This window comes from Salmo salar, chromosome ssa12 (assembly GCF_905237065.1).
Source record: "Salmo salar chromosome ssa12, Ssal_v3.1, whole genome shotgun sequence".
Classification (NCBI taxonomy): Eukaryota; Metazoa; Chordata; class Actinopteri; order Salmoniformes; family Salmonidae; genus Salmo; species Salmo salar.
The window spans coordinates 30,149,501-30,207,684 of NC_059453.1; the positions used below are offsets into that span (position 1 = coordinate 30,149,501).

Consider the following 58,184-nt stretch of genomic DNA (forward strand, 5'->3'; position numbering starts at 1 on the left):
CTTCACGGAGAATCACCAAGGGCTACCCGTGCATTCAGAATCAATGAAAATTGAAGCACAGAGAATGGATGTATAGTCAGACCTCGAGTCACCCTTTTTGTCAGCAGCTACTGGTGGGCAGAAGTTAAACTACAACAGCCCCCTACAGTAGCACTTTAGTTAAACAGTCACCCCCGTAGCCATCATTTTTGGAAAGGAATTAAGGTAGGAAAGTAGAGAAGGGGGCATTTTGCCAAACTCAAGTCTGAGTGGGTTGGCAGCACGAATTTAAAGATGTATGCGGAGGGAAGTTCTTATGGGTGCCTATAGGGGTGGGTTTTGTGCAATGGAGAAAGCAGTTTCTCATGTATAACTACTGCTGCAGTTTATTTGCCCAAAGTGTTCCATATGGAAAAATGTTGGGCAATGGTTAGACGCATCATGCTGTTTCTGGGCCATTGGCACCGAGAAGAAAAGACAAACCAAAACTAAATGAACTCTACTAGAAACGTTATTTAGAGACTTTAATGCAAAAACAACGCCCTTTCTACTGTGAAATAAATGGGAATGATTTGCGTAATCACAGCACAGCTCATCACAAACAACACCGATGTATTCGTTCTGTCTATAGGCTGTTTGTGTTGTCAATAGGGCTAGAAAACAGGTACAACAACAACTCTGGCTGTTCGATAAAAGGGAATTTAAACCACCCCGACTTGCATATCTTAGCGGTGACGCAATGTATCTGTGTATGGTAACTAGGGACCTCAGGCCATGGCTATTATCCAAAAGAAAATCACACTTATAATGAACGACCTAATTAAGGGAGACCCCTAAACCCCACCCCCACTCTGCTTCCCGTTACACAAAAGTAGGCCTACTTGAATAATAGTCTGCCCTAAGTTTGGTTCAATAAAAAAACACATCGTGGACACAGAAAGAGAGTATTCATTGCATATGCGAGCAAAGAGGGAAAACCCAAATATATATTTGACCTACTGTTTGAGTTTTGTTCAGGAGGGGGCTCGTTCTTCTAAATGTTGGGTACATTGTAATTGTGTGAGGATAGCGCCGCGCGCCCAAGGAAGCTCACTCACTGTATATTAAGGGGAGAGCAGGTGCTGCGGAATTACCATACAGCTGAGTGCACAGAGAGAGGGAGAGCAAACTTATTCCTTCAGCACACAATAACAAAGTGCCCTCAGGACGGCCACGCGGATGTCTCTCTCCTTCTCTCTCTCTCCTCGCACACACACACGCACACACACACACACACACACACACACACACACACACACACACACACACACACACACACACACACACACACACACACACACACACACACACACACACACACACACACACACTTTCTTCACTCCACAGAATGAAAAAGGAAAAGCGAATGAAAAACTCTGTGCCACATACAAAGGTTTTTTTCTACTTTACCTCACCACACACCCTTGCCAGAGAATGTTTTCATTACTCAAGCCTTAATTCAAAGTATTCGATTTTCCCACAACTAGAAATGCCAAAACGTTTGAAGAGGGTGGAGTTATGCTGCACAATCAACTGAGTCAGGGTTTGACAAATACACTACACATGGCACGCCACATATTTTGGCTTTTTCAGAGCTCTCCCTGAAAATGTTTTTGAACATAAATGTTGTTTTCTTTCCTAACATAAAAATATACAAGTTAACTACCCCATCTACATGTATAAATAAGCTTAAACACCAAGTGTAGGCAGACTTGTACAATACATTACTGTGAAATACTGCTTTATACTTATAACTGAAATCTGGTTTAAACTGGAATAAATAAATTGGCCATTCTGTTTTGTTATTATGTGCTACATTTTTCGATCTCAAATGTTGTGGAAAGTGAGTCATTCCAGGACAGGTTGCTGAGACAGTCCCATACAGTTTGCTGGAATACTTTGACATTCCTCCATTTTCAATTTTCGGACCCAATACTAGCTTGTGATTTGAGACGATGGGGCTTGGAGAGGTATCCATTGTGATCCCCTGAGCCAGATTGGGGGGGTAGCTCATTTGCATCTTATTACCCTAGCATGCGCCGGCCCATATAAAACTGGCGGCAGGCGGCCTTCACTCAAGACAGACGCACAATTCATGTTGAGGAAAGAAGGAAGAAGGTGGCGGGGAAGTATGTTGGATCAGTGACAACTCTTTCCTTGGGATAGACCACGTCACACAAAAGCAATTTCGAACATTTGTTGCCCTCTTCGTTTCAACAGGGAACGAACTGTGTCAATTGTTTTTTTGTATTTTTTTTGGAGTGGGATTATCGCATTGTAACGGAATTTTGAGGACAGTTCAGGGCAGTTCCAATATCTATTTTGGATTATCTTTTTGTTTCTTGGACATGACTGAAATCGGCGTGGCTGACACCAGAAACTGATGAGAAGACCTCCTAAGAGAAGAAGCGTGCTCAATGATTCATTCACAGAACATGATTTGAAAGGAGACATATTGAGCTTAAATTGAGCTGAGTCGCTCCAAGACTTTTTCCTATTTATTTATTTTTATTTATTGAATATGGGGCGCGCTATTCTTCTGACAGTTGCGGTTATGCTCGTCTTGATATGCAAGGTAAGACAACTACATAACACAGTTAGCGTACTATTCAATTGATAACAATTTCAAGATTTTACATCACATAGCCTATGTTAAATATTGTGTAATAAATACAATTATTTCAACAGGGTTTTTGTTCAGGAGTTTTCGAACTGAAGTTGCAGGAGTTTTTGAACAAGAAAGGGGTTCAGGGCAACATGAACTGCTGCAAGGGAGGGTTGACGTCGGTTTATCAGCAACAGTGTGAATGTAAAACGTTTTTCAGAATCTGTCTGAAACATTATCAGCCAAACGCATCACCAGAGCCACCTTGCAACTACGGCGGCGCTATAACGCCTGTTCTTGGGTCAAACTCTTTCCAAGTTCCAGAAGCCATGTCTGACAGTTCATTCACCAATCCCATCAGAATTAACTTCGGTTTCACATGGCCGGTGAGTACTCTGCCTTGGGTTAATTCATAAACAAGTCATTCATATCAGCCTCTAGTCACGAGGTCTTTAAAAATCCGTGCGTACAAGTTGGTTCATTTATATAGAGTGGTCTATTAAAGACTAAACCTATACATAAACATGTTAGTCGTGTATATGTTTGTATTATCGTCTCGAAATGTTATTTTATCTTCTAGTATAGAGAACATGTTAGATGTGCCTATCTCGTTCCCCATCTCAGTTGGCCACCTGTCTTATGATGCTATTTGTTTATGTCCTCAGGGGACGTTCTCGCTGATCATTGAAGCTCTGCACACCGACTCCAAAGACGATCTTTCGATAGGTAGGATCAAAATACACTGTCCTACAGCTGTTTGGCTTTACGTGGTGTGATCTAGTCGAGGATAACTTACATTTACACACATGTTGCTAAAGTTCCGTTCTTATTTCCATCTGTAGAAAACCCAGACCGTGTTATCAGCACAATGACCACGCAGAGACATCTGACGGTGGGAGATGACTGGTCTCAGGACCTGCATACTGGAGGAAGAACCGAGTTGAAGTACTCCTACCGCTTTGTCTGTGATGAGCACTACTATGGCGATGGCTGCTCCGTCTTCTGCCGCCCACGAGACGATGCCTTCGGCCACTTCACCTGTGGAGAGCGCGGAGAGATTGTCTGTGACGCCGGGTGGAAAGGCCATTACTGCACAGAACGTAAGTGAAACTTGATGTTCAGGTGTTTTGGGGGAAATATTTGACTAAATATGATATAACATTGTTATTGATGTTTTACGTATAGGCACTTTTTTCATCTCAAACAACATTATTATTATGGTAGCTAAATAGACGTTACTTTTTGGCGTGGCTATAGACATTTTAAAATTGAGGCAACTTGTACAAAAACACCACGCGCCCACACACTCCCACACACACGACCATTTTATTTATTCAAATCGGGCGGAGGAAAGTTTTCGGAATAATCTCACGCGTGCCATAAATTTACATGCTACGTCCGATTCGTTACTCTTGGAGTGGGTTGGCCGCTGATTGGCTTAGGCGGGTGAGGTATTGTTTGAAGTGGGCAGCTGCGGGGAGAGAGTAGACAATGGAGCAGCTGTCGCGCACTGGCAACATACTCACCAGCTGTCCACTCTTATCTGCCCCAATCCGAGACATTAGGGGGAGTTGTGTGCACAGAATGAATAAAAGAGTTTTGACCCACAGCGATGAAAAAGGGGCCTATACTGAAAGAGGGAGAGCGAGAGACAGAGTTTGCTGTGTGCACCCTCCCATTGTCTCTATGCACTATGTTAAACGGAATATTCTTCCACCGTGATAAGGAGATTGTTTTTTTTTGTAAAACAGCTAATGGGTTTAGTTGCCCCCCCTTTAATGAATTTGTTCAGATTTAAGCAATACGTTTTTTGTTGTTGCTCAAAGCCAAACTTAACAAAGAGCATATGTGTAAGAAGTGTTTTTATTTTGCCATGGTTCTTACCCCGTGTTTGTCTCCTTTGTAGCTCTCTGCCTTCCAGGATGTGACGACGAACATGGCTTTTGTGAGAAGCCTGGGGAGTGCAAGTAAGTTAGAGAAAAGACAACTATGATTTTCATGTATTAAAACACTTCCTCAGTTAATATTTTCAGAAATAATCTGTGACATAAAGAGAAACTTGAGTGGGTTTCTAACCAATGTGTTGTAATTATTGTGTGACAGGTGCAGAGTGGGTTTCAAAGGGCGGTACTGTGATGAGTGCATCCGTTACCCAGGCTGCCTCCACGGGACCTGCCAGCAGCCGTGGCAGTGCAACTGTCAGGAGGGGTGGGGAGGCCTCTTCTGTAACCAAGGTGAGTCCTACTGGAGAGAGAGAGAGAGGGAGGGGAAAGAGAGGGAGGGAGAGAGAGAAGGGGGGGGTGGGAGGGAGGGGGATTTAGAGAGATGACACAAACAGAGACAAAGAGATAGTGTTGCGAGAGAAAATGTAAAAAAAATGTAAGAAAAAGTGTGAGAGTGACAGAAAGACATTAGCTGGGCTGCTGCTGTTGTTGTTCTGCCATATGTTCCAATGGGACTAATGGACTAATCCACATGTGCTGCTTGTCCTCCTCCAGATCTGAACTACTGCACTCACCACAAGCCCTGTATGAATGGAGCCACTTGTAGCAACACTGGCCAGGGGAGCTACACCTGTTCCTGCAGACCGGGCTTCACTGGGGATGCTTGTGAGATTGAAGTCAACGAATGCACCCTGAACCCCTGTCGAAATGGAGGAAGCTGCACTGTAACTACTGTACAATTACATCATTGTGTTAAAATGTACACTCAATTACAACTAGGATTAGGAAGATGTGGGCAATCATGAATAGCACTGTTGTTGTGATGGTGATCTAATGCATTTTGGAGGAATGTATTTGTTAAGCTTATGTTTCAATCTTTTTCTCAAAGGATATGGAGAACACGCATGCCTGTGCTTGCCCTCCTGGTTTCTACGGCAACACCTGCGAGCTGAGCGCCATGACTTGCGCCGATGGTCCCTGCTTCAACGGAGGCCGCTGTGCCGACAACCCTGATGGCGGATACTTCTGCCAGTGCCCCACTGGCTACGCTGGCTTCAACTGTGAGAAGAAGATTGACCACTGCACCTCCAGCCCATGCTCCAATGGTAAGGGCTAATTGAACAACTTACACAGATGTGTTTTCAGATCTCAGTTTATGTACTTTTTAAATTTAAACAGGTACCTTTCAGACTACAGCCTGCCCCCACATTATTGACCACCCATTGATTCCCAATCGCTCTGCCTCTCACACTAGGTGCCCGCTGTGTGGATCTCGTCAACTCCTACCTGTGCCAGTGTCCCGATGGCTTCACAGGCATGAACTGCGACCACACTGGCAACGAGTGCTCCATCTACCCCTGCCAAAATGGTGGTACATGCCAGGAGGGTCTTGACGGCTACACCTGCACCTGCCCCCCGGGCTACACGGGCCGCAACTGCAGTTCTCCCATAAGCCGCTGCGAGCACAACCCTTGCCACAACAGCGCCACCTGCCACGAGAGGAACAACCGCTATGTGTGCGCCTGCGTGCCTGGTTACGGTGGCCGCAACTGCCAGTTCCTGCTCCCGGACCATGCAGCTATTCGAGGCTCGGAGATCCCCTGGATGGCGGTGGGGTCTGGGACAGCTCTGGTGCTGCTTCTGCTAGCAGGGTGTGCAGTGCTGGTTGGCTGCGTCCGCAACAAGGTGCTGCGTGGTAGCCAGGGCGACGCCACCGTCGGCGAAGGCGAGACCATAAACAACCTGACCAATAACTGTCACCGGAGTGATAAGGACCTGTCGGTAAGCGTCGTAGGGCTCGGGCCACAGCCAGGTGTCAAGAACATCAACAAGAAAATGGACTTCGGAAGCGATGCCGACATGGACGGACCATCGCCGTTGTGTCGGAGCAGCTACAAGAGCCGCCACCCGCCGGCGGACTATAACCTTGTGCATGAGGTGAAGTACGAGCAGGCGGCCAAAGAGTCGATGCTGAGCCTGGAGGCCTCAGCTTGCGAAGAGAAATGCCAAGCTCTGGACTCGAGTTTTGAGTATGAGGAGTGCAGAAATAAACGCAGCAAACATTTAAAAATGTAAAGAACACTCAATAAGATAATGTATCATAATCATATATTGTAATCATATAACATGAAAAAATAAAAAATATCATTTGAATGTCAGATGAGTAATATGGATCTTTGTCTATCTTCCAACAGTGACACTTCAGAAACTTCAAGAAATGAAATTAAACTTCCAGAAATGTCTGCATGTGCAGACACCAAGTACAAATCCGTGTTTGTCATGTCGGAGGAGAAGGACGAATGTATAATTGCAACTGAGGTGAGTTTGGATACTTCTCTTCACTTTTCCTCATTTATAATTGTTTGATTAAGTCACTGCATTTCCCTAAGAGCTTTGTAAACAACAAGTAATGTCCATTTTGTTTCTCTCTTGTCTCCATAGGTGTAACGCAAGCCACCAATAGGCTGTCCGTTGCTCATTTGCTCTATGGGAGAGTTTTTATACTCCTTTAAATGCTGCTCTAACCCTTGGGGGAGGTGTCCCGCCTTGAGACTGCTGCTGATACTGAGACGTTTAACTGATATTCAGAGTGAGCTGGTTCTCTACTGGAAAATAAGTGCAAGCCTGTGGGTTAGGAATCGGTGGGGCAAAACTTTTTTACCTTTCAAAGCGACCTCAAGCGAAGATTTTTATAACGAGATCAAAAAATGGACAAACCGTCACGATAGAGGTGATGTACGATATCTTCGGTTTCGGTTGTAACAGAAATGTAGGTTTGAAGTTTTTGCAACATTTGCACCCAGCCCTTTTCTTTTGCCCCACAAGCCGTTGCTGAGCGCATGAACTGCATCAAACGGTGGATGTTTGGCCATACTGGCCTGTCCTTCACAAGGCTGTTAACATGGATTCTGATCCAATCTCTAGACCTGTGAGGACTGTACTACGTATACTATATCACTGTGTAAAACTGTGTGTTGTTTCAAAGCCCTCCGAACCATTTATGACATTGTATTGATTGTTTTTGGAGATGAAAACTTTGGGTTAAAATCTTTTTTTGCTTCGATACGGATTCTGTCCATTTGTAAAAAATTAAAAATTAAAATAAGTTGTATGATTAAAAAAAGACGTATGATTTAAAGTTGTATGATTTAATTTAATTTAATTTAAGGATTTTGTATTATTATTATTTTTTAATTATATTGTATATTTGCTATGTTTGTTATGAATATTTAAGTACATTTTTTAATGCTGATATTTGCAAAGGCACTTCAGGTCAAGGAATTTGTTTTAAAGAAATGTTATTTAAAGTAAGAGGGATTGTACAACATTTTATTATTGTTACTGCCTCTGCTACTGTTTTTTAATGAATAAATATAATTGAAAGTACAACTTTTTTGTGTGTGACTGTGGTTTATCAGCCCATGCCTAGCGGTTCTTTGGGTTCTGTGAGGAAAGTTAATCAGTAACATCTGTTGTCTTTCCCTGGCTACCCCATGGTGGGCTATTCAATGCCGATGCTGTATGTCACTGCCAGGAGTTGAAAGTGTTTCCGTGGAGACCAATGGGGGCTATTCATAAAAAACAATGTCCCCACGCTAGATGTACTAGTCCGATTTCTACTCCGATGGAAAAAATGTGATAAATGCAAACTAATGCTTTTTTTAAAACATCCTTATATGAAGCAAGAAACAATGAAAACTATTGATGAATGTTCAGTTCAGAACACTGACAAACACCCAGTCAATGTAACTTATCCAAATGTTTTTCTTGATGAATATGCTTTATTATACATCTACAATAATATTTGATGATATCTGTGGTCAAATTCTTCAAAAATCCGATTTTTTTATTTCCCCCATTGATGATTCTTTAACATTTTTCTATTTTCTACACATTTGATTCCTTAGTTGCCCAGCGAAGAAATCATATTTGTTTTAAGCCCAAAAAAGTTGGGACACAATAAAGTAACTGTAAATTGTCACCCCTAAGGTTGGCCTCTAAAGGCGGGTATACTACTATAGCCTGCCTCGTGGCATCACGGGAACAGACTTCAGCAGTAGACAATGATGGAATTGACAATGGGGCCACACAAAAGGCCACCCTTGGGAGAGCCTGTGTGTCCCTTGGCATGCTGGGAAAAAAAGAGAGTAACAGGAACAGATGTTGTTGAGTAACAGATGCCTTCTGGCCAGAGTTCCGGCACTACCAGCCAGACCTTCAAAGGCTCAATCTGGAAAGAAAAAGATGAATCTATAGCGTTTAAGAAAAGCAAGCATTTTATATTGTCTTTCATAAAAATTGGTTAGGATCGAGGGGATCTAGACTTAACAGAAAACTGTGAAATTGGTCAACAGCAAAATGTATTACTTGTTTTTAGTATGGGATAAAACCAAACCTAAAACAAAGAAGATATTCAAAAGTATTTTGATAAGAATACATACACTTGTTTTACCCCCCTATACCCTTTGGTCAAATAATCAACTGCAGGCTTGGCTTGTAGCCATACTTTATTTGGAGAAAGAAATGTTTGAAATGTTTAAAATCATGTTTTAAAATTCAATAAAGCCATTGAAGTACGTACATGTAATTTCTCATAAAAAGTTATATCATGCCTTTTAGCTTTTTCATACATAAAACATGTGGTATACATAGCATGATTGGTGCTTTATAAAATTACTTATTTTCTTATGACATATTTGACTTGCAGTTATATTCAAATTTGCAAAATAAAATAAAAAATGACATTTATCATCCCCTTCACTCAAAGAAAGCTAAATAAAAAAAAGGCAAAACACAGTACATCATTACAATAATGGTTGCGTTCTTCTGACATGGCTTTAAGCACACATAATACAGTACTGTACACAGGTCCACCTCAGACAAAATGTACAGAAACATTCAGGTTGCTGAGGATATAAAAATCTCTGGAACAGCCTAATCACCTGTTTGTTCACAAGGGTTGGCCTGAACCTATATGCAGAACAGATTTAACTGATCTATAAATCATGTCAACTTCCTATTAACAGGGCTTTAACAGATTCCCATTAGAGAGATTAGTGAATCATCAGAACAGTGCGTAGCTCAAGGAGATCATCCTGATCAAGCAGAATGTTTCTTCGTTGTCGTCGTTTATAGTGAGGACTAGAAGGGTTTTGCTGGTCTCACTGCCTCAGTTACCCTTTATGTCTAGTAGGGTCTATTTACTGCATATCTAAAATCACCTTTAAGGTGGGAAGTTGGAAACAAAAAACGAAACATTTTATGTTCTCCATGATATACATTGGTAATCTTAGGGCAAATATATTTTTCTAAGGTCAAATATCTAGGGTAGGACAACATATAAAGCTGAATTAAATTACACAATGTGCAAAAATGTATTGTGCATAGTAATCATTGTCAAATTGTAATAAATATTAACGTGGTAATCAAATCCATTCTGGGTGATTGTATTTCCTCATGATTTATTTAGTTACAATTAAAAACATTTTAAAGTATTAAATGAAGCCGTTGGAGAACATTTTTATAGTTCTCAGCAACAAACCTTCCCATTCATTGGAGAGTGCCCCAAAAGAACCACATAACCCCACATACACATGGATTAAAAAGCCTGATAAAAGTAGATTTTCTCATTTATCCCAAAAAGTGTCACTTATAGTTGAAAGATCCTTTTTCACTTTTTTAATTCATTGCCTTATTGTTTTCGTCTTCATCAATAAATCACAAATGAGCGACAAATACACTCATATCGACAATGTAAAGGAATATGATGTACATTTTTTTTAAATAAGGTTTTAAAAGGAAGGGATTTCAGGTAGCTTTAGTTCCCACTGTTTTTCTGTTTGAAGTAGCTATTAAACATGTGTAGCATAATGCCTGTCTTTGGACCGCCGAGGTATTCTTTGAGGTGTGTAAAACATGCTGAAACGTTTGTCACATTTCAAAATAAAAGTTGTGTCCTTAATTCATTTCCTGTCTCTTCCTGTTCAGAGGTATATGATCCTGGGTCGTCCAGTGCCTCCTGCATGTAATAGTGTTCCTATGTCGTCTTGATGTATGATGGTAACTCTCATTGATTCATTCGCTCTCTTCTTCATTGGTTCATCACCCTGCACTCTTTTTCTAGCCGTGGCTTGTTCTCCTTTTTTGCTTTCTCTCTCCCTTCCCCTTTTCTGTCTCTCTCTTTCTCACCCCTCCTACATTTCCTCCCTTCAATGTCCAGCAATTAGTCTCCAACAGATTTCTGCCTCTCTCTCCCTTTACCTCTCCTTTTCTTCCCCAATCCCAAAACAATTATCTCCCCCTTTTTCCATCATTGGCAACTCCCTCTTGCATATCTGCAAGGGCTTCATAGGTATGAGAAATATGGCACAAACTCCATCCAGCCTCCGATAGGTCTAGATGGAGCATCAACCATGTTGCTCATACCTAGCAATCCTCTCGGATCAGAAAAGGGCTCCAGCATGGGGTGATGGATCAGTTTGAGATTGGGCCCTCCTCCCCCTCTCTCTCCCTCTAGGAGGGCGGCCCGTGGCTGGGCATGTTGGCCATGGTGCCGCCCATCCCAGCTGGGCTGCACATGCCCGAGGGCCCTGCCAGGGCTGGAGGGCTGTGTTTGGGGGTCTGCTGGAGGCCCTGTCCCTGCCCTTGGCCCTGGGTGGCCCCGTGGTCGGCGTGTTGCAGGGCGTGGCGCTCCAGCAGGGTGCGGTGGGTGAAGGCCCGGTGGCACACGGTGCACTGGAAGGTGCGCTCGGCCCGGTGCGTGCGCATATGCACGTTGAGTGAGCTCTTCTGTGTGAAGCGCTTGCCGCACACAGAGCACTGGAAGGCGCGCACGCCCGTGTGCACCACCATGTGCTTGAGGAGGTAGTCGCGCAAGGAGAAGGAGCGCCAGCAGATGCTGCACTGATGAGGCTTTTGACCTGAGGCACACACAACAGAAAATAGGATCTGTTAGTATGACATGTGTATCAGAGTAGGACTATCTGTTATGTGGAGTTTTAACATGTGTATATAACAATCATGAACAGTAAATGTTTTAAAGGAAGTGATAGTAACTAGTATATATAGAAAGTGGTGGCCTACCGGAGTGTATGAACATGTGCTTGCTGTAGTTCTTCCTGGAACGTAACGATTTCCCACAGTGAGTGCAGTCGAAGGACGTCTCAGATCCCTGGGAGGAAGGGGAGGGGCCTGGCGTGCCACAGGTTGACAGAGCAGGGGTCATTGGTGCCGGGGGCGGAGCCTGTTGGCTGTGCTCCGTTCCTGCCATGCTGTCAATCACCATCGGTCCGCCCACAAAGAATGAGGCTGATGGCTGTGATTGGCTGACTGGGTACTGAAAAAGTAGCTGAAAGGGAAACAGGAATTGAAATAATGGCCACCAACGACTTTCATGATTAAAGTTTCCAAATTGTTGCAATGATTACTTTAAAACTATGTTTACATTTGTAACTGACCTGGTTGTTGATGGCCTGTGAGGAGGTAGGGGGAGACAGTAGCTTGTTTCCTCTTCCTCTGGGGTTGAAGGACATGGCCTGAGCCGGCTCGTTCTGGGGCCAGAAAGCCTCGGGGGAGAAAACTCCAGCCTCATCATAGAACACACCCTCCTGTAAGACAGAGAGATAAAATTCACTTATGAGTATTACCTAACTTAATTAACCCTAATACATAACCTTGAAAAGTCTCCAAAACTGTGATAATGATAAAATAATGAGTATAGACACTTTTATCCAAAGCAATTTACAGATTCTGAACATGCAGCCCATACGGGTTTTGTACCCACAACCCTGGCGTTTTTTGCCAGCACCATGCTCCAACAACAAGTTGCTGTCTAGGACAAGACAAGACTCACCTGGCCGAAGGTTGCCATGGATTCCTGCGTGCCTTCCTGCCCTTCAACACGTCTTCCCTCCTCCAAGCCGAAGACCCCTCCATCCGGCTCCTGCACTCCTTCATCCTTCACCACTACTTCCTCTCCTACAAGAACCTAAGAGAAGGTAAAGAAAAATATATAGTCAATTAGAGTATAGAGTCTAAAATTGGTGTTTCAAACTGTGGTGTATGGTCAGGAATGTGAAGACAGTAAAAAGACAATTATAAACCGGGTCGTTCGAGCCCTGAATGCTGATTGGCTGAAAGCCGTGGTATATCAGACCGTATACCATGGGTATGACAAAAAAATACTTGTTTAATGTTCTAATTATGTTGGAAACCAGTTTATAATAGCAATAAGGCACATTGGGGGTTTGTAGTATATGGCCAATATACCATGGCTAAGTGCTGTATCAAGGCACTACGCGTTACATTGTGCATAAGAACAGCCCTTAGCTGTAGAATATTGGCCATATACCACACGCCCTTATTGCTTAGATATCAATTTCTCAATGGACAAATTAAGAAAAAAGGTGCTATTTAGAACCTAAAAGGGTTTGAAGAACCCTTTTGGGTTACATGTTCTACATTGAACCCAAAAGGGTTCTACCTGGAACCAAAAAGGGCTCTCCTATGTGGACAGCCGAAGAACCCTTTTGGAACCGTTTTTTTCTAAGAGTATACATAATTGGCTTAGGTACAATGTAACAACAACTAAAAAGAGGTGCTAGCTGGCACTCCATCCAAGACTTAACATGTTTAATGACCCATAGAAGGGGTGTTCACTGTTTAATCAGTCCATGGAACATTAACTAGGAGGATAGCCTAATATAAGACTTCTGGACAGCAACTTCCTTTCAATTATGTTTATTGCTGACACGTACAGATCTATAGCTTAATTCCCAGCAATGACACAATGAGGGGAATTGCCATCTAGAAGTCCTGCTTTATTCACTTTATTATGTCTGGCTGCATATCTCCCTGCCTTACAACTGTAACCATGGGGAACTTACCTGAAGCCTGAGTGGCTGCCTCTGCTTGCGGCTGTGTCCTCCTGCCCCTCTGTCCCTGTCCAAGTCTCTCCCTCTGTGATGTCCATCCATCTCCTCCTCCTCGCAGTATCTGTCCATCCCCACGAGCTCCTCCGAGAGGTCAGCCACGTTGCTGCGGATACTGTCCCGGCCAATGCTGTCCACACTGCTGACACCAGAGCTGCAGCCGACCGAGAGATTTCCTGAACTTCCAGCATTGGCGCCGTTAGTGGTTGCCGCTAGCAGGTCTCTCAGCTTGTACCTCACATCCTGGGTGCAATTTGAGTTCTTCATGAGGACTCCGGCGGCCCCTGAGCTTAGCCCGTCAGCCCCACACAGGGCCCCGGGGCTGCCCATGTCAGCTAGAGCCATCAGCCCCGCTGGGTTAGCCTGCTCCAGGGCGCCTCCTGGGCCGCTCTCACTAACATTAACACTCAAGTTTGCGCCACCCAGGCCTGTGACCATGTTGCTCGCCCCGCAGTCCCCCAAGGCGAAGTTCGAGAAGCTCTGGTAACCCCCACCACCGCTGACTGCGCCACCACCACCAATACAACCACCACCGCTGTCCCTCCCTTTACCCACTCCCCGCTCCTCCTGCTTGGGCAGGACCCCAGCTGTCATCCCCCCTCCTCCTCCACCTCCACTTGCTGCGGCCGCCGCAGCAGCAGCCACCTTCCTCTGGGAGATGATCTGGGTGCACTCGTCGATGACCGTCTTAATCTGCAGGATGCTGGCGGCGGTGAGGATGCAGAGGGCCTGCGACTGCACCACCACCAGCGAGCCGCTGTACATAAAATCCACCAGCTGCTTCACCGTCTCAGCGGGGACCAGCGGCGGCACCGAGATCTCAGAGTGGCCCAGCAGCAGCTTGTCCTGGAAGAAGGGGCTGCCAGCGGCCAGCACGCAGGCATGGGCACGCAGCGAGGCGTCGTGGATGCGCACCGTCACGTCGCAGAAGAGGCCCTCACGCCGCTGCGTCCGTAAAGCCTCCAGAACAGACTGGCTGGAGTTGTGCAGGTGGATGTAGTGCACCGTCTCCGTGCCCGCAGCCATGGCCTAAGGATGAGGGACGGGATGGGTTGGGAGGTGGTACTGGGAGAGTGTCTGTCGGCTCTGAATCAGCTTGAAGGGGAGGGAAGGCAGGGAGGGAAGGGGGTACGGAGCATGGGCCACTGCGGGGCCAGGTGCCTCCCCTTAAACACTCATCGGGCTGCTTAGAGGTAATGAAGTTGTATCCACTGTGTCAGCATGTATAATAGGATGTGTGAGGTTACCTGAGTGATGCACCTGCTTTGGTGGAGTGGGTTTCCTTGGCAGTCTTGCAAGGCTCCCCTAACCATGCAGTCTGTCACCTCAAGCTCTCAGTGCAAACCTGCTGGAAGCAAAGATAAAATTGTGTTCAACAGAGTATTGTATGTGCTGTAACATAATATAACTGTTTTATCCCACAGGTACAAAATTACAATTGATAGCAAATAATTAGCAGGTGGCAGTGGCCTGTACTAAATGTGGCAGGTAGCCTAGTGGTTAGTGTTGGCCCAGTAACCGAAAGGTTGCTAGCTCGAATCCCGAAGGTAAAAATGTGTCATTCTGACCCTGAATAAGGCACTGTTCCATGGCCATCATTGTAAATAAGAATTTGTTCTTAACTGATTTACCTAGTTAAATAAAGGTTACACACAAATGACCACAGGTAACATGCCTGATTGGACAAGACAAGTGATTTATAAGGGCGGGAATAAGTGGGCGCGTGGGACAGACAACAGCGCATGATAATAATTTTCTTAAAGAATTATCTGCATAGCTAGCTAAAGCCCTTTTTGTGTGGTTGAGTGACAGTGGAAAGAGCGGTATGTGTGAAATGCAATAATGTCGATGATATAAATGTAATGCATCATGATATTATATTTCATACGACAGGCCTATTGACATAGCTATATCTCAGAGAAAAATATCTATGCAACCAGTCAGGCAAATAACTGTCAAATTGTCACAGTAAATGCTACCATATGCTAGCTAGCTATCAAGCGAATGTTATGTACGTTGACATTCTCCTTTACGAATTCAGTTTTGTGAGCATACAAACATCTTCGGTGTGCATTTGCATGAACAACTACAAGCATGTGGTTTGTAGAAATTTATTGACATTACAATAAATTCTAATAACCAAAGCTGACACCTACCACGGTCCAATTAGCATGGCTAACTTGACTAGCTGGCCACTGGTTGAAAATGGCAAGCTAGCTACAAACTAACGTTAGCTAGCTAGCTAGCTTCCTGGCTAGCACAGCCTTCTTGCATTGGTCTTCGACCTATTTCGTCTATCGACAATTATTCTACCTTATTTACATATCTGCAGTGTACAGCGATAATAATACGAGTATATTAATATGCATGCATTTCTGTAAACAAATATCTAACAGTTAGAATTAGCGCGTATTCCTCCAATATTTCTGCTGCAAACACAGTACCAGTGACTGCACAGACTTTGTGCAGAATCACACACAGATCTGTATACATATGGATGGTTAGCAACATGTAGTGCATAATTGTAATGCTTTAGCTTAGCGATTCTCAACTGGTTGGTCGCGACCGAGGTGTTGAATGGTTCGCGAGTGTCTGAGTAAAGAAAAATATAATTGTATTATTTGTAAATTAAGAATACTGCAGTCTGAACTTAAACTACTAAAACCAGGTAGAACGTGTGTATAAATTATAATGAACCTATATGTTTTAATAATTTAACATCTGAACTATTTTTCAATCACAGTATTTTCAATATAGTTATTAACAGCGCTATTTAGAGACTTCGCTGATTTAGAGGTCTCAAATCTGTGAGCTTAACATTCTTCATCAAGAATATGGGCAACATGTAATGATTGACAATGAAAAAAGGTGCGACTGTTGTTCCCAGGTGATAATTGGTACATTTACTATCAATATAGCATTACAAATAGTTTTCCAGATTGCATTTTGGCGATGCTAGTATTGGATCGCAACTGAGACAACCTTGTTCAATTTGTGTCCCGAGGCAAAACCATTCGAGAACCACTGCTTTACCTAAACTAAGTTTTATATTACATTTTAAATATCATGTCTAACTTTAATGAATTCTGCTTTTTCTTTGGTGATAGACAACAAGGAAGAACCCTTGAGTTGAAGAATTCTGTCTATTTAGGTTTAAAATAGCCCATCCATCATTGGAGTTGTCTTTTGTCATGTCTTGAAGCTTATTGTAGAATCAGCTCCACCTGTACAGTGAAATTCTAAGAAAGAGACATCTCCACAGTATTTACTGCACAACAAAATATAATTTAATGAATTCACTTGTCACAGTTTGAAACACAAATCTATTTTCATATATAAAATAAAAGGATCCAGTACCCTCCATTTGTCTCAGAATAAGGCATGCAGTCTTCATAGAGCTTTGGACATGTAAAGCTACAGGTCATGTTACAGTAGGACTCACAGAGACATTCAGGTCATGTTAAAGTAGGACTCACAGAGACATTCAGGTCATGTTACAGTAGGACTCACAGAGACATTCAGCCACAAGTACACACAGAAGCGCTCGGAGTAGCCACTCTTGTCTTGGGGCCCAATGAACATTTATTCTTTGTGCACACAATGCGTAGGTATAGGTGGGAATGAACACAAAACACAACACCTAAGGTATAGTAGTAATTCACATTTATGTAGCAACAAGGTAGAACACTTTAACTGTGTGTGGGGGGGTCCATTCAGCTCTCCAAGCTCCTCAGAAAAAGTGGTTAGGTGAAGGTGGAATACTGTATTATGTGACTTACTTTTGACATACATTTACACAAAAAATTATTAGTAGTAGACTAGTACATTGTGTGAAAATAGTATGTAGGTGGTGCGTAAAATTATAACTTTTTTCAGCCGTGACTCTTGCTTTCCACCCTATAAGCAGAGGCCTTTTTGGAAAAGATATATAAAGAGTGTAATCACTATAAAGGAGTTGTATCATTCATTGGATTAAATGTTCAATGGTTCAATTGAGAGTTCCACCAAAATACTACTACTCTTGTAACTCGCATATCCAGTAGAAAGTACAGAGAACTTTTTGTTTAGTGCAAAATCTAACTTTTGTTATACAATACACACATTTTGCACTATATTTACCAGATACTTAAGACAACATGCTATCGAGGAAAATGTACAAACATTTAAATGATAAACCCTTCTGGTGCATTATAAATAAATAAAGGTGAAATATTCTAGTATTTTTACTTCCCTATGCATGCGGACATGTCTCCGGCTGTGAGAGTGGCCAGGTGGGGCAGAGGTGGAGTCACGGCTGTTGGGGCTATGGGGAGATGGAGAGAAGAGCTGTGCGGTGGGTGGAAGAAAAGTTGGAGTAGCAGGGCGTTGTCAAGGTGATGGGAGGGGCGGCTCATTACGCTTGCTGAGCCGCTTGCTGCGCCTCTTGCACTCTCTGGCGACAGCCCACGGCTGTGATGAGGGCTGCACCCTTGCCGCTCCCATCCTCCGACAACAGGAAGTTGACTTTACACTTGGGGGCGAGCTCCTTCACTGTCTGGTGGAAGATCCGGGAAAAGCTGGAGAGACAGGGAGACAGGCACACATAGTCAGATGAGTATAAGGATAATTGTCTCTCATAGGACATATCACTGAATTGATGATGCGGATTCATTACAGTTGTACTCAGAGTTCTATTTCTATGATATCTAAGTAGACAAGATGTAGCAGATGTGAAATGTCCTTATCCTCTGACACTAATATCACACGTCATTATGGACATGCTTCTAATTTCCACCTTTTAACATTTTAAGGAAGCTTTGGATTTAGTTTACTATGAGCTAACACTGGCTCTCCTTTTTTCCCTCTCCTTTCCTCTCTCTCTATCCCTCCATCACTCACTGTGGGTGCAGTTTGTAGAGTGTTCCGTCCACCCCCACAGTGACGTCTAGGTGGTCCAGCCCTCTGTTCTCACGAATCTTGTCCACCACGCCGGCCATTCCGGCTCCGCAGATCTGAGCCGCACGGCGGGACACGGTGCTGCATACCTCCTTGACGATGATACTGTCGTCACATGTGCTGTCCAGACCCAGCTGCTGTAGGATGGCCCTGACCTGCAGCAAGGCCAGGCGATCGCTGGGGAAAGAAAGGGTTAAAGGTCAATCAAGAGCCATTGGATCACTGGATACTGAATAGTTACTTGTGCATACAGGTAGGCCTAATACTGGTTACAGTCTCATAAAGGTGTCTGTATCATATTCTTATGTGTTTGTAACAATGTAGATGCCATTGTTGTGAACAATTTCTAATTGTATTAAGTGTTGGTTCTCAACAGCGTAGATCATCTCTGCACATCCCAAATTACAACAGGATACTTATGCACACCCCCAGGCACATATCCTTAGTTAATAGGGTCAAATTTAAGTACAGATTTTTTAGTTTAATCACATGTTCTCTACCTCTCTATCTGGGACAGGAACTTTGTCTCAAAGATGCCTCTGGTCTTCAGCGTCTCAGAGATCTTTCCACGGAACAGGAAGCCGCGCTTGGTCAGGTCAATCAGGATGTTCCTCACAATTTCTCCCAGGTACATGCCGCTACACATCTTCTCATACCTGAGACATGGAGTGAAACATACCCAACATTTGAGGCAGATAACTTAGTTATTTAGTTAGGCCCATCTTTCCTCAGGGAGCATAGTACAGTAGACCATCGATGACTCTTAGTCTAACATACCAACAATCAAAACCAAGCACCATTTTATTATGGATAACATTAAAGTATTTTAGAGTCAATAAAGGATTCTGGTTCAAATACGATAAAGTACAGATGCATACTCAGGCCATTAACAAAACACTTAGGCCAAAAAACCAACAACCAAAAAAAACACATTTCAACCTATCCTTAGCTCAGAGAGCCATTTACTAGTTTGGCTGTTCAATTGTCACCTCTGTTTGCCCTCATTGAGTGAGTTCTCGTCCACGGCGCAGTCGTACTGCGTCCTGATATCGTCCAGGCACCCATTGTCCCCGAAGGCACCCCACTCCATGTTGACACACATGCGTCCCTCGTTCCCCTCCACCGTCTCTATGTTCCTCATCTCCTCCATGTAACACGCATTACTGCCCGTCCCTGTTAGAATGCACGTGACATCCCAGGTCTATAAATCTGTACAGTATTATATGTATTGTGGATATACTGCTTATTACAATGTACATTACAGTAAATTATATACCATTTGGTATAAAAGTTTTAGCCATTAGCTTTGTATCCAATTTCATCAACTTATTTTGCATTTGATAGAAAAACAATGTTGTACTGTAAGTGTTGATTAAATTAAGTAGTGGCCTGTATACCTGCAATAAGTCCAACCTCACAGGTGGGCTCTTCGTATGCACACGTCATCATTGTTCCAACAGTGTCGTTCACCACAGCTACCACATCCAGATCAAACTCCTACACATACACACAACACACAAACAACATTATGAGTTGAACAGTACATTTGAGTGAGTTGAACTATACATTTTCTGTTCACCCAATGCTTTAAATAGTAACCTCATTCGTCACCTTAATTTACTGTCACAACCAGAAAACAAACCTCCATTTAGAGTTATGCATCATGTTGTAAAACAAAAAACATGATATTATTTTCAAATCAAATCACATTTTATTTGTCACATACACATGGTTAGCATATGTTAATGCAAGTGTAGCGAAATGCTTGTGTTTCTAGTTCCGACCATGCAGTAACATCTAACAAGTAATTTAACCTAACAATTTCACAACAACTACCTTATACACACAAGTGTAATGGAATGAATAAGAATATGTACATAAAAATATATGAATGAGTGATGGTCAAACGGCATAGGCAAGATGCAGTAGATGGTATAGAGTACAGTATATACATATGAGATGAGTAATGTAGGGTATGTAAACATTATATAAAGTGCCATTGTTTAAAGTGGCTAGTGATACATTTATTACATCAAGATGCAGTAGATGGTATAGAGTACAGTATATACATATGAGATGAGTAATGTAGGGTATGTAAACATTAGTGGCATTGTTTAAAGTGGCTAGTGATACATTTATTACATCAATTTTTCCATTATTAAAGTGGCTAGAGTTGAGTCAGTATGTTGGCAGCAGCCACTCAATGTTAGTGATGGCTGTTTAACAGTCTGATGGCCTTGAGAAAGAAGCTGTTTTTCAGTCTCTCGGTCCCAGCTTTGATGCACCTGTACTGATCTCGCCTTCTGGATGATAGCGGGGTGAACAGGCAGTGGCTCGGGTGGTTGTTGTACTTGATTATCTTTTTGGCCTTCCTGTGACATCGGTTGGTGTAGGTGTCCTGGAGGGCAGGTAGTTTGCCCCCGGTGATGCGTTGTGCAGACCTCACTACCCTGTGGAGAGCCTTACGGTTATGGGCAGAGCAGTTGCCGTACCAGGCGCTGATACAGCCCGACAGGATGCTCTCGATTGTGCATCTGTAAAAGTTTGTGAGTGTTTTTAGTGACAAGCCGAATTTCTTCAGCCTCCTGAGGTTGAAGAGGTGCTGCTGCGCCTTCTTCACCACGCTGTCTGTGTGGGTGGACCATTTTAGTTTGTCCGTGATGTGTACGCCGAGGAACTTAAAACTTTTCACCCTCTCCACTACTGTCCCGTCAATATGGATAGGGGGCTGCTTCCTCTGCTGTTTCCTGAAGTCCATGATCATCTCCTTTGTTTTGTTGACATTGAGTGTGAGGTTATTTTCCTGACACCACACTCCGAGGGCCCTCACCTCCTCCCTGTAGGCCGTCTCGTCGTTGTTGGTAATCAAGCCTACCACTGTAGTGTCGTCTGCAAACTTGATGATTGAGTTGGAGGCGTGCATGGCCACGCAGTCGTGGGTGAACAGGGAGTACAGGAGAGAGCTGAGAACGCACCCTTGTGGGGCCCCAGGGTTGAGGATCAGCGGGCTGGAGATGTTGTTACCTACCCTCACCACCTGGGGACGGCCCGTCAGGAAGTCCAGGACCCAGTTGCACAGGGCGGGGTCGAGACCCAGGGTCTCGAGCTTAATGATGAGTTTGGGGGGTACTATGGTGTTAAATGCTGAGCTGTAATCGATGAACAGCATTCTTACATAGGTATTCCTCTTGTCCAGATGGGTTAGGGCAGTGTGCAGTGTGATTGCGTTTGCGTCGTCTGTGGACCTATTGGGGCGGTAAGCAAATTGGAGTGGGTCTAGGGTGTCAGGTAGGGTGGAGGTGATATGGTCCTTGACTAGTCTCTCAAAGCACTTCATGATGACGGAAGTGAGTGCTACGGGGCGGTAGTCATTTAGCTCAGTTACCTTAGCTTTCTTGGGAACAGGAACAATGGTGGCCCTCTTGAAGCATGTGGGAACAGCAGACTGGGATAAGGATTGATTGAATATGTCCGTAAACACACCAGCCAGCTGGTCTGCGCATGCTCTGAGGACGCGGTCGGGGATGCCGTCTGGGCCTGCAGCCCTGCGAGGGTTAACACGTTTAAATGTTTTACTCACGTTGGCTGCAGTGAAGGAGAAGCCCGCAGGTTTTGGTTGCGGGCCGTGTCAGTGGCACTGTATTGTCCTCAAAGCGAGCAAAGAAGTTGTTTAGTCTGTCTGGGAACAAGACATCGTGGTCCGCGACGGGGCTGGTATTTCTTTTGTAGTCCGTGATTAACTGTAGACCCTGCCCCATACCTCTCGTGTCTGAGCCGTTGAATTGCGACTCCACTTTGTCTCTATACTGACGCTTAGCTTGTTTGATTGCCTACCACTGTGAGTGTTGGTGAATGTTGGTGTGTACAAATGGTTGTTTCTCAATGAATTATCCACTTTCCCCCCCTGGAAATGTTAGTGAATGGCTGGTTCAACTGAAAGATGATTTCAGACATGGCAACCTTTCAAATAGCACTCCAAGAACAATGCCACCCACTGACCCTCCACACACTCATTATTATGCAGAAGCTCAGACAGGAGACAGACAGGCATACACACACACATACACACACACAATTAACAAAGAGATATATTCCCATTCCCATTTGTAAAGATCCTGATTTTTTTGTTGTTGTTGCTAGAAATATAAACTCGCAATTTGGTCACAACAATGGTCACAACAAACACTCTCAAGTTAATTTGTCTTATACTTTTCCTGTAACGATTTACAGTCATTTTTGCATTCTTGTTTATTACAATTTTCCCATGTTAATAACATGCTATTTAAACAATTTCCACACCTCTGCATTGCGGTAGTCCTGGAAATCCAACCCTAGGCAACACAGTGACTAGGGACTGGTTTCAGTAATTGACTCTTTATGTTATAGATGAACTACGTCACTACCTACAGTACGTTGATAAAAAAAAAAGCTATTATCTTGGCTCTCCCACAAATCATGAGGCAGTCATGCCAGAACGTCGCGATTCAAAACCAAAGCTTGCAGGAAAAACCTTTGCTGTGGTTTTAGTTAAAGTAGTTGATGCAAACTAGCCACTTGCGAAATGCACTCATTAAAAATAACCAAAGTGATCTCCATCTTGCTAGCCAATATTTAGTATTTATTTATTTTGCCAATATTTAGTATTTTATTCAAGCCAATAAAGTAGTGATGTAGGTAGTTACATACTTCCTCTATGCCAAAATAGGCCATAATTGAAACCAGGTTGTAGTCACTGTGTTGCCTAGGGACAGGTTTTCGAGACTAGCATTGCGGCTCCGTTTTACCTGTTTTTTTTCCCCGAATCAATTTGCTCATTGACATTCAACTAATACTTACTTCATCCTCCATCTAAAAGGGTGAAATTGATAAAGAAAAGATACTGAGAAACATGTTGGTGTGTGATTTGGGCTGAGAACCCCTCAGAACAACAAATCCAGATTGACTGAAGCACATTGAGTATAACTGAGTTACTGCAGCACGGCTGAAAGTTGCCAATGGAGACATTGCATATGCTACTAGCATATGCTCCTAATGGTAACTTAGCATGATATGCTATTGTTTTTTTTAAATATTGTGGTCTGGCATGGGATGGTATCAGTATTTCCAACCGCATAGAGTGATTTATTGTTGATAAATGGTGTTATGAATGAGATCAGCCTTTACCTGGGGTGTTAATGTTGATGGTGACTGAGACAGTGTAGTGGCAGTTCAGTTATGGCGCATGAGTGTAATGACAGTTCCACACAGTATTGCCAATTTAGCGATTCTGTTACTATATTTAGCGAGTTTTCAGACCCCTCCAGCGACTTTTATTGGTAAAAGAGCCTAGCAACAAATTCAGCTACTTTTCAGGCTGCCTTTGAGGAGTTTTGCCACAAAGGATTTCTATGGTTTTGATAGCATTTAGTAGAGGTCGACCGATTATGATTTTTCAACGCCGATACCGATTATTGGAGGGCCAAAGAAAGCCGATGCCGATTAATCGGGCAATCTTTTTTTGCTTTATTTGTAATAATGACAATTACAACAATACTGAATGAACACTTATTTTAACTTAATATAATACATCAATAAAATCTATTTAGCCTCAAATAAATAATGAAACATGTTCAATTTGGTTTAAATAATGCAAAAACAAAGTGTTGGAGAAGAAAGTAAAAGTGCAATATGTGCCATGTAAGAAAGCTAACGTTTAAGTTCCTTGCTCAGAACATGAGAACATATGAAAGCTGGTGATTCCTTTTAACATGAGTCTTCAATATTCCCAGGTAAGAAGTTTTAGGTTGTAGTTATTATAGGAATTATAGGACTATTTCTCTCTATACGATTTGTATTTCATATACCTTTGACTATTGGATGTTCTTATGGGCACTTTAGTATTGCCAGTGTAACAGTATAGCTTCCGTCCCTCTCCTCGCTCCTACCTGGGCTTGAACCAGGAACACATCGACAACAGCCACCCTCGAAGCAGCGTTACCCATGCAGAGCAAGGGGAACAACCACTCCAAGTCTCAGAGCGAGTGACGTTTGAAACGCTATTAGCGTGCACCCCACTAACTAGCTAGCCATTTCACATCGGTTACACCAGCCTAATCTTGGGAGTTGATAGGCTTGAAGTCATAAACAGCGCAATGCTTGAAGCACAGCGAAGAGCTGCTGGCAAAACGCACTAAAGTGCTGTTTGAATGAATGCTTACGAGCCTGCTACTGCCTACCACCGCTCAGTCAGACTGCTCTATCAAATCATAGACTTAATTATAATATAATAAACACACAGAAATACGAGCCTTAGGTCATTAATATGGTCGAATCCGGAAACTATCATCTCGAAAAAAATTTTTTTTCCTTTCAGTGAAATACGGAACCGTTCCGTATTTTATCCAATGGGTGGCATCCCTAAGTCTAAATATTCCTGTTATATTGTACAACCTTCAATGTTATGTCATAATTACGTAAAATTCTGGCAAATTAGTTCGCAACGAGACAGGCGGCCCAAACTGTTGCATATACCCTGACTCTGCGTGCAATGAACGCAAGAGAAGTGACACAATTTCACCTGGTTAATATTGCCTGCTAACCTGGATTTCTTTTAGCTAAATATGCAGGTTTAAAATATATACTTCTGTGTATTGATTTTAAGAAAGGCATTGATGTTTATGGTTAGGTACACGTTGGAGCAACGTGTTCCTAAGCGATTATATGCAACACAGGACAGGCTAGATCAACTAGTAATATCATCAACCATGTGTAGTTAACTAGTGATTATGATTGATTGATTGTTTTTTATAAGATAAGTTTAATGCTAGCTAGCAACTTACCTTGGCTTCTTACTGCATTCGCGTAACAGGCAGGCTCCTCATGGAGTGCAATGTAAAGCAGGTGGTTAGAGCGTTGGACTAGTTAACCGTAAGGTTGCAAGATTGAATCCCCGAGCTGACAAGGTAAAAATCTGTCGTTCTGCCCCTGAACAAGGCAGTTAACCCACCGTTCCTAGGCCGTCATTGAAAATAAGAATGTGTTCTTAACTGACTTGCCTAGTTAAGTAATGGTGTAAAAAATAAATGTAAAAATCGGCCAAATCGGCATCCAAAAATACCGATTTCCGATTGTTATGAAAACTTGAAATCGGCCCTAATTAATCGGCCATTCCGATTAATCGGTCGACCTCTAGCATTTAGCGACTTTTCCCACTCAAACTTTTCTGCCGCAAAACATGGTAGAAGCTATTTCAGGGACCGCAGCTCTGCAGGGCAAATTGGTGCTGTGACTTCGTCATGGCAACGGCAAAACGTCACCCAGCGACTTCTAGTGACAAGTCAATGAGCCAAAAGTGATTCTCACCTCTTTCCTCTTGATTCCCTCCCGGAGAAGCTCCACCACATCTTCACCCTCACAGTCTGTGCATTTGAAGCCTTTGGTCCAGTTCACAAGGATACCCTAAAAAACAGAAAAGGCACTTTTTGGTTACCTAGAGCTGGACGATATGGGCAAAAATCCATATTGCGATAAATTGCATGAATTTATGCGATAACGCTAAATAGAACGATACATTTATAACAATGTACACCACCATTTTTTCTATTACAAAGAAATGTATTGTTGTAGTGTCAATTGTCCCATTAACAATCACCCATATTAGCAAACTTATAGAATTTCAAACTTCACATTTCTCTAGTATAGGCTACTTATCGCAATGAACGATATCAGCAAAATGCCTTCGGTGTCAATAATTTTCGATTTATCGTCCCAGCTCTACGATCACCTTAATACATTGACTTGATTTTCGGTGCATCCACATATTTTATAGTTACAGCAGACACGACTGTCACTCTGAGAACGATCAATGAAATATACTGTGAAATGCGAATGTTGATCATAATTGTCAGTGAGAGTGATTCCATTTTTGGAGGATCTTGCATGACAGGATATATTTTGGGTTCTCATCCAGGGTAGATGTTAGCCAGCAGATAAGATACTCACTGCATCCAGGCTCTTCTGGTGGCAGGGGAAGGAAAAGGTGAAGCCCAGAGGCAGACGGGCGCTCTTCATGCCCATGTAGTCCAGGAAGTCAGAGATGCAGTGCACAATGTGGTCAAAGAGCTGGAGAAAACGGTTGAAAAAAACAGCTTTAATCATATGCTGACTGCATTCATTTAATTATGAATTTAATGATAAATTGGCTTGATGATGTGCTGGCTGTATTTATTTCAGTACAGACAGAAATAAATCAGACTCAATTTATGTATGGAAAAACTACTGAAGTATGGTATTTGGACATTTGAAAACGGATGAATCATAGTTCATGAATTGAGACCGAATCTAATGGCTTTTGGCTAATGACATTTAGTAATTTCAGCCATTGCTGTACCTCCTCTCCCGTGCCCTGCATGACCTCGGTGGGAATGGCGTAGATTTTGTTGTGCATCTCCACTGTACGCCTTTTCCCACTACGGATCTTAACCAGCAGCACCCGGAAGTTTGTCCCTCCCAGATCCAGAGCCAGAAAATCCCCATTTTCTGTAACATGAGGGCTGGCTTATTAGCTAATGATATTACAATACCATACAAACTTCCACTATTTCCATAAGATATTCTCATGCTTCAAATGTTGATTCTCATAGTTCTACCTATATGAATTGCTTGAGGTCAGTGACATTCATCTGCTGTTCAGATTAGGCAGGGATATTGGGTGACAGTTCAGTAAAAATGAAGGGATTCTAACATGCAAATGCCCAAGGATTATACAAAAAGTACAAAAAGTAGACCAATTATGAAAGCACTGAAGCTTTTAAACTTTTGCGGGTGTCAGTCCCAATTTATTCCCTAACGGTTGAATAAGGAATTCCTCTATGGAGGTGTAATTGAATTCCTGAATCGACTACAATTCAGATGGAACTGATTCCTGCCAACTCTGAATAGTGGTGAGAAGATATATTAATTCCTCCTTTAAATCCTTCCATCCATCCATCCATCCATCCATCCATCCATCCATCCATCCATCCATCCTTCCACAACCCCCTCCTGTTGGTCACCTGTTCCGTCAGGCGTGCTGCGCACGTAGGTGGGCAGCATCTTGACGGTGGCCGAGTCGTGGGTCTTTTTCCCCAGGCCGTTCTCAATCTCTGTCCTCATCCTCTTCTTTACCTCCAGCAGCTGGGCTTTGCTCAGACGGAACTCGGCCAGTGTCTGGGCAATCTGGCGTGCCTGGTCGGCCAGACGGTACGCCACTGCCGTCACCATGGCAGCACCCTTGGCACTTCCGCTTTCGGACAGCAGGAAACGGACGTCAGAGTCGGGCACCAAACGCCGCACCGTCTTGTGGAGACGCCGGGCATATCTGCAGAGAGAGGAGAAGGGCGGATGGATGGAAGAGATTACAAGCTGTTTGGATTTTTGTATCAAAGCCTAGTACTTGTCAGAGAAATGTCAATCTTGATATGTTATTGCATCATCACTTGTGGTAGAGACCAGCATATTCTTTGACACCTGTGGCTATTTTGAAATTCCCTCCTGTTCTCTTGTTGTGTTCTTGCACAGAGGAGGTCCTATCGACCTCAAGTAGGATTGAGTACTCACTGAGGGTGCATCTTGTACATCGACCCATCAATGCCCACAGTGGTGCGCAGGCGGGCGACTCCCTTGTTGTCCTTCAGCCGAGTAAGGATACCTCCCAGTGTAGCTGCGATGAGGTTCGCAGAGCGGAAGGATACAATAGTGCACACGTGTTGTACGGCAACACAGTCCTCTTGAGAAGGCTCCACCCCAAGCCTCGTTAGAACCTCTTTGCATTTGGTCAGGCCTTCCTTGCTCCTGTCATGGGGAGAGAGAGGTCAATGGCAAGAATTTATGTAGTGCATGAGCTCTACAGCTCACTTAGCCTCAAATAACTTTTCATTGTATGTAATGAAGGTCATATAGTCCACAAAAACAACGGAGTTGTGTATATTTTCCTTGGAAGAAATTGTCCATGGTTGACCTCTTACTTCTCAATGGCTGAAACATGCTTTGTTTCGATCTTCCCTTTTGTCAGAAGCTCAGGGGTTATCCGACCCTCGAACAGCAGTCCCTCCTTGGCCATCTTGACCAGGATGAGGCGGACCAGCTCTCCCATAAACATCCCGCTGGCCATCTTCTCAAACCTTCCCAGACAGACACAACAGAGACAGTGTCAGTTGATTTTTAGGGCTTGTAAACAAATACACAGCTTTACGTTCTCTGAGGAGTTATTGTTATGTGACATGACTCTTCCCAGAGATTTTGTAAATACCTGCTTGGGTTGAACAATGTCTACACTGTTTTATGTTTTATCTTGGCTGTGAGAGTGGCAAGCCCCAGGCCTGGAGCCCTATATATTTATCACTTGTAGTGATTTTTTGAAGCTTTTGAGGCTGCAAAAAGTGCCTGATTCAATGGACGCTTAACTGACAAATTGTACTGTAATTAGCTTTAGGTTATAACTCCGTTATGGCAACAACTGTCAACACATATTCCACATAGCAGTCCTGAGTACCATGCAGGCCCTGCTGTCTTGACTTACAGCTGTTTCCCAGGGTTGAGGGAGCCTCGGTCGATCTCCCGGTCAAATTCTGTACGGAGGTCCTCCAGGGACCCGTCGTCCCCGAACGCCCCCCACTCTGTGTTGATGCACATCCTGCCCTCGTCTCCCTCCACCAGGTCAATGTGCCGCAGCTCCTCCATGTAGCAGGCATTAGTACCAGTACCTGAAAGTACACCCAGCCTTGTAAATAACCTGTCTGGAGCACTACGGCAAGCCACAGGAGAATGCTGTGCCGCAAAATGGACATCTGCTTAATTTTCACGTAATTTTAGAATTAACATGAGTCTACAATGCCACAACCATTATTTGCCATTGGCAAGCTGCACAGTTCTTTTACCACCTTTTATCAATAACCCTTTTGAGTGTATGCGATCATACATGTCTTGAATGCTGTGTATCCTCACCTATGATGATGCCAACTTCACATCGTTGATCGTCGAACCCACAGGTCATCATTGTTCCGGTTGTGTCATTGACCACTGCCATGATGTCAGCTTCATAGTCCTGACAAATACAATATGTTTTCTAATTCTCTTCCAGTAGTACACGTGGTAATTCAATTATGGTTAAGAAATAAGAAAACTCACCCCTCGTTTCTTGATGGCCTTGTTCAGAAGCTTCACAACATCCATGCCTTCTACACCACTCACTTTAAACTTCTTTGTCCAAGTCACTAAGACGGCCTGTAACAGACATCACTTTCTTTAATAAATCTGTCCTATGACCACCTAGTGTTAGTCTTAGCTAGTATTAGCTGGTGTTGACTGGTGTTGGCTAGTGTTAGCTAGTATTGGCTAGAGTTGGCTAGTCTTAGCTAGTATTAGCTGGTGTTAGCTGGTGTTAACTGGTGTTGGCTAGTGTTAGCTAGAGTTGGCAAGTCTTAGCTAGTGTTAGCTGGTGTTGGCTAGTGTTGGCTAGTCTTAGCTAGTTTTAGCTGGTGTTAACTAGTGTTGGCTAGTCTTAGCTAGTGTTGGCTTTTTAAATGGCATTTAAAATGAGGATTTTGTCCCCCAGGCAGGTACCACCCCTGCAGTTATATACTCTACAACAGAACTGTGCAAACTCAAACCCTAAAAGTTGTCTTATACTTAAATATATACACTGCTCAAAAAAATAAAGGGAACACTTAAACAACACAATGTAACTCCAAGTCAATCACACTTCTGTGAAATCAAACTGTCCACTTAGGAAGCAACACTAATTGACAATAAATTTCACATGAAATTATAGGCAATTAGCAAGACACCCCCAATAAAGGAGTGGTTCTGCAGGTGGGGACCACAGACCACTTCTCAGTTCCTATGCTTCCTGGCTGATGTTTTGGTCACTTTTGAATGCTGGCGGTGCTTTCACTCTAGTGGTAGCATGAGACGGAGTCTACAACCCACACAAGTGGCTCAGGTAGTGCAGCTCATCCAGGATGGCACATCAATGTGAGCTGTGGCAAGAAGGTTTGCTGTGTCTGTCAGCGTAGTGTCCAGAGCATGGAGGCGCTACCAGGAGACAGGCCAGTACATCAGGAGACGTGGAGGAGGCCGTAGGAGGGCAACAACCCAGCAGCAGGACCGCTACCTCCGCCTTTGTGCAAGGAGGAGCAGGAGAAGCACTGCCAGAGCCCTGCAAAATGACCTCCAGCAGGCCACAAATGTGCATGTGTCTGCTCAAACGGTCAGAAACACGCTCCATGAGGGTGGTATGAGGGCCCGACATCCACAGGTGGGGGTTGTGCTTACAGCCAGAGAACAGCAAGATTGGCAAATTCGCCACTGGCGCCCTGTGCTCTTCACAGATGAAAGCAGGTTCACACTGAGCACGTGACAGACGTGACAGAGTCTGGAGACGCCGTGGAGAACGTTCTGCTGCCTGCAACATCCTCCAGCATGACCGGTTTGGCGGTGGGTCAGTCATGGTGTGGGGTGGCATTTCTTTGGGGGGCCGCACAGCCCTCCATGTGCTCGCCAGAGGTAGCCTGACTGCCATTAGGTACCGAGATGAGATCCTCAGACCCCTTGTGAGACCATATGCTGGTACGGTTGGCCCTGGGTTCCTCCTAATGCAAGACAATGCTAGACCTCATGTGGCTGGAGTGTGTCAGCAGTTCCTGCAAGAGGAAGGCATTGATGCTATGGACTGGCCCGCCCGTTCCCCAGACCTGAATCCAATTGAGCACATCTGGGACATCATGTCTCGCTCCATCCACCAACGCCACGTTGCACCACAGACTGTCCAGGAGTTGGCGGATGCTTTAGTCCAGGTCTGGGAGGAGATCCCTCAGGAGACCATCCGCCACCTCATCAGGAGCATGCCCAGGCTTTGTAGGGAGGTCATACAGGCACGTGAAGGCCACACACACTACTGAGCCTCATTTTGACTTGTTTTAAGGACATTACATCGAAGTTGTAGTGTGATTTTCCACTTTAATTTTGAGTGTGACTCCAAATCCAGACCTCCATGGGTTGATAAATTGGATTTCCATTGATTATTTTTGTGTGATTTTGTCAACACATTCAACTACATAAAGAAAAAAGAATTTAATAAGATTATTTCTTTCATTTAGATCTAGGATGTGTTGTTTAAGTGTTCCCTTTATTTTTTTGAGCAGTATATATTTTTTAAATATGCCATTTATTATGGTTTCTCAACATCTCAAATAAAGCATTTAAAACATTATAAAAGCATACATTATTGGAACCTCTTACCTCGTCCAGTTTGGTTTGTGCACATGGGAAGGAGAATGTGAATCCTACAGGGAGTTTTTTATCCTTGATCTTTTGCTTCTCCATGAAGTCACCAAGGCATTCTGCGACATGGTCAAAGAGCTACAGACATAAAAATAACTTGCATTGAGGAGTTAGACGGAAGCACGTTGTTATACAATTACACATAATAACAGTAGCAGCAACCCAACCCTATTGGCTTATCAAACCCCTAATTAACAATTAAACTGGTTTGAATTGGTGAATCATGATGGTGGCCAGCAGTTCTTCAAGTCAGTCCTCTACTACGACCACTCTGTAGGCCTATAGGTTACAGCTTGGAATGTTTTTTTTGTTTCAACCAATCACAATTGATCTCTCTCGTTACAGAATTGTTGTGGGTATCACGTTACTGTTGCCAACTGCCCTCTCTCGGGGACTTTCAACAGTCAACATATTTACATTTACATTTAAGTCATTTAGCAGACGCTCTTATCCAGAGCGACTTACAACAGATGTCAACAGTGTAGTGATGGGGGTCTTGATGTCACACCCACTTCATAGGACAAACAGATCCATACAACAATATTGAGTGACTGCTTTTATACAGAGTGATCCTTATTGTTTGACCCAGTGAACCTCTGATGTGAGTGAATGAGACTATAGGCAATGGTCTGGGAGTGTTTGGGCAGTTTAGAGGTTTTTTTTTGTGTTTGAGTTTGTTTTGTTGTATTTTTGAGGGTGTTTTGGTTTGTTTTTTGGTGGTGTTTTGTGGTGTTGATGACCTGCGTCCCACTCCCATGGATAATGTCCTCAGGGGTCTCATAGACCAGGCTTTCCATCTGAACCGGCTGCTTCTTGTCTTGTGTCACCTTCACGCGCAGGATACGGAAGTTGGAGCCACCCAGATCCAGAGCTAAGAAATCCCCCTTTTCTGTCAGATTGGAGAAGATAAAATAAAAACGCAGAAGAAAATACATTAACAACATGACCTATTTTCTAGTCTCTTTCAAGCAGCGTATTACTTTCTACAAAATTCCTTTTAGGTGAACTGAATTGATCGCCTGCCAGGTGCTATATGTCAGGATTATATGTCATTCTAGGAAGGGAGACAAAATCATACTCTGTCCTCAAAAGGTAAAGAAAGGCCTGTTTATATTGATTGTATAGATCTGGCACCAAGCTGATTGTGTACTCCAGACACTAAGCTGATCTAATTACACTATCTGTCTGGTGTTGACCACAGAGCATTATCACAATCTGTTCCCTTGACCTGTCTGGAATGAAATGTCACTGAGCTGTATTGGATGGAGGTGTGTCTGATGGCCTACAGACTAGACGATGGCTCCATTTGTAGCTGCCATTAAAGCAAAGTAGAATTCTATCCTCAGGCTAACTAGGTAATGTTCTGTTATAACACTGTTATAGAGTACTGCTGTTCCATCTAGATTGTAGTTTACAGTAAAGGGCCTGTAGTTAAATGAGTTCTCCACTGTTGATATTCATCTTTCCTTACTCTGTAAAGAATACCATCACAGAAAATATATTGCATGTGTTGCTATCTTGTTGATCATGGCATTGATGGCTTGTTATTGGCCTGTGTAACTAAGTAAATTGTTGATTATACTTTTGCACACATCTCACATACTTGACACATGTCAGTTGTCAGCTGTCACCATAGCCTCAACTTTGAACTTTGACTGAATCCCTCTTCCCGGACCCCCTCATGTCCAGTGGCAGAAAACTATGGCTATTTATAACATGCAAGATGACAGGGAACTGCTCACGACAGGCTGGCTTTATGATACGACCCCTCTGCAAGGCTAGCCTTGTTGGGCCTTGGGATTTACTGTCCACGGGCCGCTCTGTTTACAAACAAAGATAGGCCACCCTGGTCTATGCATAGGTTGGATGTTTGGAGTAAACCTCTTGACAACGCCCTCTACTATCAGCAGTGGGCTCTACTATCAGTGGCCTCTACTATCAGCAGTGGTCTCTACAATCAGCAGTGGGCTCTACTATCAGTGGCCTCTACTATCAGCAGTGGCCTCTACAATCAGCAAGTTCAAAATAGCTTTCTGACATTTTATTATCAGGCAACATTTTACATATAGTATTTTCCATCCTCTTCTCCAAAGTAGTAACTTTATGCTGGGAAGATTGCCTGTTGACATTCAACATTACATTTGTTAATGTAACCCAATAGTCTAGTTATTTATTAATGAGGGCTGGGCATTTTAACTGATGTTGACAGGCAATCAGCAGTAAACAAACAAGGAAACAAACAGTGAACTCATTTCCTCTTTTTTCATGTCTTAAACTATAAATCTTACCTGTAACTTTAAATTTCAACTACAACAGATACATTTTATATACTATAAACTGAACAAAAATAACCCCAACTGTCCCCAATAAACCCAACTACCCCAACGGTGGACCCCTGCATCATTTTGCATGAGCTCAGTGTCTCTGTATCAGCGTCAGCGATATTAAATGTTATCATGCACCGCTATAGCACAGCTAATCATACTGACATACTGACAGCCCATAGACACTCTAGTGGCCACAGAGAGCACTGCTTTGCTCCTGGGCTCACAACAATGGCGCTAGGTGGCCATATGACCTGCCAAGTTCAAATACAGGGGCCACACAGTACACACAAAAAGCCTAATGTCACAGAATGGCACTGGCCATTTAAAACACCTCAGCACATTTTTGCAGCACAGATAAGCTGGGAGTGTAGTGTGCTTTAAAGTGCTTACAGTATAAACACTATTTTCTATGTAGCGTTAAAAGTCCAATAGTGGTAGTTTGGTGCTTTTACTGTATAGAAGTAGCCTGAAAGGACATGCCAGGATATGCAAGCTGCATGTCCAAATGGGATCCATGCCATTATCTTATGATTATGAATGTATAGGTTTTTTGTCATGCAGAGAGGCAGCGAACATCATCAGTGTGGATTATTTCCAATGTATATATTGCTGTATTTTATTAAAGAGATTGAAGGCAATATTAAGCACTTTCCAATTCGTAACAAATCATCCGAATTGCAGGAAAATTATTATTATTATAATTCTTTGCAGGATGTAACATATCATATGAAATGGATGACTTTGTGCACAATTTCCGGGGACCCGTTTTGGCTTGTGAACCAACTGAGCCACACAGAACCACTATTGCATTGAAGTTTACACTGTATTGACGTGACACTTTACCTGATCCATCAGGGATGGACCTGACAAAGGTGGGCAGCATCTTGACAGTCGCGGTGGTGTTGGTGTCGCGGCCCAGCCCGTTCTCCAGCTCCCGCCGGAACCGACACTTGATGTCATGCAGCGTCTCGTCAGAGAAACGCATAGAGTAAAGGTACTTGTCGATCTATAGACCACCACAGGAAAGAATGGATACAATATGTTATGATGATGTGTCATCATGGTACAGTATATTCAAGGATTAGGGTCTTGAGCTTTACTGACCCTAACTATTATGTATTGTTATGATACTGTATATTACTCAACCAATGATGGAGTGCAGGTACTTAGCAATATGAAGACAGACAGACATTACAAGTTGTCATATTATTCCAGAGTGCAGTGGAACACAATCCACAGGGAACAACTGGATAGGATCCACAGATTATTATATAATCTCTTGCAGTGGCATTAGTATTCACCAGTCGCTATGGGGCTCCAAAAAGAAGAGCTGAGCTGAACAATATTACTGCTGTAAAGCCAATAGCTGGAGAATGATTGTCCTGATATAAATAGCATTGTGCAGCCTTCACATGTGTGACGCTAGTAATTGAGTAGTAGTAAGCTACAAACGTTATGAAATGCGCACTATCAGAGACCATCTGTTTTCATCACAATGGTAAGTATTAGTACAATTTTGGGGCATCAAAAAATTTAATGATTAAGATAATTTAATATTCTCATATGAATTGTAATATAATAATATAGTATAGTAGTAGTATAATATACTGTCATAATAATTGACGTAATATAATATTTTGTTGAATCAGCCCTCATACAGGTCTTAATCAGGAATGTAATGGTTAACTGAATTTATTCCCAGGGGCCTTAACATTTTCATTGCTGTGGTGAATCACACATTAGCTAGCTACAGTACTAGGGGCACGTGCACATGCTGCACTACACGTCACGTATGACATCACAAATCAAATCCCACACTCCATCAGAGAACGAGCCACTCTGTCTTTACTCAGTCTCTAGGGGATGTCACACAGGTCAAGTCAAAACCAATGGATTTATTAATGTATAATGTGTGTCCTGAGACAACTAGATGCTCTGATGCTTCTCTGACATCTACATGTCGTGCCTTGTTTCTGTTCTGATCTGAGGTCAACATCTGTCTATCACTAACGGGCGTGTTCCCTCCTATCCACGGGAATGAACAAGGGAATGGATTTGGTTACAGGCCTAGTGTCAGGGGAGGAGGATGGCGAGGCAAGGTGGGGTTTGGCACTTTAACCGTTTCCATGACGATGGAGGGACCGAGAGAGGAGTCAGAGAGAGAGAGAAGAAGAGGGGGAGGGGGAGAGGAAGTGCTCACGGCTTCCTTCTAAGCAGCCTCTAGCTCACAGACACCTGTCTGCTTCAGACGCCCCGGCAACAGACGCCCCGGAAACACTCCTTTGCGGTGAGAGGGGGGCTAGCATGCACTGCATCACGACCACCACCAGCTAGCCCACCCAGCTTGCACATCCTAATCTCAAGGACACACAGTGTGTTTATTAAAAACTGCACACTCCTGTTCCAATACTTACTGTTGACAAGACTAACCACTCATCAAAATTAAATCAGATGTCCATCATGGCTTCCCTCCCAATGCTCCATCCTCACCCAGCCTCATCAAATGTCCCAGAGGCATATTGATATGCAGATAGCATCAACCATCAACCAGTGTCCATGACTGTCAGCAGCGTCTACTCTTGCAAAACTGACCCATTCTAGAGGGAAGAGTACGGTAAAAGTGTTATAGTCACTCACCTTCTTAACCTGGTCATCCTTCAGCTCAGTGAAGTAATATGCCAGAAGCTGTGCCGCTATCATCCTGCCTGCACGTATGCGAGGGCTGTCAGCGACTGACGGACGGAGGGAGGTGAGAGAAAAGGGAGGAAAGAACAACCGATATCCAAGCTCTCTCTTGTCCTTCACTGATCTCTTCTTTATTCTAATGAGGAGGAAACGCAGGCCTGAGCTGTCCTAGTCTCCTTTGAAGAGAGTTGTGAGGTAAAAGTGCTAGTAAAACAGTGAAGAAGAAGAAGTTGTGCCTTGGTTGCACACACACAGGCACACACACAGTGTCTTGTCTGTGTCTCAGTGCTGTGGTGCTAGCTCTCCTAGCTGTTCCCTGCTAGCTGCCTGTCTGTCGGTGGATGCAGTGCTGCACTGGAATGGTGGTCAGCTATGCCCTGCCCCCACCGTACACTGATTGGCTGAGCCGGGGCTGCTGGCGGAGGGTATGGCAAGGGGAGGGGGGGCTGAGGGCTTCTCCTTCAGCTTAGGAAATGAGGAGAGAAGAACGGGGGATAGGAAGAGAGAGAGAGGTGGGAGGGAAAGGGGGATTGCAAGAGAAATGGATAAGGGAGGAAGTGGAAGCTTGGTTGATACAGTATCCCACCCCTCTCCTCGCAGCAGCAGAGAGAGAGACATCGAAAGAGAGGGATAGAGAAAAAGAGAGGGAGAGACGCCCGGCCGGCATGTCTGCACCCAGGGGAGGACGTGCAAGTAGGAGGGAAATCACATGATGATGTCATTCCTCTCTGCATCACCATCCTCATGCTGGGGCATCAGCTGGATGATTGGAGGTGACTGAAGGGCATCCTGACAGCTCTAGGGACATATATAGAAAAATACTTTAGGTTAAGGTCTCTGAGTTGAGTGTTTGTGTTAGTGACACCTATTCTACTTCTATTGCCCCATCAAAGTTTGATGTGATGTAGTCTGTGACCCTGTGACCTCTCTCCAAAGTGGAACCAGTGGACATCGCAAGTTATTTTTCATAATTGTATTGATGAGGTCAACCTCTTGAAATTTAGGATGGGTTTGGATATTTGGTGGGGGCCTTTTATAAAACAGACAATGTATCAAGTCAGAGAAGATTCAGTGAAGAGTCTGGATGGAAAAATGTATCTAACGACTTGAGTGCTTGACATACGTGGTCTGAGCCTGAGGTAGAGAAGAAGTTTGAAAGCATCTCACCACTCTCACCAACTGTTGTATTGAATAGAAGCGGGCAGAAATCTGAGGAAAAGTTCTGTATGTCACTGTTTTTGAATATTATGAATGCCATCCTATCGTTTTTTTGTCAAACAATTAATCAATACCGATTTACCAAAACAGCTCATCTGTAACGTGTACCATTTAATCCAGAATGATATTTCTTTCTGTTTTGAAATGTCACTAAAATGTCAATTTCGCAAAATATTACAGCTGCTTATGACAGTCACCTTTCTTTTGTCTTTTGACCTTCAAGTTTGAACCACAAGAAAATGCCCCATCAATGGTATAAAACCAAGGACTGAAACACCGTATCAATTTCCGATGATCTGATGCAACAAAATTCAACATTACTATACCTGGTCTTGAAGGTGTTAAATATCCCCCTTCTCTCCTTCTATGCAGTCCCCAGTACGTCAACCTCACGCTTTACGTAAACTGAACCATCTTGGCTGACTCAATGACGCGTGACGCTTCTGACGTCTTTTCCCCTCAACTCTATAGTGAATTAGGACCTCCCCCTCTTTTCTCCCCTCCTCCCTCCCTACTCCTTTCCCTCTATCCCCCTCGAAGAAGGGTTTTCCCTCTCTCTGTTCTGTCCTCCACAGGAGTAGCTTGAGAGAGAGAAGAGTGTGCTTTGTGTTTGGTTGACCTGTCAATCTCTCCTCCAAAAAGACTGCCTGGTGCCATCATGGCCGCTCCAAGGTGACCTTGTCTCTGGCTTCACTGTGAGAGGCCACAGAGAGAGAATAATAAAGGGATACTATTGACACAGAACTAGACTATACAGTCACCTCAAATTATTTGCAGCCTTGATAAAGATGAGCAAAAAATACTGTATATTACGAGGTTATTATAGTTTGGTGTTTTTATATTGGTTTTTATTTTTATTGGTTTTAATATTATTTGAAATTCAGTTTATTTTCAGTTAGTTTTCAGATTAACTTTACTCGTTTTTATTTAGTTTTAGTGTTAGGGACAGAAAGTAGCCTATATGTGGGAGGCTAGGAGCCATTTATGTTTTGTATAGTTTGTGTGTGTCACGATCGTCAAAAGGAGTGGACCAAAGCACAGCGTGGTGAGTGTTCATCTTTGTATTTAAATTATAAATCAGAACACTACAAACAAAAGAATAAACAACGACCGTAACGTCTTGCAGGCTTGACAAGCAGTACAAAGATCCCACAACTGACTGTGGGAAAAAGGGCTGCCTAAGTATGATTCCCAATCAGAGACAACGAATGACAGCTGCCTCTGATTGGAAACCATACTCGGCCAATAAAGAAAAAACAACATAGACATACAACACATAGAATGCCCACCCCATGTCACACCCTGACCTAATCAAACAGAGAAAAACAACTCTCTCAGGTCAGGGTGTGACAGTACCCCCCCCCAAAGGTGCGGACTCCCGGCCGCAAACCTGAACCTATTGGGGAGGGTCCGGGTGGGCATCTATCTGGTTCGGGGCGTAGCCCCCACACCGCCCGCTGATCCCCCCGCTTCTGTGTCGCTGGAGGAACCAGACCGTGGATCAGCGCCGGAGGCTCTGAACTGCCGACCGCCGCTGAAGACTCTGGGCTGCAGGCCGCCGCTGAAGACTCTGGGCTGCGGACCGTCGCTGAGGACTCTGGGCTGCGGACTGTCGCTGAGGACTCTGGGCCGCGGACCGTCGCTGAGGACTCTGGGCCGCGGACCGTCGCTGAGGACTCTGGGCCGCGGACCGTCGCTGAGGACTCTGGGCCGCGGACCGTCGCTGAGGACTCTGGGCCGCGGACCGTCGCTGAGGACTCTGGGCCGCGGACCGTCGCTGAGGACTCTGGGCCGCGGACCGTCGCTGAGGACTCTGGGCCGCGGACCGTCGCTGAGGACTCTGGGCCGCGGACCGTCGCTGGAGGCTCCGGGCCGGGGAGCGTCGCTGGAGGCTCCGGGCTGAGGAGCGTCGCTGGAGGCTCCGAACTGGAGAGCGTCTCTGTAGGTTCCGGACTGGGGACCTTTGCTGCAGGCTCCGTGCCATGGATCATCACTACTGGTTCCGCGCCATGGATCATCACTGGAGGCTTTGTGCCATGGATCATCACTGGAGGCTCCGTGCCATGGATTATCACTGGAGGCTTCGGCCCATGGACCATCCCTACAGGCTCCGGGCCATGGATCATCACTGGAGGCTTCATGCCATGGATCATCCCTACAGGCTCCGGGCCATGGATCATCACTGGAGGCTTTGTGCCATGGATTATCACTGGAGGCTTCGGACCATTGATCATCACTGGAGGCTTCCTACGGGGAGCTGGAACCGGTCTCACCAGACTGGGGAGATGCACTGAGGACCGCGTGCTCAAAGCAGGCACTGGCCGTACTGGGCTATGGCAGTGTACTGGAGGTCTGGTGCTTAGGGCTGGCACAACCCGTCCTGGCTCGATGTTGACGATAGCCCGGCAAGGGCGGAGCGCTGGTACAGGACGAACTGGGCTGTGCTGGTGAATGAGGGGTACCGTGCGTAGAGCAGGTGCAGGATAAACTGGGCCGAAGAGACGCACTGGAGACCAGATACGTTGAGCCGGTGCACTTCTCCCTGGCTGCCGGCCAACTCTAGCATGGCAACGGTGAGGAGCTTGCACCGGGCGCACCGGGCTGTGAGTACGCACTGGCGACACAGTGCGTATCACCGCATAACACGGTGCTTGCCCGGTCACTCGCTCCCCAAGGGTAAGCACGGGGAGTTGGCTCAGGTCTTAAACCCGCCTTAGCCAATCTACCCATGTGCCCCCCCCCTCCCCCCATTTGTTTTTTGCCGCTGCCTCTCGGGCCTCCGTTGTTGCCCTGCCTGTCGATCTCGTCTCTGTACCTCCCTCGCTGCTTCCACCTGTTCCCATGGGAGGCGATCCCTTCCGGCCTGGATCTCCTCCCACGTCCAGGATCCCTTGCCATCCAGGATGTCCTCCCATGTCCAGTCCATCGGCCCACGCTGCTTGGTCCTTTGGTGGTGGGATCTTCTGTCACGATCGTCAAAAGGAGTGGACCAAAGCGTAGCGTGGTGAGTGTTCATCTTTGTATTTAATTATAAATCAGAACACTACAAACAAAAGAATAAACAATGACAACGACCGTAACGTCTTGCAGGCTTGACAAGCAGTACAGAAATAAGATCCCACAACTGACTGTGGGAAAAAGGGCTGCCTAAGTATTATTCCCAATCAGAGACAACGAATTACAGCTGCCTCTGATTGGAAACCATACTCAGCCAATAAAGAAAAAACAACATAGACATACAACACATAGAATGCCCACCCCATGTCACACCCTGACCTAACCAAACAGAGAAAAATGACTCTCTCAGGTCAGGGCGTGACAGTGTGTTTTTGGGGTGTCACTTCTTGTCACTGGGGGCAGTAATGCATAAGGTGATGGGTCAGGTTATAGGTTAGGTTAGGTTAAAAGGTAGACTCCGTGTGATGACGCGAGATGACGTAGATGCACAAAGTTAACAGTAGTAGTGGGTCATTTTCCGCAACAATCAGAAGCGTTGAAGTGCGGGGCTAAACTTTTCTGCTGTTGTGGTACTGTAGCTACCCTCATTGTAGCAGCGGGAATTGCACCCGTGCACATGCGCAAATGCTCTGTGTGACTCAGTGAGCGCAAAGTCTTGCATCATGCTTGTCTCAATGTCAAGCTTGTCAAGTCGATGTCCAGTGTTGGTCACCGCCTTTCAAAGTGTGTTGCATTCTTGGGATAAAAATTGTCTGACTGGCACCTATGTAGCACATGGGGATGTGTAAAACGTACTCCTCAGCCTGAAGTGTCTCTACTTACGCCAGCGAATAGCTAGCTATGTGACCAAAGACATGACTGAAACAGGAACAAATTTTTATGGGATTTATGTGTACAGGGGATATATACAAATACATTTGATATTTAAGGCCCTCTCTCACTAATTGATTGTACAATGTGTACATAATAATATATTATGATTTAGTTTGTGAGTGTGTGATATGGGAGTTAGATTTTTAAAAATCTGACATTATAAAGAACACCTTTTATAAACAATGGCAACACTGCCATGTTGATCTGAGCCTTACTGTTGGAGAACCAATTTAGTGTCCGACTTTCAGCTGTCGCATATGCATCTCCCCCGTCTGGTAACACGCATGTAAAATCCCTTTGTCATCCACCACCACGGGAAAAGGCAAAGAACTCACAAACGAAAAGAGAAATGGTTGTTGACCTTAGGCAATGTGTGTAAAAAATTGCTAAAAACACAAATATACCACTTACCACAATTACCAACAATTGGAACAGTGGTAAACTTGCCTGGTATTGGACACAAGTGTATGTTGTCCCTACGCACAGTGACGAATACGGTTAAGGAGACAAAGAAGAACCCAAGGGCCAAAGTTGGAGAATAACAGAACTTGGTCGCATCTTCGGGTCACCAAGTCTCCAAATCTACAATGACACGCCACCTCCATGCCAATTGGTTCTTTGGAAGGGTTGCCAGAAAAAAACTTTGAGAGCGACAATCAAATGTAAATGCCTGGAGTTTTCTAAACGGCCTTGGTCCTTGGATAGGAACCAGTGTTATGGTCCGATGACACGAAAATAGAGCTCTTTGGCCACGCAAACCAGTGGTGGCTTTTGCATCGAAAGAAGGATGCACATGCAGAACATAACCTCATATCTACTGTAAAATAGGGTGGTGGCTCTTTATTATAGGACTGTTTTGCTTCCACTAAACTCTACCAAGTACCAGGACATTTTTGCCCAAAACCTGGCCGCAAGGGGATCTTCCAGCAAGACAATAATCACAAGCACACATCAGAATCCCCAAATAAATGGTTAATTGACCACAAAATCAAAATTTTCCAATGACCAATTCAGTTTCCGGACATAAACCACATTGAAAACCTGTGGTTTAAATTGAAGAGAGCAGTCCATAAGCACTGAAGGATATCAAGGATGTGGAAAGATTTTGTATGGATCCCTCCCAATGTCTTCTCCAAACTCATAAAACATTTTAGAAAAAGGCTCAGTGCCGTTATCCTCTAAAGGGTGCCAGAGTTTTGAAAACGGTGCCAATAATTTTGATGCCTATCTTTGAGTTTTTTTTTTACACTTGCCTGGTATTGAACGCAAGTGTATCTTGTTTTCACACACATTGAGGAAGATGGTTTGGGAGGCCACTCCAAGGGCCGAAGTTGGAAAATTACAGAACTTGGTCTCCAAATCTACAATTATTGGGAGCTCCCGAGTGGCACCTCGGTCTAAGGCACTGCATCTTAGTGCTAGATGCATTACTACAGACACTGGTTAGGGCGGCGCACAATTGTCCCAGCGTCGTCCGGGTTAGGGTAGACCGTCATTTTAACTGACTTGCCTAGTGTCGTGACGTTGTATTAGTTAATGTGACGACTGTTGCTCATCGAATGATTAACGGTTTATAATTGCGTGATTAAATGAATTAAGCTATGAATCAAGCAATTATTAACTCATCAACCTGGGGCACCATGGGAACAGTATTTTGATTGAGTTTCTATTTCCCAAATTAACTCAAAGGATATCAGAATATCGATTTTACAACAGTCGCTAAATTAATCAATTTCCTCTACAGTCTCATTCTGAACGTCGCATAATCCGGGAATCTGCACGGACCCGGGCTTCACCAATGAGTTTACCACACCAATCTTAGTTGATTATTTATTTACTAGCAAGCTAAAATGATGATAAAAATACACATACACAATGTGGTTTTGGGAGATAATCTGTAGGGTGGTGGTCTCCTGTACCCTGACCTGATCAGGACAGTCATGACACTAGTTAAATAAAGGTTAAATAAAATAAAACATTTGACACCATATCCTACAATTCTATAGGTTAGTCCTATTTATAGTCACTTCCAAAATAATTTTGACATCTATCTTTTTGAGAATAAAATGTATTACTTGTTAAAAATGTATTTGTCTGAGCAATTGTATTAGTATAAAATATGATTAGCCATTTTTTAAGCGTGCCACAAATGTTGGAGTTAACTGTAATTCTGTGCATTTGATGTCCAAATTGGAATGATAGGCACATTTCCAATATATAGATATATTGAATATCAATGTCTTGAATCTATTGAGTTGTAATAGAATTGACTCAAACCTTGTATTCAGACTGATCCAAATGCCAACCCCAGTAAGAACTGAACTGAATATAGCAGCATCCCAATGTGGAGGCCCCTGAAACTTCCCTGCTCATCATATTATTATGCTCCAATAATCTCCTTTCTTCCTCATACAAGTGCTCTGTGTGCTGGTGCCCACCAAATAGACAATGGAATCCAGCTGAGAAGGGGTCAATAATCTGACGCTCACACGGACGCAGGCACGCACACACATGAGCACATACACACACACCAGGGGCGGAAATCCCGGGGGGGACGGGGGGGACACGACCCCCCCATCCTGGGAAAAATATGATTTGTCCCCCCCAATATATCACTGAAACATAACTATGTAATTTAAATAATATTAATAATACGCAATGAAAGCAATTGTGCTGATTATAGACACTTAATAACGCGTTTTTAAGTTTCAAAAGATTGCGACCCCCCCCGCCCTTTGCCTCACAATGGTTTGATCCACTGCCAGTTCCTTAGCTTGCTACGTAACTGCCGTGAGGTTCATCCAGTCAATCGCGCACACACGCACTAGCTGAATATGCAGAGCTAGCACGCAAATATTAACTATTAAGCTAGCTAGTACCTATTCCATTTATGTGGCGTCGTCAAAGATGGAATCAGCATGCAGATGATGTAAGTTAGTGCTTCAAAGTCCCTGTGATAAGGTTAGCGATAAACTGAAGTCCAAACTGAACAGAACTACACTCTCTTCTACCATTGTCTTAAATATATTTAATGGTCTCGTTGCAAAAGCTAAATTGTCGCAAGGGAACTTGTATTTATTTATTTTATTTCACCTTTATTTAACCCGGGTAGCAAAGATTATAGCAAACACCACTGAAACTGAATTGGTGCTCGCTAGCTTTGCAAATTCAGCTATTGTTGGAAGCCAGCCAATATGAAACAAACTATTAAAATTACAAAAGGTTGCAGCATATGTTGTGTAAATGGTGAACTCATACAGCTGTCAACTCTTGTCATTTTAATCCGTTTCACATTTGCTAGCTACCTTTTAGATCGAAGCCCATATAGAATGATTGAAGATGATAGAAGCCCATCTCCTACTGTAAATAACCTACACACTGTGTGTGTAGCCAGCCAGCCAGCCAGGTAGAAAAATGGCAGAAAAATAAAAGACGGACATCAGAGTATTTTTCAATACACCAAAACGCATAGTAAGAACCCTAGTAGCCTAATATCTCAAAGACTAGTTGATAAAATGTTCATAAGAAAGAAATGAAATTCTAATGTAAATGATGTCATTAGGCAGAGCAGGCAACAGATGGCACACAGACAGCAGAGTTGGGGACAGATATGCAGGGACAGACTGGCAGAGACAGGGAGTCTCAGGTAAGTTTGTTGAGTCTTTGTTTGGCAACATTATGAAAGGTTCTCCATTTTTTTTACTTATAAAATAGGAACATAATTGGAAAATGCCATGGATACCCCCACTCTCAACTTAAACTGGTGACTGAACTAAGATTTGTTAAGGCAATGGTATTGCTGTTGTGATTAGTTGTGTAGTTTTGGGTACCGGTAGTTAGGAGTACGGCAAACACCTTATTTCTTTGGTTCCTCAATATACATTTACCATATTACAATGTAGGCTATGTGTTACAGCACTACTTTTGGTGTCCCCCTCAGGAATTGCTCTTGAGAAAATTTCATGTAATTGTCCCCTCCAAAGTGGATATCAGATTTTCGCCCCTGACACACACACACACACACACACACACACACACACACACACACACACACACACACACACACACACACTACAACAGATAACACCCCAATTCCGAGTTAATGCCATCATACATCCTAGTTCTTTGTTTATTTTATTTGTTTTTAGCCAACACCACATTCCTGTGTGCAATGGATTAAAACCAATCTCAGGGAGACAATTACAGATACGGTATTCACATTTATTTGATAAAGTAATTGTTTTATCATGCACTTGAATGGATATTTACACATTACTTAACTAGAAAATAATGCACTTTTATCGGCACATATCTTGTCTTCGATGAATAACACTCAATAACAGCAAGACATGTCATGTAAGTATTCAAAAAGACACTAGAGGGCAGTACATAGCTAATATAATTCAGGAGATTCAGACATGGAATTACCATGCTGAATTTACTGTGTATTTGATTTGATCAACAATATAATGGGGATGAAACTCTTTTGAAACAATCAAATTGTTACACTACATCAACATTAGAGTACAGTGACAAGTTCTAGAATCTGGCTTAGAACAGCCACATTCAGTTGGTACAACTAGTATTGTCACAGATACAGTGCCTTCAGAAAGTATTCACACCCCTTTGACCTATTCCACTTTTTGTGTTACAGCATGGATTCAAAATTGATTAAGTATTTAAACATTTTTTACCCATCTACACAGAATAACCCATAATGACAAAGTGAAAAAAATGTATACTAATTATTTACACCTTTATTGAAAATTAAGTACAGAAATATCTCATTTACATAAGTATTCACACACCTGCGTCAATACTTTGTAGAACATCTTTGGTGGCGATTACAACTTTGAGTCGTCTTGGGTATGTATGTATCAGCTTTGTACGTCTGGATTTGGGGATTTTGCCCATTCTTCCTTAAATATTTTTTCAAGCTCTGTTAAATTAGATGGGGAGTGACAGTGAACAGCAATCTTCGTCTTTCCACAGATGTTCAATGGTATTCAAGTCAGGCCTTTGTCTGGGCCACTCAAGGACTTTCATAAACTTGTTCTGAAGTCATTCCAGCATGGCTTTGGCTGTATGCTTGGGGTCATTGTCCTGTTGGAACATAAATCTTTTCCCTGGTCTAAGGTCATTTGCACTCTGAAGCAGGTTCTCATTAAGGATTTGCCTGTATTTGGCTCCATTCATTGTTCCCTCTATCCTTACCAGTCTCCTAGTCCCTGTCGCTGAAAAAGCATCCCCATAGCATGATTCTGCCACCACCATGCTTCACGGGAAGGGATGGTGTTAGACAGGTGATCAGCTGTGCCTGGTTTTCTCCAGACATAGCACTTTGCGTATTGGCCAAATAGTTCCATTTTTGTCTCATCAGACCACAGAATCTTTTGCCTCTTTTACATGCCTTTTTGCAAAATCTAAGGGTGCTGTCATGTGCCTTTTTCTCAGGAATGGCTTCCATCTGGCCAATGTCCCATAAAGCCCAGATTAGTAAAATGCTGTAGAGACTGTTGTCCTTCTGGCAGGTTCTCCCATCTCAGCCAAAGAACTCTGTAGTTCTGTCAGAGTGGTCATTCGGTTCTTGGTCACCTCCCTGACCAATGTTCTTCTTGCCCAGTTGCTCAGTTTGTTTGGACGGCCAGCTCTAGGCAGCGTCTGGGTAGTTCCATATTTTTTTCTATTTCCCAATGATGGAGACCACTGTGCTCTTGGAAACTTTCAACACTCTAGAAATTGTTTTATACTCTTTCCCAGATATATGCCTCATCACAATTATATCTCAGCAATCTACGGACAGTTCCTTGGAATTCATGGAATAGTTTCTGCTCTGACATGCACTGTCAACTGTGGGACCTTTATATAGACAGGTGTGTTTCTTTCTAAATCATGTCCAAACAATTGAATTGGCCACAGGTGGACTCCAATCAAGTTGTAGTGTCACGATCGTCAAAAGGAGTAGACCAAGGCACAGCGTACTTAGAGTTCCAAATTTTTAATAAATAACAAACTCACCAAAAACAATACAGAAGAAAACGAAACGTGAAGTTCTGGGCTGCTTACAGGCAGCTACAAAAAAACAAGATCCCACAACTAAAGGTGGAAAAAAGGGCTGCCTAAGTATGATTCCTAATCAGAGACAACGATAGACTGCTGCCTCTGATTAGGAACCATACTCGGCTCAACACAAAGAAATATAAACCATAGAATGCCCACCCCACACCCTGACCTAACAACCTAGAGAAATAAACCGTCTCTCTCAGATCAGGGCATGACATGTAGTGACACCTTAAGGATGATCAAAGGAAATTCATAGCAAAGGGGTGTGAATACTTGTGTAAAGGAGACTTCTGTATTTCAAACATTTCTAAAAACAAGTTTTCACTTTGTCATTATGGGGTATCCATTTTGAATGCAGGCTGTAAATGTGGAATAAGTCAAGAAGTATGAATACTTTCTGAAGGCACTGTAGATAGGCATTTCATATTCTACATGTTAGAGACACATGTTTGTTATACATACTATATTTCTATCAGAATGTTCCACAATGTTGTGCCCTGGTGAACGCAGCCAATAAAAGGTCAGTTTGTATCTAGTTGTAATTGTCTTAAATGTGTCACACTCTGATCTTTGTGATTGTCTTCACCCCCCACCAAATGCCGCCCATCTTCCCCATTATCCCCTGTGTATTTATACCTGTGTTCTCTGTTTATCTGTTGCCAGTTCGTTTTGTTTAATCAAGCTACCAGCGTTTTTCCCTTTGTTCCTGTCTCTCAATTGTTCCTGTTTTCTAGTTTTCCCGGTGTTGACCTTTTCTGCCTGCCCTGACCCTGCCTGCCGTCCTGTACCTTTGCCCCACCTATCTGGATTACTGACTCCTGCCTGCCTTTGACCTGTCTTTTGCCTGCCCCTGTTGGATTAATAAACTGTTGTTACTTCGACGTTGTCTGCATCTGGGTCTTACCTGAAACGTGATAAAATGCATATTGATAAAAATGTAGTTCTCTTCAATTCATAAATCTGAGTAACTTCATATCATAATAATTAGCAATTTTATTAACCATTCCACAGTAATCTTAAAATCCACACAAAGAAAAACTAGGAGAAGCGATGCACAGGAAATTATGCAGTCGAAGAGGCCGGTTTACAAGCTTCATTTTCTCCATTTCACATGCTAACAGCAACCGCAACACCATGCTCGTATCCAACTGCAAAAACCTAGAGACAAAGGAAAAGCAATGAATTAACCAAAAGCAATGTCAGTTTTGTGAAAGTAAGACTCAGTGGAACTAGGTTTCTTGCTAATGTCACGCTCTGACCTAAGAGAGCTGTTTTTCTCTGTTTCGTTAGGTCAGGGTGTGATAGGGGGTGGGCATTCTATGTGTTTGTTTTCTATGTTTTGGCCGGGTATGGTTTCCAATCAGAGGCAGCTGTCTATCGTTGTCTCTGATTGGAAGCCATACTTAGGCAGCCTTTTTCCTTTGGTTTGTGGGGGTAGTTGTTTTCTGTTTTGTTAGATTAACCTGACAGAACTGTCGGCTGTCATTTTTGTATTCAGTGTTCATTTTCATAAAAATGTACAATGAGCACTCAACACGCTGCGCCTTGGTCCCCTTCATATGACGCCCGTTACAGCTAATGCACGCAAATAATATTACTCAACATTGCTGTATAGCAGGGGTGAAAAACTCATTTTCCCCCGTGGGCCACATTGAGTCTTTAACAGTCTGAGGGCCACATTGAAATAGTCCTATGTTTTTGGAATTTTTGATGCTCCCTGACTGTCTAGCTTTTGTTTCTGTGATTGTTAGTGAGCTGGACTGAGTGAAGAAACTGTATACATGTAGGTCCATTGTCATTACCCCGCATCCGCTTCCAGGACTTTTTGACACCCTATATAAGTGGCAGTTTGAGGGCAAAAGCATTTAACTTAGTTTTAAACCTTTTTATGTCTCCTTTACAGGCGGCTTCAGGAGTCTCATCTTCTCCAAAGGTGGCTCCAGAGTCTCTATCTCCCCCACGAAGTAAAATGCTTTCTCAAGGATTCTCTGACACTTTCTGAACCTCCAGATGCTTCGGCACAGTGAGTCATGGATCATCTGACATGAGTCGATCTCTGTGTGCCACAATGCCGCTCTGGCTCGGATGAGCTGGGATCTCTTGCTCTTGCTGCTTTTGGCGAGGCTGACACTGTCTTTACAGATAGTGATGATGTCCAGGCCAATGAATAGGTCATTAAAGGCCACGTTACATCGCCTTAATGTCTTAGATAGGGCGAGTGGAGTGCCTTGTGCCGACATCCCAATGTCAGGTAAATCTGTAGCAAGTTTTTTGCCCTCTTGGAGTCCCCATGACCACACCTTTTCCCTTTAAGGTCTCTATTGAAGAGGTATTTTTCACTATGGCATTAATCTTCTTTCCTAACCTCGCACCACCTTTTCCCACAATTGCCACAACCATTAATGCCGGCCTGTTATGCCCCACAACAGGAAGAATTCTGCTGGCCACCTCCTCCAGACCCCCAGAGTATTTGCATGTCCTCTATGAAATGTTGAAAGACTGTATTGACTTCCTTACTGTGGTATCTGTTAAACATTATCTCTGTGACACCGGTGGTTAGACTGTTGACACCACTGGTCACACCCATTCCAAGCCCTGCGATGGTGAGTCCCAGTGACAGCCCAGCAGTCACAGGGGCAACACAAAGGCCTGCTATGGTCAGAGCCCCTCCTGTCGCCCCCACTGCACTGCCTGCCACACTGGAGATATCAGACCCAAACTTAATCTCTTCTAGTTTGACAGCTCCCTTTTCCAACTCTATTAGAAAGTCCAGCATTTTGGAGTGGCACTGACTGAACAGACCAATGAAGCGCAGGGCAGACTTCTGGAACAGGAACGTCAGTCTGAGGTGCTGGTCCATCCTAGCAGGAGGAACATATTCCACTTTTTCATCAGAGACATTGAAACATGTAGCTGGAATCGATGAATGATCAGAAATGTGTGCCCTCAGTGTTAGTAAGCTAGTATTTGCAAATGTAACATAAAACAAAACTGGAAAGGTTTACCTGATATCACTCAAATGGCACAAATGGTTAAACATGGTCTGCATGGACTTTTCATTCACTTCAGTGCTGGTGTCAATCATCAAGTTGTCATTCTTCTCTCTGCAAAATTGTTTTCTAATGATGATTTTGTCAAACTTCTCTCCACAAAATGATTTTCTAATGAGAAATAGATGTAAAAAGTGTTATTTATAAGGCAATTTTCAGCAATAGAGGGAGCATACATGTAACATGGTTCAATCTCTTTCAAAGCACTTACGTTATTTATATGAGGTAATACATTTGATAATACTATACTAATATATATTTTGTGTGAAACTTTACTGAGAAGAAATATTTTAGAAAAATGTATATGGTTTCATACTGAAGTATTTTGATTTGATCTGAATATTGTGGTAAATAATTTAAACTGATTTCCACTTACGCATTTCCCAATCCCATTCTCTCACAAAGCTGCTCAGAGATGTTCATGTAAGGTGCTCATACAGCACCTCCACATTGAGGAGGCATGGGGAAAAGAAGGCTGAAGCGTCCCTCTTAAAGTGGATGAGGAGAGGACAGGCCATTCTAGCGGAGGTGATGACAGCTCGGACACTTGCTGGTTCCCTCCCCTGAGGCAGAGGACAAAACTGGTTTTCATCAGCAAATGCAAACACAGAGGTGACCACCAGCCTCTCCACAGCATCCATGAAGCAGTCCAGCTCCTCCAGCCCCTTGAGAGTGTCCTTCAGTACAGCTTCCAGCTCCTTCTCCAGCTCCTTATGCCTATTGTCTGCAGTTACCTGGATCAGACAGTTGTTTGTGAACTCTTGAAATGCCTTTTCCTTATCCTTAAAGTTAATGACTTTATCAAAGTTGGGGTCAATTCCTTCTGCCTTGTCCTTGACGTTCTTCATCTTGGATTGTTCTTCCTTTCTCTGCAGGATCCACCTTGGACACCTGTCACAGAATTTCTCCACTCTGTGGATGTAGCTGAGGGTGTCTGAGATGTATTGGTCAAATAACTCTCTAATTTTCTCTCTGTAAGAACATAGGATCTTACTCAATTACCCCTTATAATGTTTGACCTCAAAAGAGCTGGCAACAGTATTGAAAATACTGAAATATAAAAAGCTTCTTACCACATCTTTGGTCTCTTGTCGGTCTTGTCATCTATCTGTGGATATACTAGTCAATTTTATACTTCCTCTGAAGTTTTGAAGAGCAATGCTCAAAACCCACCAAAAATTATCCAAACGACCCTTTAAAAAAACGAATGGTCCCGCTTTATTTGAAGTGCATCTTATTAAGGCTTCATAAAGCATTTAAATAGGGTTCATAAGCACTAAATACATTGGGTCACAAATCATCTAGAACCGTATTTCATGCTCTATAAAGGATTAATAAATGTGAACAAATAAATGTACGGTTATGTCACACAGTTATGCCACATTATGAAGCTTTATAGAGCATGGTATACGGTTATAGATCATTTGTGAAGCATCTATTTAGTGCTTAAAGGTTTTATTAGATGCACTTCAAATAAAGCGGGGTCACCAAACTAACATACCTTAATGCACTGACGCTTGTAGATAGATGTCAGCCAGGCTTAGGCTACCAATCGAAAATTTTATGAGAATTATCAACTTTATTTAAAGTCCAAAGGAAATATTACAATACAAATTAAGGGTTTCGGGTGATGAGTTGTGTCCCATCTGCCAAAAGTTTGACAAATGATATTTTTTGTGTTGACTTGTACTTCCTTTACAGTAAACCATGTGATTTCCCTCCCTTCTATGCTCTCAATCATTAACACTAACTAGCTGACAAGGTAAAAATCTGTCGTTATGCCCCTGAGCAAGGCAGTTAACAACCCATTGTTCCCCGGGCGACGAAGACGTGGATGTCGATTAAGGCAGCCCCCCGCACCTCTCTGATTCAGAGGGGTTGGGTTAAATGCAGAGACACATTTCAGTGAATACATTCAGTTGGACAACTGACTAGGTATTCCCCTTTACCTTAGTAGTTGGCTCTGGTACTTATGTTAATTACCATGCCACATATTGCTGTCCATTGGTCTTTCATTGAAAAGCAAACATTTTACAAACTAAGAAACTAGTTAGTCATTTTTACAAACTAAAAAACATCATCAAAGTGCAAATACCCAGGTGTTTCTGTCATACTTTGAGAGCACTTTAGAACTTTACAACGTTTGACACCGGTAGTGGTGTAGAGACTTTAGGAATTTGGTATATTAAAAGACAGCTTTGTAGTGCCATCATCTGAGTAATTCACACAATAAGGGTGATACTTTCCTTTAGCTTTGTCTTTACTCTGATAGATTGTAAATGACTGTTTTATATTACTGTTTAATATCATTAAATCCTCTTAGTATGAATATATTGTTTTTATGTCCTTAGAGACTGAAAGTAGTGTTAGGTTCAAGCTCTTTGTCTATTTGAAGAGTGTAATTATTTAGTGGACTGTAGGAATGTGTACTCCCAATAACTCAAGGCCTCTCTTGACTGATGAGAAGTCCTGTAATATGCACAGAGTAGCATGGAGAAATCCTGGGTGATGGAAAAGTACTGATGTACATCGTTGTGGAAGGGAGGGGGTGAGAGCTAAGGGTGTAAGTGGACACTGCCCTGTATTGAATGTACGTATTCAGCTGGACATCTTCCCTGAGTAAATATTCGAAATGTCACTTGGAGTTTGTATGATTAATATGTTTATTGTATATTGAGAAATTGATCTTATCAACGACTTTAAAATGATGTTCTGGAAAAACGGTGGAAAATAATGTAAAATTGGCTTTTAGGATGGGATAATATTATATTAAATCTGGACTTACTACATTTTATTGCCGTTTCTGTGTCACGACTTCCGCCGAAGTCGGGCGGCGTTCGGTGGTCGACGTCACCGGCCTTCTAGCCATCGCCGATCCACTTTTCATTTTCCATTTGTTTTGTCCTTGTCTTACACACCTGGTTTCATTCCCCCAATTACTTGTTTATTATTTAAATCTCTGTTCCCCCATGTTTGTTTGTGAGTGATTGTTTGTTTGTAATACGGTCCATTATTGTGGGCTCGCATATTTGCATTGTATTTGTGAATATTTGAGTAAATTACGTTTATTATTCACATCTGCTGTCCTGCGCCTGACTCCTCTACACCTGCCTCCTCGAGTTTCTTATTTGTGAAGAAGAAGGATGGAGGTCTGCACCCGTGTATTGACTATCGGGGTATCAATCAAATCACAGTGAGGTACAGCTACCCACTGCCTCTCATCGCCAGTGCGATCGAGTCAATGCACGGGGCGCGCTTCTTCACAAAATTGGATCTTAGGAGCACTTACAACCTGGTGCGTATCCGGGAGGGGGACGAGTGGAAGACGGCATTTAGTACCACCTCAGGGCACTATGAGTACCTCGTCATGCCGTACGGGTTGATGAGTGCTCCATCAGTCTTCCAGGCCTTTGTTGACGAGATTTTCCGGGACCTGCACGGGCAGGGTGTAGTGGTGTATATCGACGGCATTCTGATATACTCCGCTACACGCGCCGAGCATGTGTCCCTGGTGCGGAAGGTGCTTGGTCGACTGTTGAAGCATGACCTGTACGTCAAGGCTGAGAAATGTCTATTCTTCCAACAGTCCGTCTCCTTCTTAGGGTACCGCATTTCCACGTCAGGGGTGGAGATGGAGAGTGACCGCATTTCAGCCGTGCGTAATTGGCCGACTCCCACCACAGTAAAGGGTGTGCAGCGGTTCCTAGGGTTTGCCAACTACTACCGGAGGTTTATCCGGGGCTTTGGTCAGGTAGCGGCTCCCATTACCTCACCGCTGAAGGGGGGTCCGGTGCGACTGCAGTGGTCGGCTGAGGCGGACAGGGCTTTTGGTCATCTGAGGGCTCTGTTTACCTCAGCTCCCGTGCTGGCTCATCCGGATCCCTCTTTGGCATTCATAGTGGAGGTGGACGCGTCCAAGGCTGAGATAGGAGCCGTGCTCTCTCAGCGCTCGGGTACGCCACCGAAGCAGAACTGGTGGAGCAGAACTATGATGTGGCGGACCGGGAGCTGTTGGCTGTCGTCAAGGCTCTGAAGGCGTGGAGACATTGGCTTGAGGGGGCGAGACACCCTTTTCTGATCTGGACTGACCACCGCAATCTGGAGTACATCCGAGTGGCGAGGAGACTGAACCCTCGCCAGGCAAGGTGGGCTATGGTTTTTACCCATTTTGTGTTCACCCTGTCCTACCGACCAGGTTCCCAGAACGCTAAGGCAAACGCACTGTCCCGGATGTATGACACAGAGGAGCGGTCCATGGATCACACTCCCATACTCCCGGCCTCTTGCCTGGTGGCACCGGTAGTGTGGAAGCTGGACGCGGACATCAAGCGGGCGTTACGTAGAGAGCCCACTCCTCTCCAGTGTCCAGCTGGGCGTCTGTACGTTCCGTCTGCTGTCCGCAACCGGTTGATCTATTGGGCCCACGCGTCACCCTCCTCTGGTCATCCTAGCATCGGTCGGACAGTGCGCTGTCTTAGTGGGAAGTACTGGTGGTCCACCTTTGCCAAGGACGTGAGGGTTTATGTTTCCTCCTGCTCGGTGTGCGCCCAGTGCAAGGCTCCCAGGCACCTGCCCAGAGGGAAGTTACAACCCATACCCGTTCCACAACGGCCGTGGTCGCACCTGTCGGTGGACTTCCTGACGGATCTTCCTCCCTCACAAAGCAACACCACGATCCTGGTCGTTGTGGATCGGTTTTCTAAGTCCTGCCGTCTCCTACCTTTGCCCGGTCTCCCTACGGCCCTACAGACTACGGAGGCCCTGTTCACTCACGTCTTCCGGCACTACGGGGTGCCTGAGGACATAGTCTCTGATCGGGGTCCCCAGTTCACGTCCAGGGTATGGAGGGCATTCATGGAACGTCTGGGGGTCTCGGTCAGCCTCACCTCAGGTTTTCACCCCGAGAGTAACGGGCAGGTGGAGAGAGTAAACCAGGATGTGGGTAGGTTTCTGCGGTCATATTGCCAGGACCAGCCGGGGGAGTGGGCGGCGTTCATCCCCTGGGCAGAGATGGCCCAAACTCACTCCGCCACTCCTCCACTAACCTCTCCCCCTTCCAGTGTGTACTGGGGTATCAGCCGGTTCTGGCACCTTGGAATCAGAACCAGATCGAGGCTCCTGCGGTGTACGAATGGTTTAAGCGCTCGGAGGAGACCAGGGACGCCGCTCATGTGCACCTGCAACAGGCCGGGAGGTGGCAGAAGGCGAGCACCGACCGCCACCGCAGTGAGGTCCCGGTGTTCGCCCCGGGTGACCAGGTCTGGCTCTCGACCCGAAACCTGCCCCTCCGCCTGCTCTGCCAGAAGCTGGGTCCGCGGTTTGTTGGGCCATTCAAAGTCCTGAGGAGACTGAACGAGGTATGCTACAGGTTACAGCTTCCCCCAGATTACCGTATTAATCCCTCGTTCCATGTGTCTCTCCTCAGGCCAGTGGTGGCTGGTCCCCTCCAGGAGTGTGAGGTGCGGGAGGTTCCTCCGCCCCCTCTGGACATCGAGGGGCCCCCGGCGTATGCTGTTCAAGCCATCCTGGACTCGAGGCGTCGGGCAAGTGGCCTTCAGTACCTCGTGGAGTGGGAGGGGTACGGTCCGGAGGAGAGATGCCGGGTGCCAGTGGAGGACATCTTGGACCCTTCGTTGCTACGGGAGTTCCACCGTCTCCATCCGGATCGCCCTGCGCCTTGTCCACCGGGTCGTCCCCGAGGTCGGTGTCGGCACGCTGCTGGAGCCGCACGTCCAGGGGGGGGGTACTGTCACGACTTCCACCGAAGTCGGTCCCTCTCCTTGTTCGGGCGGCGTGCGGCGGTCGACGTCACCGGCCTTCTAGCCATCGCCGATCCACTTTTCATTTTCCACCTGGTTTCATTCCCCCAATTACTTGTTCATTATTTAACCCTCTGTTCCCCCATGTTTGTTTGTGAGTTATTGTTTGTTTGTAATACGGTCCGTTATTGTGGGCTCGCATATTTGCGTTGTATTTGTGAATATTTGAGTAAATTACGTTTATTACTCACATCTGCTGTCCTGCGCCTGACTCTTCTACACCAGCTACACATAGGCAATATTACATTCTGTTGCCACTGTTGTGATTTAAAAGGGATTAAATTGTTGATTGGTTCAATAATAGGCATAAATGTCATTCTCAGATATAATCATTATTTGTTGTCTTGTCATACAAATCTATAAGGGGAGGAAGGTTTAATACTGTACTGTAATGCCAGTTGTTTTAGACCCAGCTCTGTAATTACACCTGTAACATACACTTACTGGACAGTTTTTTAGACCCAGCTCTGTAATTACACCTGTAACATACACTTACTGGACAGTTTTTTTAGACCCAGCTCTGTAATTACACCTGTAACATACACTTACTGGACAGTTTTTTAGACCCAGCTCTGTAATTACACCTGTAACATACACTTACTGGACAGTTTTTTAGACCCAGCTCTGTAATTACACCTGTAACATACACTTACTGGACAGTTTTTTAGACCCAGCTCTGTAATTACACCTGTAACATACACTTACTGGACAGTTTTTTAGACCCAGCTCTGTAATTATACCTGTAACATACACTTACTGGACAGTTTTTTAGACCCAGCTCTGTAATTACACCTGTAACATACACATACTGGCCAGTTTTTAGGTACACCGAGGTTCACGAAAAAAAGATTGTGCCTACAGACAGTAACTCATGTGGCCGTGGCTTGCTATATAAAGCAGACAGACAGGCATTGAGGCATTCAGTTACTGTTTGATTGAACTTTAGAAATGGTAAAACAAGTGACCTAAGTGACTTTGAGTGTGGTATGATCGTCAGTGCCAGGCACGCCAGATCGAGTATTTCAGAAATGGCCGCCCTTCTCTGCTTTTCACGCAAGACAGTGTATAGGGTTTACTGAGAATGGTGCGACAAACAAAAAACATCCAGTCAGCGGCAGTCCTGTGGGCGAAAACAGCTTGAATCGTGCAAGCTAACAGGCTGGCCACAAACAGGCAAATAACGGCACAGTGGTGTGCAGAACGGCATCTTGGGACGCACAACTCATCGATCCTTGTCACAAAGCACTTAGGCTATGAAAATGACACCATATTGAAAAGATTGATCTGGTTAATAGATTTCTGCACAAGTTAATCTGCTAAATCATAGCAGGTGTATTACAGCTATTTTACCGTTTTCATATTATAAAGTTGTGAATCAAAATAGTTGTAGGGCTTCATTAATCTTCTGTAAGCGGTGAGGGTATCACTGTTTCTGAAAATCTCTGGAGTTCTGCAGTTGAA

General features: G+C 44.0%; 3 protein-coding genes and 1 pseudogene across 5 annotated transcripts; 1 reads left to right on the top strand and 3 right to left on the bottom strand.

Annotated features, from left to right (window-relative positions):
• Positions 1-2,081: 2,081 nt before the first annotated feature.
• On the top strand, positions 2,082-7,956 carry LOC106564732 (delta-like protein A). Of its 2 annotated transcripts, none has more exons than XM_014131029.2 (11): positions 2,082-2,593; positions 2,707-3,009; positions 3,289-3,349; positions 3,466-3,723; positions 4,530-4,590; positions 4,727-4,857; positions 5,122-5,300; positions 5,456-5,672; positions 5,822-6,638; positions 6,762-6,885; positions 7,009-7,956. In XM_014131029.2, the coding sequence occupies exons 1-11, from the start codon at positions 2,540-2,542 to the stop codon at positions 7,012-7,014; spliced, it is 2,211 nt and encodes a 736-aa protein (XP_013986504.2). In that variant the 5' UTR covers positions 2,082-2,539; the 3' UTR covers positions 7,015-7,956. The 2 variants fall into 2 exon arrangements, with proteins under 2 accessions (XP_013986504.2, XP_013986505.2); XM_014131030.2 differs by having other exon boundaries at positions 2,083-2,593; positions 5,122-5,291.
• A 1,100-nt stretch (positions 7,957-9,056) lies between these two features.
• LOC106564734 (zinc finger and BTB domain-containing protein 45) lies at positions 9,057-15,974 on the bottom strand. 2 transcript variants are annotated; one of them, XM_014131037.2, is made up of 7 exons: positions 15,653-15,974; positions 14,744-14,841; positions 13,452-14,525; positions 12,419-12,553; positions 12,024-12,173; positions 11,650-11,914; positions 9,057-11,486 (listed from the first exon to the last, which is right to left on the bottom strand). In XM_014131037.2, the coding sequence occupies exons 2-7, from the start codon at positions 14,807-14,809 to the stop codon at positions 11,080-11,082; spliced, it is 2,097 nt and encodes a 698-aa protein (XP_013986512.1). In that variant the 5' UTR covers positions 14,810-14,841; positions 15,653-15,974; the 3' UTR covers positions 9,057-11,079. The 2 variants fall into 2 exon arrangements, with proteins under 2 accessions (XP_013986512.1, XP_013986513.1); XM_014131038.2 differs by having other exon boundaries at positions 14,744-14,844.
• Positions 15,975-16,760: 786 nt separating this feature from the next.
• On the bottom strand, positions 16,761-37,123 carry LOC106564733 (hexokinase-1). The gene is made up of 18 exons (XM_014131035.2): positions 36,695-37,123; positions 34,901-35,063; positions 32,471-32,619; positions 31,689-31,808; positions 29,577-29,672; positions 29,394-29,493; positions 28,969-29,152; positions 28,415-28,570; positions 28,008-28,241; positions 27,464-27,768; positions 26,800-26,948; positions 26,412-26,531; positions 25,773-25,868; positions 19,829-19,928; positions 19,421-19,604; positions 18,932-19,087; positions 18,375-18,608; positions 16,761-18,052 (listed from the first exon to the last, which is right to left on the bottom strand). The coding sequence occupies exons 1-18, from the start codon at positions 36,755-36,757 to the stop codon at positions 17,890-17,892; spliced, it is 2,772 nt and encodes a 923-aa protein (XP_013986510.1). The 5' UTR covers positions 36,758-37,123; the 3' UTR covers positions 16,761-17,889.
• Positions 37,124-48,827: 11,704 nt separating this feature from the next.
• On the bottom strand, positions 48,828-51,982 carry LOC123725642 (uncharacterized; annotated as a pseudogene).
• Positions 51,983-58,184: the final 6,202 nt, after the last annotated feature.

Excerpts from the sequence above, each read along its gene's own strand:
- LOC106564732 (XM_014131029.2), top strand. The coding sequence starts at position 2,540 with ATGGGGCGCGCTATTCTTCTGACAGTTGCGGTTATGCTCGTCTTGATA. Across the intron at positions 4,591-4,726 it reads GAGAAGCCTGGGGAGTGCAA|GTGCAGAGTGGGTTTCAAAG; the intron begins GTAAGTTAGAGA and ends ATTGTGTGACAG. Across the intron at positions 5,301-5,455 it reads GAAGCTGCACTGTAACTACT|GATATGGAGAACACGCATGC; the intron begins GTACAATTACAT and ends TTTTTCTCAAAG.
- LOC106564734 (XM_014131037.2), bottom strand. The coding sequence starts at position 14,809 with ATGGTTAGGGGAGCCTTGCAAGACTGCCAAGGAAACCCACTCCACCAA. Across the intron at positions 12,554-13,451 it reads GGCAGCCACTCAGGCTTCAG|GTTCTTGTAGGAGAGGAAGT; the intron begins GTAAGTTCCCCA and ends ACCTTCTCTTAG. Across the intron at positions 11,915-12,023 it reads CACAGGCCATCAACAACCAG|CTACTTTTTCAGTACCCAGT; the intron begins GTCAGTTACAAA and ends TTTCCCTTTCAG.
- LOC106564733 (XM_014131035.2), bottom strand. The coding sequence starts at position 36,757 with ATGATAGCGGCACAGCTTCTGGCATATTACTTCACTGAGCTGAAGGAT. Across the intron at positions 27,769-28,007 it reads ATGTACAAGATGCACCCTCA|ATATGCCCGGCGTCTCCACA; the intron begins GTGAGTACTCAA and ends CTCTCTCTGCAG. Across the intron at positions 18,053-18,374 it reads CTCTACAAACTGCACCCACA|CTTTTCCCGGATCTTCCACC; the intron begins GTGAGTGATGGA and ends CTGTCTCTCCAG.